A 72089-nucleotide genomic window follows, 5' to 3' on the forward strand; every position below is an offset into this window, starting at 1 on the left:
TATGTTTCCACTTGTAGGAAAAACTAGAACCAGTGCACACAATCTCAGACTAAAGGGACGATCCATTAAAACAGAGATGAGGAGGAATTTCTTCAGCCAGAGGGCGGTGAATCTGTGGAATTCTTTGCCGCAGAAGGCTGTGGAGGCCAACTCACTGAGTATCTCTAAAACAGAGATAGATAGGTTTTTGATTAATAAGGGGATCAGGGGTTATGGGGAGAAGGACGGAGAAAGGGGAAGAGAGAAATATCAGCCATGATTGAATGGCGGAGCAGATTCGATGGCCCGAGTGGCCTAATTCTGCTTCTGTGTCTTATAGTCTTAAATATTACTAGGCAGGAAAGCAGAAACACATATTAACACAGATATTAATATATAAACATAGACTTCAAAACACAGCCATACATATAGATACAAAAGCGAAACTAAGCACACACAGCCGCTGACACACAAATGTACAGATCAATACTCATTGAAACATGAACACACACAATAATTTTACACAGACATCTGGAAACACAAAAGAAGAGTAAAGCAAAACGCGAGATCCGCATCCACACAGACACAAATGCTAAAGAACAAACACAAACACCAGGCATTGATCAAAGTATAATTCAAGCCTACGATTTACTGGACATTCCCTACAACAATTGTCCCTATTACATAATGATCAGGCAAACACAATGAAACAACGTTCTTATTGAGAAAGTGATTGAAGTCAATGACGTGCCAAGTGCTTCCTTCATAAGTAAGCTAACAAGATGGGAACTCACATCCTAGCTCTTCAACAACTAAATTCACAGTTTACAAATAAGTAACTCAGTGAAAATCCTTCAGTATCCATCATAATCAACCCATCAGGGGCTGGTGTAGCACACTGAGCTAAATCGCTGGCTTGTAAGGCAGGCCAGCAGTACGGTTCAATTTCCGTACCAGCCTCCCCGAACAGGCGCTGGAGTGTGGCGACTAGGGGCTTTTCACAGTAACTTCATTGAAGCCTACTTGTGACAATAAGCGATTTTCATTTTCATTTCATTTTTCGTTCATAATATTCTCCAATCACAGATCGTATGAAATTATTCAAAAATCAACTTATTCGGAAGAAAAGTTGCCATCCTTTCAGACAAAGACTGAATGAGGAATGTAAAGGAAGAACAACTGTTGGGATAGTTACAGAGATCGGTTGCTGAGTGTCACAAACTCAACAGTAGATATGCAAAGAAAAATGTATTAGAGATAGAATTATCAGCTCAACAAAGAGAAACGAGATTGTTAAAAATATATCCTGGATTAATAAACAATCTGATTATATTTATTTGGCTCTATCCCAGTAGATACCACAGACCACACCTGGACTGAAGGCTATTAGGATGATAACGGGAACATCTGGACAAGCGCTTCCACATTCATCACCCTGTTCTTCCTGAGCATTTCCTACGGCGCTGCAGTCACTCTGGTGAAGGTGAGAAGATTCAATCCACTCACACTTCAAACTGACAGAAGCCGTTTAAAAAAAACCTCTAAATGTTTGATTGATTAAAAGCTCTAACATCAATGTCCCCGATCATAAACATCTGCTTCATAATTTTCTCTCTCTTTTACAGATCAAGTGATGGCTTGACTTTCAGACGCTATAGATTATCCTGAGCTGTTTATTACGATCTGTGTGTGACATAAATACAATATATCCTCTTGGTGACTCTAACAGTAAAATTCACTCAGTTTATTATTCTGCATCTGTATCTGAGATAATTGTTCTGTATTTTCTGTCTTCAGTTTGAAATGTACAAGATTATTATGGCTCTAATGTAATTGTCGCTAATAGTAATTCCCCTAAATGTAATATATAAATAACTAACTTATTTCGTTCCTTATTCACAACTGTTGCCTTCCCTTTATGTTGAGCTCCTGTTCTCTCTTTCTTGTGTTTGTTACAGTTGTACATACATGTGACTGCTCAGAGGGCATGTGTTCTGTTCTCAATGTGACTCTCAATCGTTATGTTCACTTTTGTTCAGTTCAGGATAAACGTTTTTGCAATATTTTCCCTGAGATTTTAATAAACAATGAATGAAAAATTAAGAGAATAAGACTTTACTGAACTCCTTTAACCCAACCCCATCGGCACCGCTCCATTATCCCATCATAGTTTTATCCCCTTTCCCAGACACATATTTCTCACCAGTCCTGTGTGGGATGTGTCTGAACTCAAGGCCCCTCAGCGAGCCACTACGCCACCCACCAGTCCATTCGTGTAAAGCCACCTTCACCACTGCCTTCTAATGGTAAACTCCAGATTCAGAATGATTGTCCAGCGCGGAAAACCTTGGTATAACCACTTATACTCTGGTCGGTCACAATCACATGTCAGGTACATAAGAATATAAGAACTAGGAGCAGGAGTAGGCCACCTGGCCCCTCGAGCCTGCTCCACCATTCAATGAGATCATGGCTGATCTTTTGTGGACTCAGCTCCACTTTCCGGCCCGAACACCATAACCCTTAATCCCTTTATTCTTCAAAAAACTATCTATCTTTATCTTAAAAACATTTCATGAAGGAGCCTCAACTGCTTCACTGGGCAAGGAATTCCATAGATTCACAACCCTTTGGGTGAAGAAGTTCCTCCTAATCTCAGTCCTAAATCTACTTCCCCTTATTTCGAGGCTATGCCCCCTGGTTCTGCTTTCACCTGCCAGTGGAAACAACCTGCCCGAATCTATCTTATCTATTCCAAACAGCAGAGGTTCTGCTTCATCAGAGGCTGCAACATGGAGTGTCTGAAGGACGAAAGTTTCCTTTACACTGCCCTGTCTAATGCTCCAAGGGTCATCGCAGATAGTGTTAAATGCAGAGAAAATATTTATTATCCCTTTATTCTTTCATTGGATGCGGGTATGGCTGGAAGGGCCATCCCTCATTTCCCTTGAACGGTTTGTATTTGTCGTCCATTTGAGAGGCGGTTAACTGTCAACCACATTTCTGTGGGTGTGGAGTCACATGTAAGCGAGGCCGCGTAAGAATGGCAAATTTCCTCCCCTTGAAGACATTAGTGAAGGCGATGGTTTCTACGACAATCTATAATAGTTGTCATGATCACCATGACTGAACCCGGAGTTCAATTCCAGATTTTGATAATTGAATTCAAATTCCACCAACTCCTATATTGGGGTTTGATTCAGAGTCCACAGAATTTTAGCCTGGTTTATCTCTATCTCGACCAATTAAACTCTTACAAGGCATACACGTCACCATCCAGCTTCTCGATGACAATTAGGGATGGACAATAAACTGGATGCCCGCATTGCATGAACGAATAATGAACAAATGAATATACCACGGAGACAGAACAGTTAACACAAACCATGGGACAATTCCTCGAGACTGGGGTCGATCTGACACCGACACACAATCGAGTTGTAATCCTACAAATTACTTCCACAATTTGGGATTAACCAGGAACACAATGGAGCACACATCGTGGAAATTCCCGTGCACCACAGACTGTCTGACGGAACAAAAGAGCATAAATAATGGGAGCTGTTCCCAGAGAATGGGGCCTGGCACACAGACGCCAGCTTTAATTATTCCGTTAAACAGACAAGCATAAACTTTCTCCCCCTGTTATGAAGATACAAACGCTCAGTTTACTGCTATGGCCACAGTGACTGTCTGTTCCCACCTTTTCAGTTAAAGACATTAACTATGTCTCTCTGTCTCCTGTTTCGCTGCTTAACATCTCCCTGATCAGCACCATTCCCTCTGATACAATCCCCCCTGAACTCACTGAACATCACCCCAGGGATCCTCTCTCCCTGCTCCATTCCCTCTGATACAATCCCCCTGCACTCACTGAGCATCACCCCAGGGATCCTCTCTCCCTGCTCCATTCCCTCTGACACCATCCCCCTGAACTCACTGAGAATCTCCCCAGGGATCCTCTCTCCTGCTCCATTCTCTCTGACACTATCCCCCCGAACTCACTGAGAATCACCCCAAGGATCCTCCCTCCCTGCTCCATTCCCTCTGATACCATCCCTCTGAACTCACTGAACATCGCCCCAGGGAACCTCTCTCCCTGCTCCATTCCCTCTGACACCATCCCCCTGCACTCACTGAGCATCACCCCAGGGATCCTCTCTCCCTGCTCCATTCCCTCTGACACCATCCCCCTGAACTCACTGGACAGCGCCCCAGGGATCCTCTCTCCCTGCTCCATTCCCTCTGATACCACCCCCCTGAATTCACAGAGCATCACCCCAGGGATCCTCTCTCCCTGCTCCATTCCCTCTGACACCATCCCCCTGCACTCACTGAGCATCACCCCAGGGATCCTCTCTCCCTGCTCCATTCCCTCTGACACCATCCCCCTGAACTCACTGGACATCACCCCAGGGACCCTCTCTCTCTGCTCCATTCCCTCTGATACCATCCCCCTAAACTCACTGAAAATCACCCCAGTGATCCTTTCTCCCGGCTCTATTCCCTCTGACAGCTTCTCCCTGCACTCAATCCATGGTGTCGCTCTTGATGCTCTATTCTCTCCGATCAACAGTAACAAAAGTTCCCAAGGACCATGGCTGCTCTTGCCTTTTGCGAGAGAGCTGACTCGTGGTGATTTTAGATGAGAGTCACTGCACCTCAGCTGAGGGACAAGGTTGAAAAGGCATGGATCACACCAGCCGGTACAGGAATTGAACTCACGCTGTCTGCTTCACTACTAGCCAGCCAGCCAACTGAAATATCGACTCCTTCACTCTAGTACCATCTCCATGAACTTACGAACTTACTGGACATCATTCCAGGGATGCTCTCTGCCGGATCAATTCCCTCTGATACCATCTCCCTAAAGTAACTGAACATCCACGGGTTCTGTCTTGTTTCCATCTGCTCACTGACCGTTGGGGACTTCTAAACAGAGGGCAGGCTGGCGACCTTAGAGGAACTGACAGGAAGGCTGCAGCTGCCAACGGGAACAAACTCTGGAACATAGAATGTACAGTGCAGAAGGAGGACATTCGGCCAATCGAGTCTGCAGCAACCCACTTAAGCCCTCACTTCCACCCTATCCCCGTAACCCTATAACCCCTCCTAACCTTTGTCGTCACTAAGGGCAATTTATCATGGCCAATCCACCTAACCTGCACGTCTTTGGTTTGTGGGAGGAAACTGGAGCACCCGGAGGAAACCCACGCAGACACGGGAAGAACGTGCAGACTCCACACAGACAGTGACCCAGCGGGGAATCGAACCTGGGACCCTGGCGCTGTGAAGTCACAGTGCTAGCCACATGTGCCACCGTCTTAACATACAGGTTCTGAACTTTCCAGGTAAGGAGACTGCAAGATACCCACGGACCCGAGATGCACAATGCCCGAAGGAGTACAGGTAACCTGGGAGGGAGGAACTGCGGGGAGTTGTACGGATTACTATTAGAAAAGGTACACTCCCCACTGGACGAAACACGGGAAAAATGTAACGTACCAGTTGGGATGGAAATAGGTTGGGGACTCTGGTCAGAACCCCTGAACAGGGCCATGAAGCTTTAGGCCATTACGCAAGGCTAAGCTTCATGCAACTGAAAGTATTGCACAGAGTGCACCTGACAAGAACCACAATAAGGAGGTGGAGGACAAATGGTAACGGTGTCAGGGAGGCGCAGCCAACCACACCCGCATGATCTGGATATGCCCCTTACTTGACGGATTTGGGACAGCCTTCATTGAGGCAATGACCAAGGTTGTGAGGGTGGACCCGTGCCCGCGGAATGGCAGTATTCGGGGTATCGAACCAGCCAAAACTATTCATGGGGAAAGGGGTCGACCCTCTTGCCTTTGCTTCCCTAATCGCCCACCGAGGAATCCTGTTCAGCTGACGATCAGCAGCATGACTCACAACAGCAGACTGGCTGGCAGACGTGTCGCAATTTCTCCACCTGGAGTAAATAAAATTTGCCATTTGAGGGTCGGAGGAGGGCTTCCAAAACACGAGGAGAGCATTCATCACGTGTTCCAACACCGTTCCGAAGCCAACAGCCAAAAGAGCGAGGGGAGGGTAAGTTTGTGTACGAACAAGGAACAAAGAAAATTACAGCACAGGAACAGATCCTTCGGCCCTCCCATCCTGTGGGCTGTTTAACACAGGGCTAAATCGCTGGCTTTGAAAGCAGACCAAGGCAGCCAGCAGCACGGTTCAATTCCCGTACCAGCCTCCCTGAACAGGCGCTGGAATGTGTCGACTAGGGGCTTGTCACAGTAAGTTAATTTGAAGCCTACTTGTGACAATAAGCGATTTTCATTTCATTCATTACCTAAACCTTTCGCCTATTTTCCAAGGATCTACTTACCCCTGTTCCCCGCCCGTTCATATATCTGCCTCGGTGCATCTTAAATGATGCTATCGTGCCCGCTTCTAACACCTTCGCTGGCAAAGCGTTCCAGGCACCCACCATCCTCTGCGTAAAACACTTTCCACGCACATCTCCCTTAAACTTTCCCCCTCTCACCTTGAAATCGTGACCCCTTGTAATTGACACCCCCACTCTTGGAAAAAGCTTGTTGCTATCCACCCTGTCCATACCTCTCATAATTTTGTAGACCTCAATCAGATCCCCCTCAACCTCCGTCTTTTCAACGAAAACAATCCTAATCTACTCAACCTTTCTTCGTAGCTAGCACCCGCCACACCAGGCAACATCCTGGAGAACCTCCTCTGCAACCTCGCTAAATCATCTACATCCTTCTGGTAATGTGGCGACCAGAACCGCACGCAGTATTCCAAATGTGGCCTAACCAAAGTCCTATATAACTGTAACATGACCTGCCGACACTTGTACTCAATACCCCGTCCGATGACGGCAAGCATGCTATATGCCTCCTTGACCACTCTATCGACCTGTGTTGCCACCTTCAGGGTACAATGAACCTGAACTCCCAGATCAATCTGTATATCAATTTTCCCCAGGACTCTTCCATTGACCGTATAGTGCGCTCTTGAATTGGATCTTCCAAAATGCATCACCTCGCATTTGCCTGGATTGAACTTCATCATCCATTTCTTTGCCCAACTCTCCAATCGATCTATATTTTGCTGTATTCTCTGACAGTCCCCCTCGCTATTTGCAACTGCACCAATCTTAGGATCATCTGCAAACTTGCTAATCAGACCACCTATACCTTCCTCCAGATCATTTATGTATATCACAAACAACAGTAGTCCGAGCACGGATTCCTGTGGAACACCACGAGTCACCCTTCTCCATTTTGAGACACTCCCTCCCACCACTACTCTCTGTCTCCTGTTTCCCAGCCAGTTCTTTATCCATCTAGCTAGTACACCCTGAACCCCATCCGACTTCACTTTTCCCATCAACCTGCCATGGGAAATTTTATCAAACGCCTTACTGAAGTCCATGTATATGACATCTACAACCCTTCCCTCATCAATGAATTTGGTCACTTCCTCAAATAATTATATTAGGTTTGTAAGAGATTACCTTCCCTGCACAAAACCATCCTGCCTATCACTGATATGTCTATTTTCTTCCAAATGTGAATAGATCCTACCCCTCAGTATCTTCTCCAACAGTTTGCCTATCTCTCACGTCAAGCTCACAGGTCTATAATTCCCTGGATTATTCCTGCTACCCTTCTAAAACAAAGGGACAACATTAGCAATTCTCCAGTTCTCTGGGACCTCACTCGTGCTCAAGGATGCTGCAAAGATATCTGTTAAGGCTCCTGCTATTCCGTCCCTCGCTTCCCTCAATAACCTGGGATAGATCCCATCCAGACATGGGGACTTGACCACCTTAATGCCTTTTAGAATACCCAAATCTTCCCCCTTCCATATTCCGACTTGACCTAGAGTATTTAAACATCCATCCCTAACCTCAACATCCGTCATGTCCCTCTCCTTGGTGAACACCCATGCAAAGTACTCATTAAGAATCTTACCATTTCCTCTGACTCCACGCATAAATTCCCTTTTGTCTTTGAGTTACCCTTTCTCTAGTTACCGTCTTGCTCCTTCTATACGAATAAAAGGCTTTGGGTTTGATATATGTGTGAGGGAGGGGGGGGGGGGGGCAAACGGAGCGAACGAGACAGCAGAGAACAGATAGGGAGGGGACGAGATTTGGAGGGAGGCGAGGGAGAGAGGAGGGGAGGCTGGAGCATCGCCAGATCGGATAATAGGGGGCCGAGAGCAAGGCCACAAAGAACAGAACTCCGAGAGAAACACCGAAAACTAGAGGAGGGATGGGGGCGTGGGGGTGGTAGGGGGATCGGGGCCATTCTACAAAGTGGGAGAAGAGAAGGTGAAGGGAAAGAGCTGCATATCTGTAAATAGATGGCAATCACCATCGTATGATATCTGATCGAATAAATTATTTTAAAACAACAGAAACGGGGTGGGGGGTGGGGGGGGGGGCAGAGGTGGTCAATGAGTGGGAGGGAGTGGGTGTAAAGTTCTTGAATATTGTAATCGCTTCACATACCCTTGTTTATTGTACAATGTATGAAATCAAAAACTGCAATAAAAACATTTTTTAAAAATTGTTACATCTGCCATTGAGCGTGCAGTGTGGTTTGTTCGACCACTCTTTGCCTGCTATTTCATCTGTACCTCATGTTAGTTCCGAATGCTGGAGTATACAATTTGTCTTGTAAATGGTTTATTTTGTTCAGGACCATGAAATATTGTGGCTGCAACATCTTTGTAAACAAGCATGATTTCAGATTCTGCCTAATTCTGGATATATTAATAGTCCTTAACTTGATCATGAAGCACTGTTCAACCTAAAGCAACTCGTGATAACGGCGAAGGGGAAAACGAGCAACTTCTTCAGCTCATTTCGGAACTTGGTCTGGGCTACTGCATAGATGAAGGTGTTGTTGCAGGAACTGAGTAACTGAAGCATGTTGGTCGTTTCTTGAAAGATGAAATGTGGGTCGTTGAAATCCAGACCGGTGAAGTAGGCCTCAGCTGTAACCCGAACGTATAGGAAATGTCCAACATATGTGACCCAGAGGAGGAGGAAGCTGAGCGAGATGGCGAAGAGCAGGACAATCGACTTCTTGCGATTGGCAATCTCTGGATCTCCGTCACTCTCGGAGCCCTTCAGCCTCCTGCGAGCTCTGCTGGCTTCTACAATGTGTCTTACAGTCAGGGCGTTGAGCAGCAGAATGAAGAAGAACGGGAGAAATGGGGTTAATATGTGGTCGAGCCAGTCATAGGCTTGCCACCATGGGATAGTGTAATAGCTGGATTTAATATCACAGAACCAGGGCACCCCGTCCAATATGTACAGGGGCTGGTAGGTGAAGTAAAAGGGGACGTTCTTGACGTAGCTCAGGGTGATGACCATTCCTATGACCAGCAGTGCGGTTTTCTCGGTGCAGTATCTGGTCTTCAGTTTCTGATAGCAGATGGAGACAAAACGGTCGAAGGTAAAGGCCACGGTCAGCCAGACTGAACCATCACGGGTCGCATACACGAGCACGGTGCTGACAGCGCATCCGGGGGTGATCGATAGGACACTGTACCTAAAGTAAATGCCACCAATCCGGTTGAGGATAACAGCGGTGACCATGACAAGGAAGTCAGTCACTGCTATCGCTACTAGGTAGTAGGTGATGCACCGAGAGAGTCCGCACCTTCCTCGGGATAGGATGATGATCGCCACCAAGTTGGCTGTAACAGAGAAAAAAGAGGCGTCACTGAGCAGACTCCAAAGACCAGCGATTCCCTGATCCATTCCGCTGCTGAATCCCTCCTGACCTGCCCATTTCGCACCTCCAGATTTCAATTAATCCAAAGGCATTACTACTTGATGCTAATCCAATGCTGGAATAAATGTTTGTCAATTCACAGAATATCGCAATCAGTCCCTGCAACAAACTCCGCTCTCCACTGGGTCCATTCCCGTGGCTGGCCATCCTCTGAAGGTAGAGACCATTTACAATATTCAAGTCCTGTTTGACCGTGGGCTGAACTTCCAAACGCCCACATTCCCAAACCGACCATAAGGCCGGACACTGCAAACTTCTACATTTCTCCACAGCTCATTGAATCGCCCGTCTGAAAGTCTGCCTTAGCTTAAGAGCTACTCAAACCCTTATTTACCCCTTTCATATATCTACACTCACAATGATTGTAATAGTTTTTGTGTGTCCCCTCCCAATTTGCATCGCCAGTGAACTCAACTGAAAGGGGCGGCACGGTAGCATAGTGGTAGCACAGTTGCTTCACAGCTCGAGGGTCTCAGGTCCCATTCCGGGCTTGGGTCACTGTCTGTGCAGGGTCTGCACATTCTCCCCTTGTCTGCCTGGGTCTTCTCCGGGTGCTCCGGTTTCCTCCTACAATCCAAAGATGTGCAGGTGAGGTGGATTGGCCATGTTAAATTGCCCTTTAGTGTCCAGAAAGGTTGGGTGGGGCTACTGGGTTACGGGGATAAGGTGGAGGTGTGGGCTTGGTTGGGATGCTTTTTCAAAGGGCCGGTGCAGACTCGATGGGCCGAATGGCCTCCTTCTGCACTGTAAATGCTATGATTCAATGATCCAAAACGGTTGTTCCCAATGATTAACTCACACCACATCTCGTTCAGCCATTACAAATGTGGTGCCTTCGATCACAGCGCCAGGGCCCCCGGGTTCAATTCTGGCCTTGGGTCTCTGTCTGTGTGGAGTTTGTACTTTCTCCCTGTGTCTGTGTGGTTTCCTCTGGGTGCCTCCCACAGCCCAAAGATATGCAGGTTAGGTGGATTGGCTATTCTAAATTGTCCCTTCGTGTCTAAAACAGATGTGTAGGTTAGGTCAGGCTCAGGGGTTATTGGGAAAGCGCAGGGGACGGAGCCTGGGCGCAGTACACTTTCAGAGGTTGGTGCAAGTTGGAATGGCCTCTATTTGCACTGATTCTATGATTGCCTAATAACGCCTCTATTTCAACATTCTCCCGATTGTTTCAATTGCCTCATTGCCTTATTAGACTAGTCCCTCCCCGTTCCTGTGCCACTCTGCAGCCCAATAACGATTTGTAGTAAATGGTTGCAATGCTTAACAATATAACGTCCGTGCAATGGTAAACATTATCACTCATATTTCTGCAGTCTAATAAACAGTTGTTCTATAAGTGTGACGGGTAATTTATTGACCATTTATTGTTCTGCTCTGTAATCAAAAATTAGTCGATGCACTCTCATATATCACAATGCAATAACCCTTTCAGCACGATCCTTAAAGGGAAGAGACAAGATTTCTGGAGATTCAGAAGAAAAACAAATATTATAGTTGAGATTCCTCTCTTACCTGGGACACCAATAATAGCGAGTGCTGGGTAATAAACGGCATAAAATGGTCCATTCGCTGGTCCATGCATCGTCTTTCAGAAACCAATTGAATTATGCAAGGTGTACATACTCGCTCTGCAAGACTTCCAAAGGGTCCCTCATTTATAACAGTGAGAGTCTCCAGAGGGGCAATTAACTTCCAACATGCACTTTAGTTACAGATTGGTGAACAAACAAATTAAGAAACGAGTCCATGCCTTTCATTTGTTCCCTTAGGAAGGGGAGTGAATTCATTGCCAACATGGCAGCACGGTAGCATTGTGGATAGCACAATTGCTTCACAGCTCCAGGGTCCCAGGTTCGATTCTGGCTTGGGTCACTGTCTGTGTGGAGTCTGCACATCCTTCCTGTGTGTGCGTGGGTTTCCTCTGGGTGCTCCAGTTACCTCCCACAGTCCAAAGACGTGCAGGTTAGGTGGATTGGCCACGATAAATTGCCCTTAGGGTCCAAAATTGCCCTTAGTGTTGGGTGGGGTTACTGGGTTATGTGGATAGGGTGGAGGTGTGGACCTTGGGTAGGGTGCTCTTTCCACGAGCCGGTACAGACTCGATGGGCCGAATGGCCTCCTTCTGCACTGTAAATTCTATGAAACTGCTGACTGCAGCTTCTGCGGTCCCTCCTAGCCCCAAGATAGTTCTCTGCATCTCCATCAATCAGAATTCCTCTTGTTAACTCTGAGCTGAAGTTTGATCTCTGATAAAAACCTGTCTCTTTCAATCTCTGACATATTGTGCTTTTAGTTGACGGATACGTGGTTTGCGTATTTGTAAGTGTTCTGGTGTTTAGTGTTGCATTGATACACTAATATTGAAAGATATTTGCAACGAAAGAACTTGAAATAACTCATCGCTAACATGGGAGGGCGGATGAGGTTGAGCCGATCGCAGGCAAATGCTTTGTCCTAATAAACCGTACATACTGAAAGTGCCTTAAAATGGTTCAGTATGAATTTAAAGTTTTAGTGAAGGAACAATTGATACCTGGCTGGTGGAATATCAATTCCGATATCATTGGGGCAAGTAATTATCGAGACATGACTCAGAAGCAATAGCACCAAGTGCAGTGAAAATGGAGGCACGATCCATAAAATCTAGAAATGAACATTTTTCGGACAGTGGGCTGTGGTGGTAAAATTACTGAATATATTTAAGAAGGAAATAGATTTCTGAACACTAAATGTGTCAAGGTGTATGGGGAATGTGCTGGGGTATAGTGTTAATAGAGAACTATTGAAATGAAATGAAAATCGCTTATTGTCACAAGTAGGCTTCAATGAAGTTACTGTGAAAAGCCCCTAGTCGCCACGTTCCGGCGCCTGTTCGGGGAGGTTGTTACGGGAATTGAACCGTGCTGCTGGCTTGCTTTGTCTGCTTTCAAAGCCAGCGATTTAGCCCTGTGCTAAACAGCCACATTGTGATCATGTTGGATGGAGGAACAGGCTCCAAGCGCCGAATGGCCTACTCCTACTACTATCTAAAATGTTTTTATATTTCGATGATGCACGGTTCTGTGTGGTATTACCTGAGATTGTACCTTGTAAACTACAGAGGCATTGTCTAGCTTAGTGCATCATTTCATTATAGTATAAAAGCAAATTACTGCGGATGCTGGAATCTGAAACAAAAGAGAAAATACTGGAAAATCTCACCAGGTTTGGCAGCACCTGTAGGGAGAGAAAAGAGCTAACGTTTCGAGTCCGATGACTCTTTGTCAAAGCAGTCATTGGACTTGAAACGTTAGCTCTTTTCTCTCCATTCTGATGCTGTCAGACCTGCTGAGATTTTCCAGCATTTACTCTTTTATTTCATTATAGTTGGTGCAGTATCAGTTACTGCTGTAATACACCATGCCATTGCTCATATCGCACTTGATTTGGCCACTGTTTATACTACACTGTGTTATGTTGTTATTAATACTCCACGTGACTTCCGGTTGCGGCGATGACCAGCTGAGTCGCACGTTTCGGCACCTCACGTTTTAACGGACTTTTGGGCTCTTATCGGGAAATTTTTCATGGCCAAACTCAGTGTGAGGCTATAAAGGAAGGAGTCCCCCCCCCCCCCCCCCCCCCCCGGATGTGGATGGAAAGAAGCGATAGTAGTGGCCAGATTGCGGAGCATCCTCTGGAGCAGCGGCAGAGAAGAGAAGGGAGTAGCAAGATGGCGGCTGAGGGAGCCCAGATGGTATGGGGCCCGGAACAGCAGGAGTTCCTCCGGCGATGTGTGGAGGAGCTCAAGAAGGAGGTGCTGGCGCCGATGTTGCTGGCGATTGAGGGATTGAAGGAGACGCAAAAGACCCAGGAGATGGAGCTCCATGGAGTGAAGGCAAAGGCAGCCGAGAATGAAGACGAGATACAGGGTTTGGTGGTGAAGATGGAGACGCACGAGGCACTACATAAGAGGTGCCTAGAAAGGCTGGAAGCCCTGGAAAATAGCTCGAGGAGGAAGAATTTAAGGATTTTGGGTCTTCCCGAAGGATCAGAGGGAGCGGATGTTGGGGCGTACGTGAATACGATGCTCCATACTTTTTTTTTAATAAATATGTTATTGAAAATTTTTGGTCAACCAACACAGTACATTGTGCATCCTTTACACAATATTATAACAACACAAATAACAATGACCTATTTTATAAACAAACAAAAAAAATGAATAAATAATAAATAACAAAAATGAAAACTAACCCTAATTGGCAACTGCCTTATCACAAGTAACACTCTCCAAAAATATAATTTAACAGTCCAATATATAATTATCTGTAGCAACGACCTATACATATTATACAGTATATATTAACAACCCTGAGAGTCCTTCTGGTTCCTCCTCCCCCGCCCTCCCCCCTCCCCCCCCGCCCCCCCCCCCCCCGATCCTGGGCTGCTGCTGCTGCCTTCTTTTTCCCATTCCATCTATCTTTCTGCGAGGTATTCGACGAACGGTTGCCACCGCCTGGTGAACCCTTGAGCCGACCCCCTTAGAACGAACTTAATCCGCTCTAGCTTTATAAACCCTGCCATGTCATTTATCCAGGTCTCCACCCCCGGGGGCTTGGCTTCTTTCCACATTAACAATATCCTGCGCCGGGCTACTAGGGACGCAAAGGCCAAAACATCGGCCTCTCTCGCCTCCTGCACTCCCGGCTCTTGTGCAACCCCAAATATAGCCAACCCCCAGCTTGGTTCGACCCGGACCCCCACTACTTTTGAAAGCACCTTTGTCACCCCCATCCAAAACCCCTGTAGTGCCGGGCATGACCAAAACATATGGGTATGATTCGCTGGGCTTCTCGAGCACCTCGCACACCTATCCTCCACACCAAAAAATTTACGGAGCCTTGCTCCAGTCATATGCGCCCTGTGTAATACCTTAAACTGAATCAGGCTTAGCCTGGCACACGAGGACGACGAGTTTACCCTGCTTAGGGCATCTGCCCACAGCCCCTCCTCGATCTCCTCCCCCCAGCTCTTCTTCCCATTTCCCTTTTAGTTCATCTACCATAGTCTCCCCTTCGTCCCTCATTTCCCTATATATATCTGACACCTTACCATCCCCCACCCATGTCTTTGAGATCACTCTGTCCTGCACCTCTTGTGTCGGGAGCTGCGGGAATTCCCTCACCTGTTGCCTCGCAAAAGCCCTCAGTTGCATATACCTGAATGCATTCACTTGGGGCAGCCCATATTTCTCGGTCAGCGCTCCTAGACTCGCGAACTTCCCATCCACAAACAGATCTTTCAGTTGCGTTATTCCTGCTCTTTGTCACATTCCATATCCCCCATCCATTCCCCCCGGGGCAAACCTATGGTTGTTTCTTATCGGGGACCCCCCCAAGGCTCCAGTCTTTCCCCTATGCCGTCTCCACTGTCCCCAAATCTTCAGTGTAGCCACCACCACCGGGCTTGTGGTGTAGTTCCTCGGTGAGAACGGCAATGGGGCTGTCACCATAGCCTGTAGGCTAGTCCCCCTACAGGACGCCCTCTCCAATCTCTTCCACGCCGCTCCCTCCTCCTCTCCCATCCACCTACTCACCATTGAAATATTAGCGGCCCAATAATACTCACTTAGGCTCGGTAGTGCCAGCCCCCCCTATCCCTGCTACGCTGTAAGAATCCCTTCCTCACTCTCGGGGTCTTCCCGGCCCACACAAAACCCATGATGCTCTTTTCAATCCTTTTAAAAAAAGCCTTCGTGATCACCACCGGGAGGCACTGAAACACAAAGAGGAATCTCGGGAGGACCACCATCTTAACCGCGTGCACCCTCCCTGCCAGTGACAGGGATACCATATCCCATCTCTTGAAATCCTCCTCCATTTGTTCCACCAACCGCGTTAAATTTAACCTATGCCATGTGCCCCAATTCTTGGCTATCTGGATCCCCAGGTAACAAAAGTCCCTTGTTACCTTCCTCAACGGTAGGTCCTCTATTTCTCTACTCTGCTCCCCTGGATGCACCACAAACAACTCACTTTTCCCCATGTTCAATTTATACCCTGAAAAATCCCCAAACTCCCCAAGTATCCGCATTATTTCTGGCATCCCCTCCGCTGGATCTGCCACGTAAAGTAGCAAATCGTCCGCATACAAAGATACCCGGTGTTCTTCTCCTCCTCTAAGTACTCCCCTCCACTTCTTGGAACCCCTCAACGCTATCGCCAGGGGCTCAATCGCCAGTGCAAACAATAATGGGGACAGAGGGCATCCCTGCCTTGTCCCTCTATGGAGCCGAAAATATGCAGATCCCCGTCCATTCGTGACCACGCTCGCCATCGGGGCCCTATACAACAGCTGCACCCATCTAACATACCCCTCTCCAAAACCAAATCTCCTCAACACCTCCCACAAATAATCCCACTCCACTCTATCAAATGCTTTCTCGGCATCCATCGCCACTACTATCTCCGTTTCCCCCTCTGGTGGGGCCATCATCATTCCCCTAACAGCCTCCGTATATTCGTGTTCAGCTGTCTCCCCTTCACAAACCCAGTTTGGTCCTCGTGGACCACCCCCGGGACACATTCCTCTATTCTCATTGCCATTACCTTGGCCAGGATCTTGGCATCTACATTTAGGAGGGAAATAGGTCTATAGGACCCGCATTGTAGCGGGTCCTTTTCCTTCTTTAAGAGAAGCGATATCGTTGCTTCAGACATAGTCGGGGGCAGTTGTCCCCTTTCCTTTGCCTCATTAAAGGTCCTCGTCAATACCGGGGCGAGCAAGTCCACATATTTTCTCTAGAATTCGACTGGGAATCCATCCGGTCCCGGGGCCTTTCCCGCCTGCATGCTCCTAATTCCTTTCACCACTTCTTCTACCTCGATCTGTGCTCCCAGTCCCACCCTTTCCTGCTCTTCCACCTTGGGAAATTCCAGCCCATCATTCTCTCCCTCCCATCCGGGGGTTGAGCTTCATATAATTTTTTATAAAATGTCTTGAACACTCCATTCACTCTCTCCGCTCCCCGCTCCATCTCTCCTTCCTCATCCCTCACTCCCTCTATTTCCCTCGCTGCTCCCCTTTTCCTCAATTGGTGTGCCAGCAACCTGCTCGCCTTCTCCCCATATTCGTACTGTACACCCTGTGCCTTCGTCCATTGTGCCTCTGCAGTGCCCGTCGTCAGCAAGTCAAATTCTACATGTAGCCTTTGCCTTTCCCTGTACAGTCCCTCCTCCGGTGCTTCCGCATATTGTCTGTCCACCCTCAAAAGTTCTTGCAGCAACCGCTCCCGTTCCTTACTCTCCTGCTTCCCTTTATGTGCCCTTATTGATATCAGCTCCCCTCTAACCACCGCCTTCAACGCCTCCCAGACCACTCCCACCTGGACCTCCCCATTATCATTGAGTTCCAAGTACTTTTCAATGCACCCCCTCACCCTTAGACACACCCCCTCATCTGCCATTAGTCCCATGTCCATTCTCCAGGGTGGGCGCCCTCCTGTTTCCTCCCCTATCTCCAAGTCTACCCAGTGTGGAGCGTGATCCAAAATGGCTATAGCCGTATACTCCGTTCCCCTCACCTTCGGGATCAACGCCCTTCCCAGCACAAAAAAGTCTGTTCGCGAGTAGACTTTATGGACATAGGAGAAAAACGAGAACTCCTTACTCCTAGGTCTGCTAAATCTCCACGGGTCTACACCTCCCATCTGCTCCATAAAATCTTTAAGTACCTTGGCTGCTGCCGGCCTCCTTCCAGTCCTGGACTTCGACCTATCCAGCCCTGGTTCCAACACCGTATTAAAATCTCCCCCCATTATCAGCTTTCCCATCTCTAGGTCCGGAATGCGTCCTAGCATCCGCCTCATAAAATTGACATCATCCCAGTTCGGGGCATATACGTTTACCAAAACCACCGTCTCCCCCTGTAGTTTGCCACTCACCATCACGTATCTGCCCCCGTTATCCGCCACTATAGTCTTTGCCTCGAACATTACCCGCTTCCCCACTAATATAGCCACCCCCCTGTTTTTCGCATCTAGCCCCGAATGGAACACCTGCCCCACCCATCCTTTGCGTAGTCTAACCTGGTCTATCAGTTTCAGGTGCGTTTCCTGTAACATAACCACATCTGCCTTAAGTTTCTTAAGGTGTGCGAGTACCCGTGCCCTCTTTATCGGCCCGTTCAGCCCTCTCACGTTCCACGTGATCAGCCGGGTTGGGGGGCTTCCTACCCCCCCCCCCCTTGTCGATTAGCCATCCCCTTTTTCCAGCTCCTCACCCGGTTCCCACGCAGCTGTATCTCCCCCAGGCGGTGCCCCCCCGCCCATCCCCTCCCATACCAGCTCCCCCCTCTCCCCAGCAGCAGCAACCCAGTAATTCCCCCCTCCCCCCCGCTAGATCCCCCGCTAGCGTAATTACTCCCCCCATGTTGCTCCCAGAAGTCAGCAAACTCTGGCCGACCTCGGCTTCCCCCCGTGACCTCGGCTCGCACCGTGCGACGCCCCCTCCTTCCTGCTTCTCTAATCCCGCCATGATTATCATAGCGCGGGAACCAAGCCCGCGCTTCTCCCTTGGCCCCGCCCCCAATGGCCAACGCCCCATCTCCTCCACCTCCCCTCCTCCCCCCATTACCACCTGTGGAAGAGAGAAAAGTTACCACATCGCAGGATTAGTACATAAAACTCCTCTTTCCCCCCTTTTTAACCCCTCTCTTCGCCCCCCCACATTCGCCCCACCACTTTGTTCAAACGTTCTTTTTAATAGCCCGCTCATTCCAGTTTTTCTTCCACAATAAAAGTCCACGCTTCATCCGCCGTCTCAAAGTAGTGGTGTCTCCCTCGATATGTGACCCACAGTCTTGCCGGTTGCAGCATTCCAAATTTTATCTTCTTTTTATGAAGCACCGCCTTGGCCCGATTAAAGCTCGCCCTCCTTCTCGCCACCTCCGCATTCCAGTCTTGATAAACGCGGATCACCGCGTTCTCCCATTTACTGCTCCGAGTTTTCTTTGCCCATCTAAGGACCATTTCTCTATCCTTAAAATGGAGGAATCTCACCACGATGGCTCTGGGAATTTCTCCTGCTCTCGGTCCTCGCGCCATCACTCGGTATGCTCCCTCCACCTCCAACGGACCCGCCGGGGCCTCCGCTCCCATTAACGAGTGCAGCATCGTGCTCACATATGCCCCGACGTCCGCTCCCTCCGCACCTTCAGGAAGACCAAGAATCCTCAGGTTGTTCCTCCTTGCGTTGTTCTCCAGTGACTCCAACCTTTCCACACATCGTTTCTGATGTGCCTCATGCGTCTCTGTCTTCACCACCAGGCCCTGTATGTCGTCCTCATTCTCGGCTGCCTTTGCCTTCACGACCCGAAGCTCCCGCTCCTGGGTCTTTTTTTCCTCCTTTAGCCCTTCGATTGCCTGTAGTATCGGGGCCAACAGCTCTTTCTTCATTTCCTTTTTGAGCTCTTCCACACAGCATTTCAAGAACTCTTGTTGTTCAAGGCCCCATGTTAAACTGCCACCTTCCGACGCCATCTTGGTTTTTGCTTGCCTTCCTTGCCACTGTTCTAAAGGATCCACTGCAATCCGGCCACTTTCTCCTCCCTTTTTCATCCGTATCCAGGGGGGATTCCCTTCTGGTTTACCGCACAGTGTTTTTAGCCATCAAAATTGTCGTTGGGGCTCCTATCAAGAGCCCAAAAGTCCGTTTCACCGGGAGCTGCCGAAACGTGCGACTCAGCTGGTCATCGCCGCACTCGGAAGTCGATGCTCCATACTTTAATGGGAGCTGAGGCCCCGACGGGCCCCCTGGAAGTGGAGGGAGCATACCGGGTCCTCGTGAGAAGACCGAAGGCAGGGGAAATACCGCGAGCAATAGTGGTGAGGTTCCACCGCTACAAAGACAGAGAGATGGTCCTGAGATGGGCTAAGAAGACACGGAGTAGCAGGTGGGAGAACGCGGTGATCCGCGTGTATCAAGATTGGAGTGCGGAGGTGGCGAGAAGGAGGGTGAGTTTCAATCGGGCCAAGGCGGTGCTCCACAGGAAAGAAGTGAAATTTGGAATGTTGCAGCCGGCAAGACTGTGGGTTACACACCAGGGCAAACACCACTACTTCGAGACGGCAGAGGAGGCGTGGGCATTTATTCAAGAAGAGAAGTTGGACTAGATTTGAGGAATGGATGTTTGGAAAGAAGTAGCGAGGTGGTGGCAAGGAATTGTAAAGGGGGGAGAGGGGGAGGGCTTATCTGTAAAAATGTTGGACGGGAGAATTTTTTCTCCCCCACCCCCAGAGGGGGGGGGGACATGAAGAAATGTGGGCGCCGGTGGGGAAGGGGACAGGGAAGGGGAGAGGGAACTGCGCCATTAGGGGCAGGGCCGAGAGGGAAGCGCGGGCTTTTCTCCCGCACTACGGAAATTGTGGCGGGAAAAGTGGGCGCAGGAAGGAAGGGGGACCCACACACAGGGAGGCCAAGGGTAAACGGGGGAAGCCAAGGTCAGCCAGAGTTTGCTGACTCCCGGAAGCAATATGGGGGGAGCAATCAATCTAGAACGGAATCTAGCGGGGTGGGGGGGAGGGGGGATTAACTGGTTTGCTGCTGCTGAGGGTAAGGGGGAGCTGATATGGGATGGGATGGTCGGGACGGGTGGGCGCCGTCTGGGGGACAAACGGGTGCGTGGGACCCGGGTGAGGTGATGGTTTAAAAAAGGGGATGGCTAGTCGACGATGGGGGGTGGTAAAGGGCCCCCCAACCCAGTTGATCGGGTGGAACGTGAGAGGGTTGAACGGGCCGATTAAGAGGGCAAGGGTATTTGCGCACCTAAAGAGGCTGAAGTCGGATGTGGTTATGCTTCAAGAGACACACCTGAAAGTGGCGGACCAGGTCAGATTAAGGAAAGGATGGGTGGGACAGATTTTCCACTCAGGATTAGATGCGAAGAATAGAGGGGTGGCAATACTGGTGGGGAAACGGGTACTGTTTGAGGCGGACAGTGGGGCCAGGTACGTGATGGTGAGTGGCAGATTGCAAGGTGAGGCGGTGGTGCTGGTGAACGTACATGCCCCGAACTGGGATGACGCGGGTTTTATGAAACGTATGTTGGGGCGCATCCCGGACCTAGAGATGGGAAATTTGGTATTGGGGAGGGACTTCAACACAGTGCTGGACCGGTCCAGATCAAGGACCGGGAGGAGGCCGGCAGCGGCCAAGGTGCTTAAGGTGTTTATGGAGCAGATGGGAGGAGTAGATCCCTGGAGATTTGCTAGGCCGAGGAGTAAAGAGTTTTCCGTCTTCTCCCACGTCCATAAAGTATACTCCCGGATAGACTTTTTTGTCCTGGGAATGGCGCTGATCCCGAAAGTAGCAGGAAGGGAATATTCGGCTATCGCCGTTTCAGATCACACCCCACACTGGGTGGATCTGGATCTAGGAGAGGAGAAGGAGCAGCGCCCACTTTGGAGATTAGACATGGGACTGTTGGCAGATGAGGGGGTATGTGGAAGGGTGAGGGGATGTATTGAAAGGTACCTAGAGGTCAACGATGATGGAGAGGTCCAGGTGGGAGTAGTATGGGAGGCGCTGAAAGCGGTGGTTAGGGGGGAGCTGCTTTCCATAAGAGCCCACAAGGGGAAAGAAGAGGGTATAGAAAGGGAGAGACTGATCGGGGAGATTCTGAGGGTGGGTAGGCAATATGCGGAGGCCCCGGATGAAGGGTTATACAGGGAAAGACGGAGACTACAGACGGAGTTTGACCTGCTGACCACGGCTAAGGCGGAGACGCAGTGGAGGAAGGCACAGGGAATACAATACGAGTATGGGGAAAAGGCGAGCCGACTGCTGGCCCAACAACGTAGGAAGAGGGGGACGGCGAGAGAGATCGGAGGAATTAGGGATGGGGAGGGAAGGATGGAACAGAGGGCGGAGAGGGTGAATGGGGTGTTTAAGTCATTCTATGAGAGGCTGTATAAGTCCCAACCCCCGGAGGGGAAAGAGGGAATGATGCACTTTTTGGACCAGTTGGAGATCCCGAGGGTTGAGGAGCAGGAGATGACAGGTCTGGGAGCGCAGATTGAGGTGGAGCAGGTGGTAAAAGGAATCGGGAACATGCAGGCAGGAAAGGCCCCGGGACAAGATGGGTTCCCGGTGGAATTTTACAGGAAATATGTGGACCTACTGGCCCCACTCCTGGCGAGAACATTCAATGAGGCTAAGGAAAGGGTCATACAGGCCCATCTCCCTCCTAAATGTAGACGCCAAGTTACTGGCCAAGGTGATGGCGACTAGGATAGAGGACTGTGTCCCAGGGGTGGTACATGACGACCAGACAGGGTTTGTTAAAGGGAGGCAATTGAATGCCAACATACGAAGGTTGCTGGGGTAATGATGATGCCCCCACCGGAGGGGGAGGCGGAGATAGTGGTGGCGATGGATTCAGAGAAGGCATTCGATAGAATGGAGTGGGACTACCTATGGGAGGTACTGAAGAGATTTGGATTTGGAGGGGGGGTTCATCAGATGGGTTCAGCTCCTGTACGGGGCCCCGGTGGCAAGCGTGGTTACAAACAGGAAATGATCCGACTATTTCCGATTACATAGGGGCACAAGACAGGGGTGTCCCTTGTCCCCGTTACTGTCCGCATTGGCAATCGAGCCATTGGCTATAGCGCTGAGGGGCTCTAAGAAGTGGAGAGGGGTGCTTAGAGGAGGAGAGGAACATCGGGTGTCATTATATGCGGATGGTCTGCTGCTAAATGTGGCGGACCCAGTGGAGGGGATGCCTGAGATAATGCAGACACTCAGGGAGTTTTGAGAGTTCTCGGGATACAAATTGAACATGGGAAAGAGTGAACCATTTGTGATGCACCCCGGGGAACAGGGCAGGGGAATAGATGATCTGCCGCTGAGGAGAGTAGCAAGGGACTTTCGATATCTAGGGATCCAGCTGGCTAGGAACTGGGGAACCTTGCATAAACTTAACTTGACATGACAGGTAGAGCAGATGGAGGAGGATTTTAAAAGGTGGGACATGGTGCCCCTGTCATTTGCGGGTAGGGTACAGGCGGTCAAAATGGTGGTCCTCCAGAGGTTTCTTTTTGTGTTTCAGTGCCTCCCCATACTGATAACAAAGGCCTTCTTCAAGAAAGTGGACAGGAGTATTATGAACTTTGTCTGGGCTGGAAAGACACCGAGGGTAAAGAGGGGGTTCCTGCAGCGTAGGAGGGACAGAGGGGAACTGGCACTGCCGAGCCTGAGTGATTATTATTGGGCCGCCAACGTGTCTATGATATGTAAGTGGATGAGGGAAGAAGAAGGGGTGGCGTGGAAAAGGCTGGAGATGGCGTCATGTAGGGGAACAAGTTTAAAAGCACTGGCGACGGCGCCATTACCGTTTTCCCCGAAAGAATACACCACAAACCCAGTGGTGGTGGCGACTTTGAAGATTTGGGGGCAGTGGAGACGACATAGGGGGATGACGGGTGTCTCGGTGTGGTCCCCGATAAGGAACAATCACAGGTTCGTCCCGGGGAGGATAGATGGGGGATTCCAATCTTGGCAACGAGCAGGAATTGTGAAATTGAAGGACTTGTTCTTGGACAGGACGTTCTCGAGTCTGGGAGCACTGGTAGAAAAATACGAGTTGCCACCTGGGGATGCCTTCCGATATATGCAAGTGAGGGCATTTGCAAGGCAACAGGTGAGGGAATTCCAGCAGCTCCCGGCGCAGGGGATCCAGGACAGAGTGATCTCAGGGGCATGGGTCGGTGATGGTAAAGTGTCCGATATATACAGGGAAATGAGAGACAAGGGGGAGACGATGGTAGAGGAGCTAAAGGGTAAATGGGAGGAGGAGCTGGGGGAAGAGATTGAGGAGGGGCTGTGGGCAGATGCCCTAAGTAGGGTAAATTCCTCGTCCTCATATGCCAGGCTCAGCCTGATCCAATTCAAGGTTCTACACAGGGCGCATATGACGGGAGCAAGGCTGAGTAGATTTTTTGGAGTGGAGGATAGGTGCGCGAGGTGCGCGGGAAGCCTGGCGAACCACACCCAGATGTTTGGGTCATGTCCCGTATTGCATGGGTTCTGGGTGGGTGTGGCAAGAGTGATCTCAAAGGTGGTGGGGGTCCGGGTCGAACCAAGCTGGGGGTTGGCTATATTTGGGGTTGCGGAACAGCCGGGAGTGCAGGAGGCGAGAGAGGCCGATGTTTTGGCCTTTGCGTCCCTAGTAGCCCGGCGAAGGATTCTACTTATGTGGAAAGAAGCTAAACCCCCGGGCGTGGAGGCCTGGATAAATGACATGGCAGCGTTTATAAAATTGGAGCGAATCAAGTACGCACTAAGAGGTTCGGCTCAGGGGTTCACCAGGCGGTGGCAACCGTTCCTTGACTATCTCGCAGAGCGAAAAGAGAAAACAGGAAAGACAGCAGCAGCAACCCAGGGGGGAGGGGGGGGGGGGGGGAGGGTACATGTGGGTCCTTGTTTTTTTTTTGTTCTTTTCCATGCTAGTTGTTTAAAATTATATTTATTTTTTCACTGTTACTATTTATTTTTCTGCACTTGTTATTAGTTAATATATTGTTTAAATAACGGTCAATGTACATTTTGTTACAAAGTTGTAAAAATGGAAAATTCTTTTTGATCGTAAAACTTTAATAAAATATATTTCAAAAATAAAAATAAAAATTAATACTCCACGTGGGAGGCATGGTGGTGACAAGATCTAATGCAATATAAAAGTACATATGGTCTCGTGGACTTTATTTTTAATTTTTCCAATTAAGTGGTAATTTAGCATGGCCAATTCACCTTTCCTGCACATGTTTGGGTTGTGGGGATCAGATCCACGCAGACACGGGGAGATTGTGCAAACTCTATACGGGCAGTGGCCCCAGCGGTTCGAACCCAGGTCCTCGGCGCCGTGAGGTAGCAGTGCTAACCACTGCGCCAGCGTGCCACTCTCGTGGAGTATCAATAACAACTGTCCCACTATGACACCCAGGTCTCGTTGCACTTCCCATTTTCCTAAACTTCCACCATTCAGCGAATAATCTGCCTTCTTGTTTCTGCCACCAAGGAGGGTAACCTCACATGTACAGTCCTTGAAGGTTGGCATGCAGGTACAACAGGCGACGAGGAAAGCCAATGGTATGCTGGCCATCAGATAGAGAAGGTTTGAGCATAGGAGATGGCTTGCTTTCTACAGTTATACGGAGCCTTGGTGAGGCCACACCTTGAGTATTGTCTGTAGTTTTAGTCTTCTAGTTTGAGGAAGGACATTCTTGAGGGTGTCCAGCGAAAGTTCACCAGACTAATTCCCGGGATGGCAAGACTGACATATGAAGAAAGACTGGATCGGCTGGGCTTGTACTCACTAGAGTTTAGAAGAATGAGAGGGGATCTCATAGAAACATGTACAATCCTGATGGGACTGCACGGGCTAGATGCGGGACGAATGTTCCCGATGTTGGGACTAGGGGTCACAGCCTAAGAATAAAGAATGAGTCATTCAGGACTGAGATGAGGACGAACTTCTTCTCTTAGAGAGTTGTCAACTTGTGGAATTCCCTACCACAGAAAGCCGTTGGGGCCAGTTCGTTGGATATATTCAAGAGGGAACTGCTCGTGGCCCTTGCGGCTGAAGGGAGCAAGGGAATGGAGAGAAAGTGGGAGTGTGAGACGGAATTTGCATTATCAGCCATGACCATTTGAATGGTGATGCAGGCTCGAAGAACCGAATGGCCTACTCCTGCACCGGTTTTCTATGTTTCTATGTTGATATATATCAGTAACCGAACAAATGCAGATGTGAACTGGAAGAAATTTAAACTCAGGGTTGTGAGAATATGGACCCTGTTGCCACATGGAGCTTGGAGCAGAGCGTATTGATACATTTATGGGAAGACTTGGAAATACTGGAAAGAGAACAGAATAGACCGACACACGGACTGGATGGGAATGGTCAATTAGATGTCGCGCGGGAGGGGACAGTCTGGTCTGGAGCATATGCGCAAATACAATTTAGTTGGGCCGAATGGTCTATTCCTCTTCCGCAATTTCTATACTATGTAAACCGCAGATAATACTGCGCACAGAGAACCATGGAGAGAATCAGTCAATGGGCGGAAAGAATTGTAATTGGCAGAGAGCCGGAAGAGGCGGTTCCCAGTGAGTAGCAGTAAAACCCACTGCGGAAACTGAGCAGACTGAACCCAACCGACAACTGTGAGACTTTGGGACAAGTTCCCACGATTACGAGAAACACAAACAGCACAAAGTAAATTTAGAAACAAATCGAAACTAACAGTAAATACATAAATCTAAAGAGAAACGGAAGAAAAAAATTATTGATAGAAGAAAATTGTCAAATCGATGAAAAGGCAATCAGAAACTCCGGGAAATGTTAAACCGCAGTCAGGGATTGACCGCTGACCACCGGTGTTCAACATCAGTTGCGCCCCACAGTTCCTGTTGATTCGCAATAAATTATGTTGGATCTTGCTGTGCCTGGTGATAAAGACCGATTGGGTTACTGTCCGCCCAGGTATTTTAGGAACAGATTGGCTCACGGATGAAAAAATGATCCCTTGGGTTTGTCTCTCAGCAAGGTAAAAAGGAACTGAGTAGTGATATCCATGGTAGAATCAAACATAAATAAGGATGACATTCGCTACCTCGGGTGAATGTCTTTCCTTCATGAATGAAATACTATTCGACCATGATTTTCCCATAGCCCTGTTATTATCCTTTTCCCGTATTTGACCTTTACCCGTTTGTAAATCACTGTTCAATCAGCTCCCACCTCCCATTCTGACAGTGCATTCCAGATCGTTAGAGCGTACTGGCTGGAATAAAATATCACCTCAGTCCCCAGTGGTTTGCATTGTAAGAATTGTATTGTAACAGTGAATACAATTCAAATGCAATTAAAGTGATAAAATTGCCACACAAACTGAGCAATTCACACGATTGGCAAATACCCCAGGATAATCAGTGGTTAAACCATTTTTCTTGATCCATGCTCACGTTTTTGTACAGCTCTCCCCGTGTTCTGTGTCACTGTGTGTGTAATCCTCACCATGTTCAGGTTTCTGTACAGCTCACTCCGTGCTCTGTGTCACTGTGTGTGTAATCCTCACCATGTTCAGGTTTTTGTACAGCTCTCTCCGTGCTCTGTATCACTGTGTGTGTAATCCTCACCATGTTCAGGTTTCTGTACAGCTCTCTCCGTGCTCAGTATCACTGTGTGTGTAATCCTCACCATGTTCAGGTTTTTGTACAGCTCTTTCCGTGCTCTGTATCACTGTGCTGCGCGGCGGCTCAGATCACAGTAATACACAGCAGAGTCGCTCTGTTGAAGTTTGGAGATCTTTAACCGGCTGATTCTCTTGGCAGTATCAATAGAAGCAGAAATTCTCCCACCGGCAGCGTTTCCTTTATTCTCCTGTCCTGAAGTGTGTCTCTGAAGCAAGTATTCCGGAGCCTGTCCTGAGGACTGACGGTACCAGTGTGCTGTGTACTGACAGAACCCTGAATATTCCCAGTTCAAAGTAACCGTGTCACCTGGAGCAGAGGTTTGGAGAGGCGGGTTCTTGGACACCAAGGGACAGGAATCTGGCGGATTAAAAAAACGACATTTGTTTTATTCGGAGAGCCATTATTTGTCAATCACGTGAATAGCTCCGTTGTTTATAGCATTGTTTTTATTTTAATTCTGCTTGAACTGTATGAACTTTTATGTCAACACGAACCAGTGAGGGATGAGTGGTTATTATCTTTCCCGCCACAAGCTCGAAAGTTCCGCCATGCATTGACGGAATGAGTGGTGGGAGCTGATTCCACAAAGGTTTATAATCTGGCAATCGTCAATGACCGGGATAGGAAAATGCAGATTCATGGGAAAATTAAATGGTTCATGGGAAGAATTGTATTTCATTGTCAAAAGGGCAGCATCTGCCCGTGGTGCCTACTGCATTCCTCACTTCTGAATGGTTTTACCGTGGGTGTGACATTTCTGCTCCTATTTTCCTTGCTGAGGGACAGACGCGAGGGAACATTTTCATATCAGTGAGACAATCTGTTTCCTGATATAACTGGCCGAGTGTAACCGAACTGCATTTATCACTTAGCGCAGCAAGATCCAACAGAAAATGATTGCGATTCATTGGCTATGGATACAAACCGACGTTGGACATCCGTAGTTATATGTCAATCACTGACTGCAATTTATAACTTCCCGGAGTGTCTGATTGCCTTTTACTCTATTTGTCTATTTTCTTCAATCAATAATATTTTTCTCCGTTTCTCTTTAAATTGAACCATTTACTGTTAGTTTCATTTTATTTCTACATTTACTTTGCGCTGTCTGTGCTTTTCGTGATCGTGGGAACTTGTCCCAAAGTCTCTCAGTTGTCGGCTGGGTTCAGTCTGTTCAGTTTCCGCAGTGGGTTTACTGTTACTCACTGGCAACTGCCTCTTCCGGCTCTCTGACAATTACAATTCTTTCTCTTTATTAACTGATTCTTTCCCGGGTTCTCTGAGCGGACTTTTCTGTAAGTTTTACATTGTGTATAATTTACTGGAGAGGAATGAACGATTTGGCCCAACTGATTTATGTCTATGCATACTCCAGGTCAGCCTAACCCGCCCGAAATCGAGTTGGCCATTTCCATCCAGCACCTTGTTTCGCTCCATTCTGTTTCCCTTCCTTTATTTTCAATCCTACCCATTTCTGAACCAATAGTCTCTGCGCCAACCACTCAATGTGGCAGCGAATTGTATATCCTGCTGTCTCTGAGTTGAAATATCTGTTTTCAATTTGTGTCTGTTTTCTGTTAATGACTATTACATGTTCACCGTCCCTTCCTCTGGAAAAACGCACAAATCGCCATTTATATTTATGTTCATAATTTAATTTATGTATCAATCCTCCTCGTGATTCTCCATCCTTCGGTGAAAATGGACCCAACATGTTGAATCTTTCCAGAGAGATTTGCATTGTTGCTGATTTCCGTCCTCAGAACTGCAAGATTCAAACGAGATCTCCTTTCAAAGTTGACCCGCAATTCATTTATATCATCGCTGATCCCCTACCTCAACAACTAGTCCCCCATTGTCGCCATTACCTTTGATACTTTTGTATCTAATCATCTATTGAACACTTCTATGAATAAACTCACATCTGAGAATCCAGAACTCTCTGAGGAACAGAAATCAAAGATTCACAAGAATTGATTAACTAAAGAAATGTATCCTCTTCTTTACTCTACTGCCGAAACACATATTCTGAAACTGGAATCCCAAGTTATAACCTAAACAGCGTGGATACACTTACCCAGTATCTGCTCTGCCAAGCCCCTTGAACACATTGTATGTTCTGGCGAAGTTACATCTCCGAGCTCTACATTACATGGAATCTCGGTCTAAAGAACTTAATTTCAACTCACAGTAATGTATCTCAGGAATATTTGTTAAATTTCCTCCCAAGCATGGAGATCGTTTCTGAACTGAGGAGACTGAATCCTATGCAGCATTCCAGACCGTAGTCCATTTCAGTCCTTTCATCTCCAAACCCGATAATGCACCCGTGTATCTGGCTGTATTCAGAGATCAGCCAATCTTCCTTTCCCCTCCATTAATTATATATTGCTGGTTCTAAATTAACATTCCCCCAGCTTATAATTGTCCTCTATGTTACCGTTCTCCTTTATTATTTTAAGACATGATCCTCATTCTCTCACTGCACTGTCACTGTTTCATTTAACAATAATCAGGGATATTGATAATTACAGCATTCCCACCTTTCAAGCATCTGCATTCAAAATAGGAAGTGTCTGCATTCCCAAACTATCACATTTACATCTGATGGCGGAAAACAAGGAGCAAAGTGAATCTTATATGAAAGCAAATGAAATAAATGGCTGGTACAACGTAACTAATTTCAGTGACGTATTGCACATTAATAAAATTCCATCTGGAGCTGCAATAATCTTATTCTGAAGTGTGCTGTGTCACGCTCCTGCTGTCTAGGGGCAGGTATTGGACGAGCCGCTGCAGGTCTCTAACCTGGCTGTAGTCCTATTACCCCATAAGACCATAAATATGAGAATGACTAGAGCGAGGGTAGGTCCGATCAAGGACAGTAGCGGGAGATTGTGTATTGAGTCTGAAGAGATAGGAGAGGTCTTGAACGAGTACTTTTCTTCTGTATTTACAAATGAGAGGGGCGATATTGTTGGAGAGGACAGTGTGAAACAGACTGGTAAGCTCGAGGAAATACTTGTTAGGAAGGAAGATGTGTTGGGCATTTTGAAAAACTTGAGGATAGACAAGTCCCCCGGGCCTGACGGGATATACCCAAGGATTCTATGGGAAGCAAGAGATGAAATTGCAGAGCCGTTGGCAATGATCTTTTCGTCCTCACTGTCAACACGGGTGGTATCAGGGGATTGGAGAGAGGCGAATGTCGTGCCCCTGTTCAAAAAAGGGACTAGGGATAACCCTGGGAATTACAGGCCAGTTAGTCTTACCTCGGTGGTAGGCAAAGTAATGGAAAGGGTACTGAAGGATAGGATTTCTGAGCATCTGGAAAGACACTGCTTGATTAAGGATAGTCAGCACGGATTTGTGAGCGGTAGGTCTTGCCTTACAAATCTTACTGAATTCTTTGAGGAGGTGACCAAGCATGTGGATGAAGGTAAAGCAGTGGATGTAGTGTACATGGATTTTAGTAAGGCATTTGATAAGGTTCCCCATGGTAGGCTTCTGCAGAAAGTAAGGAGGCATGGGATAGTGGGAAATTTGGCCAGTTGGATAACGAACTGGCTAATCGCTGGAAGTCAGAGAGTGGTGGTGGATGGAAAATATTCAGCCTGGATCCCAGTTACCAGTGGCGTACCGCAGGGATCAGTTCTGGGTCCTCTGCTGTTTGTGATTTTCATTAATGACTTGGATGAGGGAGTTGAAGGGTGTGTCAGTAAATTTGCAGACGATACGAAGATTGGTGGAGTTGTGGCTAGTAAGGAGGGCTGTTGTCGGCTGCAAAGAGACATAGCTAGGATGCAGAGCTGGGCTGAGAAGTGGCAGATGGAGTTTAACCCTGAAAAGCGTGAGGTTGTCCATTTTGGTAGGACAAATATGAATGCGGAATACAGGGTTAACGGTAGAGTTCTTGGCAATGTGGAGGAGCAGAGAGATCGTGGGGTCTATGTCCATAGATCTTTGAAAGTTGCACTCAAGTGGATAGAGCTGTGAAGAAGGTCTACTGTGTGCTCGCGTTCATTAACAGAGGGATTGAATTTAAGAGCTGTGAGGTGATGATGCAGCTGTACAAAACTTTGGTAAGGCCACATTTGGAGTACTGTGTACAGTTCTGGTCACCTCATTTTAGGAAGGATGTCGAAGCTTTGGAAAAGATGCAAAGAAGATTTACCAGGATGTTACCTGGAATGGAGAGTAGGTCTTACGAGGAAAGGTTGAGGGTGCTAGGCCTTTTCTCATTAGAACGGAGAAGGACGAGGGGCGACTTGATAGAGGTTTATTAGATGATCAGGGGAATAGATAGAGTAGACAGTCAGAGACTTTTTCCCCGGGTGGAACAAACCATTACAAGGGGACATAAATTTAAGGTGAAAGGTGGAAGATATAGGAGGGATATCAGAGGTAGGTTCTTTACCCAGAGAGTAGTGGGGGCATGGAATGCACTGCCTGTGGAAGCAGTTGAGTCGGAAACATTAGGGACCTTCAAGCAGCTATTGGATAGGTACATGGATTACCGTAAAATGATATAGTGTAGATTTATTTGTTCTTAAGGGCAGCACGGTAGCATTGTGGATAGCACAATTGCTTCACAGCTCCAGGGTCCCAGGTTCGATTCCGGCTTGGGTCACTGTCTGTGCGGAGTCTGCACGTCCTCCCCGTGTCTGCGTGGGTTTCCTCCGGGTGCTCCGGTTTCCTCCCACAGTCCAAAGATGTGCAGGGTAGGTGGATTGGCCATGATAAATTGCCCTTAGTGTCCAGAATTGCCCTTGGTGTTGGGTGGAGGTGTTGAGTTTGGGTAGGGTGTTCTTTCCAAGAGCCAGTGCAGAGTCAGGGGGCCGAATGGCCTCCTTCTGCACTGTAAATTCAATGATAATCTATGATTAATCTAGGACAAAGGTTCGGCACAACATCGTGGGCCGAAGGGCCTGTTCTGTGCTGTATTTTCTATGTTCTATGTTAAGACAATAAGAATTAGGAGCTGAAGTTGGCCACTCGGTCCATCGAGCCTGTTCCTGCATTCAATGAGATCATGGCTAATCTAATATAATCAAAAGAACAAAGAAAAGTAGAGCACAGGAACAGCCCCTTCGGCCCTCCAAGCCGACCATGCTGCCCGTCTAAACTAAAATCGTCTACACTTCTGGGGTCCGTATCTCTCTATTCCCATCCTATTCATATATTTGTCAAGATGCCCCTTAAAGGTCACTATCCTTCCTGCTTTCACCACCTCCTCGGGCAACGAGTTCCAGGCACCCACTAACCTCTGTGTAAAAAACGTGCCTCGTACATCTCCTCTAAACCGTCCCCCCCCCCGTTACCGCCCCCCCCCCCGCCCCCCGCGCACCTTAAACCTACGCCCGCTAGTAATTGACCCCTCTACCTGGAAAAAAAGTCTCTGGCTATCCACTCTGCCTCTGTCCCTCATAATTCTGTAGACCTCTATTACGTCCCCTCAAACTCCATCGTTCCAGTGAGAACAAACGGAGTTTATTCAACCTATCTGAATAGCTAATGCCCTCCATACCAGGAAACATCCTGGGAAATCTCTTCTGCACCCTCTCGAAAGCCTCCACATCCTTCTGGTAGTGTGGCGACCAAAATTGAACACTATACTCCAAGTGTGGCCTAACAAAGGTTCTATATAGCTGCAACATGACGTGGCTATTTTTATACTCAATGCCCCGGCCAATGAAGGCAAGCATGCCGTATGCCTCTTGACTACCTTCTCTGCCTATGTTGCCACTTTTAGTGACCTGTGGACCTGTACCCAAGATCTCTCTGACTGTCAATATTCTTTAGGGTTCTACCATTCACTGTATATTTTCTACCTGTATTAGACCTTCCAAAATGCATTACGTCACATTTGTCCGGATTAAACTCCATCTGCCATCTCTCAGCCCAAGTCTCCAAAGGAAATAAATCCTGCTGTATCCCCTGACAGTCCTAATCTCTATCCGCAATTCCACCAACTTTTGTGTCGTCCGCAAACTGACTAATCAGACGCGCTACATTTTCCTCCAAATCATTTGTATATACTACGAACAGCAAAGGTCCCAGCACTGATCCCTGCGAAACACCACTAGTCACAGCCCTCCAATCAGAAAAGCACCCTTCCATTGCTACTCTCTGCCTTCTATGACCTAGCAAGTTCTGTATCCATATAGACAACATACACTGCCCTACCTGCAGCAACCATCTTGGTGACCTCCTCAAAAAAGTCAAGTTAGCGAGACACGACATCCCCTTCACAAAACCGTGCTGTCTTTCGCTCATATGTCTACTTGCTTTCAAATAGGAGTAGATCCTGTCTCGAAGAATTCTGTCCGGTAATTTCCCTACCAGTGACGTAAGGGTCAGCGGCCTGTAGTCCCCCGGATTATCCTTGCTACCCTTCTTAAACAATGGAACAACATTGGCTATTATCCAGTCCTCCGGGACATCACCGGAAGACAGTGAGGGTCCAACGATTTCTGTCAAGACCTCAGCAGTTTTCTCTCTTGCCTCCTTCAGTATTCTGGGGCAGATCCCATCATGCCCTGGGGACTTATCCACCTTAATATTTTTCATGACGATAATCCTCAACTCTACTGTCCCACCTTATACCCCTAGCGCTCGATCCCCTCATTGATTAAATATCTGCCTCTCTCAGCCTTGAACATGCTTAGCGCCAGTATTCCACAGATTCACGGCTCTCTGAGAGAACAGATTCCTCCTGATCTCTGTTTTACCTGGCGTGCTTTGACTCAGATATCATGCTCTCTGTTTCGAGACACTCGAGACACAAGAGGAAATCCTCTCAGCATCCAGCCTGTCAAGCCCCCAGAGTATCCTATATGTCTCAATACGGTTACGTCTCTTTCTTTGAAACTCCTTCATAGAAATTACCTCCAAAGACGGGATCAACCTCGTGATTTTTCTCCGGACTGTTTCAAATGTCGGTATATACATTTCCTGAAATGTTGAGTTTATTCACACGGTGCATCAATCACATTGCGCAGTTTGGAGAACGAACGGCTGCCGTGAAGAGAGCTCTAAGACCCGACGTGGTCAGCACGGGGAGCAGCATGGTAGCACAAGTGGGTAGAACTGTGGCTGCACAGCGCCAGGGTCCCAGGTTCGATTGCCTGCTGGGTCACTGTCTGTGCGGAGTCTGCACGTTCTCCCCGTGTCTGCGTGGGATTCCTCCGGGTGCTCCGGTTTCTTCCCACAGACCAAAGACGTGCTGGTTAGGTGGATTAGCCATGCTAAATTGCCTTTAGTGACCAAAAAGGTTAGGAGGGGTTATTGGGTTACGGAATTTGGTGGAAATGTGGGCTTAAGTGGGTCGGTGCAGACTCGATGGGCCGAATGGCCTCCTTCTGCACTGTATGTTCTATGTTCTTGGTGCCCAAATGGACAGACAGAGACCCCCCCTTACAGTCCAACTCCGACAGCGGAGTCCGCACTATCGACGATCGACAATCTGCTTTCATTAAAAACAGTTAGGAATGAGAGAGCCTGTGATGTTGAGCATGCACCTGATGTGCCATTAAACCGAGTAATAGTCCACATACTGTCAACCGCCGCCAACACCACCCAACCACAATTACCACTACCCCTATCCCTCTAACCTCCTGCTCCATATACAGTTTCCACAGGAAAGACCTGGACCCAACTCCAGAATCATATTCTGCTCTGAAATCAAAATCTTTTTTTTTTTTCTTTTTTTTTTTCAGCATGGAAACAGGCCCTTCGGCCCAACCAGTCCATGCCGCCCAGTTTTTACCAATAAGCTAGTCCCAGTTGCCCGCACTTGGCCCATAACCCTCTATACCCATCTTACCCATGTAACTATCTAAATGCTTTTTAAAAGACACAATTGTACCCGCCTCTACTACTACCTCTGGCAGCCCATTCCAGACACTCACTACCCTCTGAGTGAATAAATTGCCCCTCTGGGCCCTTCTGAAACTCTCCCCTCTCACCTTAAACCTATGCCCTCTAATTTTAGACTCCCCTACCTTTGGGAAAAGATGTTGACTATCTACCTTATCTATGCCCCTCATTATTTTATAGACCTCTATAAGATCACCCCTAAGCCTCCTACGCTCCAGGGAAAAAAGTCCCAGTCTATCCAGCCTCTCCTTATAACTCAAACCATCAAGTCCCGGCAACATCCTAGTAAATCTTTTCTGCACTCTTTCTAGTTTAATAATATCCTTTCTACAATAGGGCGACCAGAACTGCACACAGTATTCCAAGTGTGGCCAGACCAATGTCTTGTACAACTTCAACAAGACGTCCCAACTCCTGTATTCAATGTTCTGACCAATAAAACCAAGCATGCCGAATGCCTTCTTCACCACCCTGTCCACCTGCGACTCCACCTTCAAGGAGCTATGAACCTGTACTCCCAGATCTTTTTGTTCTATAACTCTCCCCAACGCCATACCATTAACTGAGTAGGTCCTGGCCTGATTCGATCTGCCAAAATGCATCACCTCACATTTATCTAAATTAAACTCCATCTGCCATTCGTCGGCCCACTGGCCTAATTGATCAAGATCCCGTTGCAATCCTAGATAACCTTCTTCACTATCCACTGTGCCACCAATCTTGGTGTCATCTTCAAACTTACTAACCATGCCTCCTAAATTCTCATCCAAATCATTAATATAAATCACAAATAACAGTGGACCCAGCACCGATCCGCTGGTCACAGCCTCCAGTTTGCAAAACAACCCTCTACAACCACCCTCTGTCTTCTGTCGTCCAGCCAATTTTGAATCCAATTGGCAACCTCACCCTGGATCCCGTGAGCTTTAACCTTCTGCAACAACCTACCATGCGGTACCTTGTCAAAAGCTTTGCTAAAGTCCATGTAGACAACGTCTACTGCACTGCCCTCATCTACCTTCTTGGTCACCCCCTCAAAAAACTCAATCAAATTTGTGAGACATGATTTTCCATGCACAAAGCTATGCTGACTGCCCCGAATCAGTCCTTGTCTCTCTAAATGCTTGTAGATCCTGTCTCTCAGAATATCTTCTAGCAACTTACCTACTACAGACGTTAGGCTCACCGGTCTGTAGTTCCCAGGCTTTCCCCTGCTGCCCTTCTTAAACAAGGGCACAACATTCGCCACTCTCCAATCTTCAGGCACCTCACCTGTGGCTGCCGATTATTCAAATATCTCTGTTAGGGGACCCGCAATTTCCTCCCTAGCCTCCCACAACATCCTGGGATACATTTCATCAGGTCCCGGGGATTTATCTACCTTGATGCGCTTTAAGACTTCTAGCACGTCCTCCTCTGTAATATGCACACTTCTCAAGACATCACTATTTATTTCCCTTAGTTTCCTAACATCCATGCCTTTCTCCACCGTGAATACCGATGAGAAATATTCATTCAGGATCGCACCCAACTCTTGTGGCTCTGCAAATAGATGTCTTTGTTGATCCTTAAGAGGCCCTACTCTGTCCCTAGTTACTCTTTTCCCCTTTATGTATCTGTAGAATCTCTTTGGATTCTCCTTTGCATTATTTGCCAAAGCAATTTCATGTCCCTTTTTTGCCCTCCTGATTTCCCTCTTAACTCTATTTCGAAAATCTCTATACTCTTCAAGGATCCACTTGATCCCAGTTGTTTATGTACGTCATATTCCTCCTTCTTCTTTTTGACCAGAGTCTCAATATCTCGAGTCATCCAGGGTTCCCTACTTCTACCAGCCTTGCCCTTCACTCTAAAGGGAATGTGCTTACCCTGCACCCTGGTTAACACATTTTTAAAAGCCTCCCATTTACCAGCCGTCCCTTTATCTGCCAACAGTCTCCCCCAATCTACCTCTGAAAGTTCCTGTCTGATACCATCAAAATTTGCCTTGCCCCAATTAACATAAGAACATAAGAACTAGGAGCAGGAGTAGGCCATCTGGCCCCTCGAGCCTGCTCCGCCATACAATGAGATCATGGCTGGTCTTTTGTGGACTCAGCTCCACTTTCCGGCCCGAACACCATAACCCTTAATCCCTTTATTCTTCAAAAAACTATCTATCTTTATCTTAAAAACATTTAATGAAGGAGCCTCTACTGCTTCACTGGGCAAGGAATTCCATACATTCACAACCCTTTGGGTGAAGAAGTTCCTCCTAAACTCAGTCCTAAATCTACTTCCCCTTATTTTGAGGCTATGCCCCCTAGTTCTGCTTTCACCCGCCAGTGGAAACAACCTGCCTGCATCTATCCTATCGATTCCCTTCATAATTGTATATGTTTCTATAAGATCCCCCCTCATCCTTCTAAATTCCAACGAGTACAGTCCCAGTCTACTCAACCTCTCCTCGTAATCCAACCCCTTCAGCTCTGGGATTAACCTAGTGAATCTCCTCTGCACACCCTCCAGTGCCAGTACGTTCTTTCTCAAGTAAGGAGACCAAAACTGAACACAATACTCCAGGTGTGGCCTCACTAACACCTTATACAATTGCAGCATAACCTCCCTAGTCTTAAACTCCATCCCTCTAGCAATGAAGGACAATATTCCATTTGCCTTCTTAATCACCTGTTGCACCTGAAAACCAACTTTCTGCGACTCATGCACGAGCACACCCTGGTCTCTCTGCACAGCAGCATGTTTTAATATTTTATCATTTAAATAATAATCCCTTTTGCCGTTATTCTTACCAAAATGGATAACCTCACATTTGTCAACATTGTATTCCATCTGCCAGACCCTAGCCCATTCACTTAGCCTGCCCAAATCCCTCTGCAGACTTCCAGTATCCTCTGCACTTTTTGCTTTACCACTTATCTTAGTGTCGTCTGCAAACTTGGACACATTGCCCTTGGTCCCCAACTCCAAATCATCTATGTAAATTGTGACCAGTTGTGGGCCCAACACTGATCCCTGAGGGACACCACTAGCTACTGATTGCCAACCAGAGAAACACCCATTAATCCCCACTCTTTGCTTTCTATTAATTAACCAATCCTCTATCCATGCTCCTACTTTCCCCTTAATGCCATGCATCTTTATCTTATGCAACAACCTTTTGTGTGGCACCTTGTCAAAGGCTTTCTGGAAATCCAGATATACCACATCCATTGGCTCCCCGTTATCTACCGCACTGTTAATGTCCTCAAAAGATTCCACTAAATTAGTTAGGCACGACCTGCCCTTTATGAACCCATGCTGCGTCTGTCCAATGGGACAATTTCCATCCAGGTGCCTCGCTATTTCTTCCTTGATGATAGATTCCAGCATCTTCCCTACTACCGAAGTTAAGCTCACTGGCCTATAATTACCCACTTTCTGCCTACCTCCTTTTTTAAACAGTGGTGTCACGTTTGCTAATTTCCAATCCGCCGGGACCACCCCAGAGTCTAGTGAATTTTGGTAAATTATCACTAGTGCATTTGCAATTTCCCTAGCCATCTCTTTTAGCACTCTGGGATGCATTCCATCAGAGCCAGGAGACTTGTCTACCTTTAGCCCCATTAGTTTGCCCATCACTACCTCCTTGGTGATAACAATCCTCTCAAGGTCCTCACCTGTCAAAGCCTCATTTCCATCAGTCACTGGCATGTTATTTGTGTCTTCCACTGTGAAGACCGACCCAAAAAACCTGTTCAGTTCCTCAGCCATTTTCTCATCTCCCATTATTAAATCTCCCTTCTCATCCTCGAAAGGACCAATATTTACCTTAGCCACGCTTTTTTGTTTTATGTATTTGTAGAAACTTTTACTATCTGTTTTTATATTCTGAGCAAGTTTACTCTCATAATCTATCTTACTCTTCTTTATAGCTTTTTTAGTAGCTTTCTGTTGCCCCCCTAAAGATTTCCCAGTCCTCTAGTCTCCCACTGATCTTTGCTACTTTGTATGTTGTTTCCTTCAATTTGATACTCTCCCTTATTTCCTTAGATATCCACGGTCGATTGTCCCTCTTTTTACCGTCCTTCCTTTTTGTTGGTATAAACCTTTGCTGGGCACTGTGAAAAATCACTTGGAAGGTTCTCCACTGTTCCTCAACTGTTTCACCATAAAGTCTTTGCTCCCAGTCTACCTTAGCTAGTTCTTCTCTCATCCCATTGTAATCTCCTTTTTTTAAGCACAAAACACTAGTGCTTGATTTTACCTTCTCACCTTCCATCTATATTTTAAATTCCACCATATTGTGATCGCTCCTTCCGAGAGGATCCGTAACTATGAGATCCTGAATCAATCCTGTCTCATTACACAGGACCAGATCTAGGACCGCTTGTTCCCTCATAGGTTCCATTACATACTGTTCGAGGAAACTATCGCGGATACATTCTATAAACTCCTCCTCAAGGCTGCTTTGACCGACCTGGTTAAACCAATCAACATGTAGATTAAAATCCCCCATGATAACTGCTGTACCATTTCTACATGCATCTGTTATTTCTTTGTTTATTGCCTGCCCCACCATAATGTTACTATTTGGTGGCCTATAGATTACTCCTATCAGTGACTTTTTCGCCTTACTATTCCTGATTTCCACCCAAATGGATTCAACGTTAGCCTCCATAACACCGATGTCATCCCTTACTGTTGCCCGGATGTCATCCTTAAATAACAGAGCTACACCACCTCCCTTACCATCCACTCTGTCTTTCCGAAAAGTTTGATACCCTCGGATATTTAACTCCCAGTCGTGACCATCCTTTAACCATGTTTCAGTAATGGCCACTAAATCATAGTCATTCACGATGATTTGCGCCATCAACTCATTTACCTTATTCCGAATACTATGAGCATTCAGGTAAAGTACACTTATGTTGGCTTTTTTTACCTCTGTTCTGAATCTTAACACCTCGATCAGTAACCTCTCCTAAGTTATATTTCCTCTTAACCTTTCTCCTAATTTTCCTTGTCGTCGAACCCACATCTTCCTGTAACAACCTGCCGCATCGCTTACCATTAATGTTTTCACTTCCCATTTTATTTCTTTTAGTATTCCTGGTCCTATTCACTGAGCTCCCCTCAGTCACTGTACCTTGTACTGTCGCCCTTTTTGATTTTTGACAATGGCTTCTCTGCCTTACACTTTCCCCCTTACTGCCTTTTATTTCTGTCCCTGTTTTACTACTTTCCAACTTCCTGCATCGGTTCCCATCCCCCTGCCACATTAGTTTAAACTCTCCCCAACAGCTCTAGCAAACACCCCCCCCCCCCCTAGGACATCGGTTCCAGTCCTGCCCAGGTGCAGACGGTCCGGTTTGTACTGGTCCCACCTCCCCCAGAATCGGTTCCAATGTCCCAGGAGTTTGAATCCCTCCCTCTTGCACCATCTCTCGAGCCACGTAATCATCCTCTCTATCCTGACATTCCTACTCTGACTAGCTCGTGGCACTGGTAGCAATCCTGAGATTACTACCTTTGAGGTCCTACTTTTTAGTTTAACTCCTAGCTCCCTAAATTCAGCTTGTAGGACCGCGTCCCGTTTTTTACCTATATCGTTGGTGCCTACGTGCACCACGACAGCTGGCTGTTCACCCTCCCCCCCCCCCCCCCCCCAGAATGTCCTGCAGCCGCTCCGAGACATCCTTGACCCTTGCACCAGGGAGGCAACATACCATCCTGGAGTCTCGATTTCGTCCGCAGAACCGCCTGTCTATTCCCCTTACAATTGAGTCCCCTGTCACTATAGCCCTGCCATTCTTCTTCCTGCCCAGCTGCGCAGCAGAGCCAGCCACGGTGCCATGAACCTGGCTGCTGCCGCCTTCCCCTGGTGAGCCATCTCCCTCAACAGTATCCAAAGCGGTATATCTGTTTTCCAGGGAGATGACTGCAGAGGACACCTGCACTGCCTTCCTACTCTTGCTGTCTTTTGATCACCCATTTACTATCTCCCTCAGTACCTTTCACCTGCGGTGTGACCAACTCGCTAAACATGCTATCCACGACGTCCTCAGCATCGCGGACGCTCCAAAGTGAGTCCATCCGCAACTCCAGAGCCATCAAGCGGTCTAACAGGAGCTGCAACTGGACACACTTCCTGCACGTGAAGGAGCCAGGGACAGTGGACGTGGAATTTTAACTCTTGGGCCAGACCTATCATTCTCCATAGCTATCTTAAAACTAATGGAGTTATGGTCACTTGTCCCAAAGTGATCCCTCACTAACACTTCTGTCACTTGCCCTTCCTTATTTCCCAAGACGAGGTCAAGTTGTGCACCCTCTCTAGTCGGTCCATCTACATACTGAATGAGAAATTCCTCCTGAATACACTCAACAAATTTCCCTCGATCCAAGCCCCTAATGCTATGGCTGTCCCAGTCAATGTTGGGAAAGTTAAAGTCCCCTACTATTACCACCCTATTTTTCTTGCAGCTATCTGCAATCTCCTTACATATTTGCTCCTCAATTTCCCGCTGACTATTTGGGAGCCTGTAGTACAGTCCTATCAAGGTGATCTCTCCCTTCTTATTTTTCAGTTCCACCCATATAGACTCAGTGGGCGAACCCTCGGATATATCCCCTCTAAGTACTGCCGTAATGTTCTCCCTAATCAAAAACGCCACTCCCCCTCCTCTCTTACCTCCTGTTCTATCCTTTCTATAGCATCTGTACCCCGGAACATTGAGCTGCCAGTCCTGCCCCTCCCTTAGCCATGTTTCAGTCATAGCTATAATATCCCAGTCCCATGTGCCCATCCATGCCCTGAGTTCATCCGCTTTGCCCGTCAGGCCCCTTGCATTGAAATAAATGCAGTTTAATGTAGACTTTCCTTGCTCTCTGCCCTGCTTTCTCTGGTCATGCTTTACACATTCTCCCTTCCTGCCTTTTGTTTCCGTCCCCACTGACTTCCTACATCGGTTCCCACCCCCCTGCCACATTAGTTTAAACCCTCCCCAACTGCACTAGCAAACACACCCCCGAGAACATTGGTTCCGGTCCCACCCAGATGCAGACCGTCCGATTTGTACAGGTCCCACCTCCCCCAGAACCGGTCCCAATGTCCCAGGAATTTGAAACCCTCCCTCTTGCACCATCTCTCAAGCCACGTATTCATCCTAGCTATCCTGTCATTCCTACTCTGACTATCACGTGGCACTGGTAGCAATCCTGAGATTACTACCTTTGAGGTCCTACTTTTTAGTTTAACTCCAAACTCCCTAAATTCAGCTTGTAGGACCTCATCCCGTTTTTTACCTATATCGTTGGTGCCTATATGCACCACGACAGCTGGCTGTTCACCCTCCCCCTCCAGAATGCCCTGCAGCCGCTCCGAGACATCCTTGACCCTTGCACCAGGGAGGCAACATACCAACCTGGATTCTCGTTTGCGTCCGCAGAAACGCCTGTCTATTCCCCTTACAATTGAATCCCCTATCACTATAGCTCTGCCACTCTTTTTCCCGCCCTTCTGTGCAGCAGAGCCAGCCACGGTGCCATGAACCTGGCTGCTGCCACCTTCCCCTGGTGAGCCATCTCCCCCAACAGTTTCCAAAACGGTAAATCTGCACGGCCTTCCTACTCTTCCTCTGTCTGTTGGTCACCCATTCCCTATCTGCCTCAGTAATTTTAATCTGCGGTGTGACCAACTCACTGGATGTGCTATCCACAACTTCCTCAGCATCGCGGATGCTCCAGGATTCCTCAGCATCGCGGATGATCTGCAGCCAATAATATTACTTATAACGCAGATGAGCTCCAGTTTCAATCGGTTTTAAGAAATACAGATCATAATTATAAATTGAACATTCACCGATACACTCTGTAACACAGCGGGGTTTGGAGACACTTACCGGCTGTGACAGTCACCACCGTCCCAGATCCCTCTGCAGAAGCATCGTACCACGTATTACACAGTGACACGGTTCTCAGACTCCCCGGTACAATAACCACTGACACCTCAACCAGCAGGAAAATGATCACCAGTCATTCGAAGCTGCCCAATGATTCGGAGGTTTGAAATACATAAACAACACCCAACGTTTCAAAGACTTTGTTGATTTAAACCGTTCTCTGTGAGGCCCTGAGCTGTGACTAAATTGTACGAGGCAGGAAATATTCGCTTCATATAAACCAAGAAAAATGGAAAAGAAAGATGAAAATGGTGGAAATTACAATGAAACGTAACCAGGTTACAGCCACAATAACATCAGCCCGAAAATTCGCTGCCAGGCCGGACGAATTGCTATTTGCTTTGTACGGAGGAAATTGTCCAGATCTCTGTCACTGTGAATATCCCAAAGTAGCACCGTATGGCAAGTCAATATAAAAACCCCGGCTATATGGTGAACGTTGGGACATAACTTCAGCAGTGGGGACTGCGGTTCCCAATTCCATCTGTTGGAACAGGATCCAGCTGGTCTGAGGGTTCGTCACTGAGATCAGTTATTCCCAATCTCCATTCACTGACCCTAATTCCGGGAAAAGCATCAACATCCGCACACACTCGGCGTTTATAAAACTCAAGATGTCACCGGTAATGATCCAGTCTCATTATAAACCAGAGCATTGGATAGACAGTGTGAGGCGGAACTGTGGGGGTTTCAGGGCAGATTAACTCCGCTTTTACGTTTATTTACGTGATAATCCGCAGTGAGGGATTTTGTATCGCGGGAAGCCGAGAACCATCACTGTGTGCTCCAGTATTGGTACTGAGCTTTACAGTAATAGGTGGCGCTGTCTTCAACTCTCACATCCCGAATTTCCAGCCAAAATGTCCTTGCTGCTTCATTCACCGTCACAACAAACCTCCCTCCGCTGGAGATCCGCTCCCGCTGTGTGCCGGGCTGGGTTTGTCTGAAGAAATCCCCGCTCTTCAATTTAACAGTATAGCCTCCACTATCTAAAACACAGGAGATGGTGAGAGACTGGCACTCCTCCCTGGTCACCGCTGCCGGGCTCTGTGTCACTGACTGACTCAAACATCCTGGAAATTAAACAGAGACAGTTTAATGGACCATCATAGCCAGAAACACAAATCAGGGCTAAAACCCCAGACAGGGTATGTAATTAGAATGGACTCGGGCAGCTTTATATTAAATCCACACAATGTGGGTTAGTTTGATCGGTACTCACCGGGTAAACAGACACACAGGGTGAAAACAAGGAGGCTTCCCATCGTTCTGCTGCCTGGAGCTGATAGTTTAGATGACGGGGATCTGGAGACTGCAGACCTGGACTGCTCTGGAGCACTGTTCCTCAGAGCTGAATTGAAATTAAATTACGCCCTCATATCGGCAAATTAGGCCACGCCCACAGTCCACCTCACAACAGAACTTGAGTATTTAAGGGGAACAGCCGGTTGTGAACACTCAGTCGAAGGTCCACAGCTCCTGCTACCAGGGAGCCTCCAGTTTCCTGTCGCTTCATTGGATTTGTCAGCTGCGGTTGAAACGGAGCTCAAACTGGGCGCCAAGGTAGCACAGTGGTTAGCACTGTTGCTTCACAGCGCCAGGGTCCAGGGGTCGATTTGTGACTTGGGTCACTGTCTGTGCAGGGACTGCCCGTTCTCCCCGTGTCTGTGTGGGTTTCCTCCGGGTGCTCCGGTTTCCTCCCACAAGTCCCGAAAGACGTGCTGTTAGATGAATTGGACATTCTGAATTCTCCCTCTGTATACCCGAACAGGCGACGGAATGTGGCGACTAGGGGATTTTCACAGTAACTTCATTGCAGTGTTAATGTAAGCCTACTTGCGACAATAATAAAGATTATTATGATTATTATAAAAATCCCCTCCCACCTCAGTCTATTGAACAGGGGGGTTGAGGACGTGTTGTTTTGTCACTGGAGGCTCCCGCCCCTATCCCTTAGTGCAGTGAGTTGGGAGATCGGTCCATGTGATTTTGTTGGGTAGTCGTATTTCCACTATTATTGCAATGGTGCCGGTAATACCTTTAACAAACCCTGAACGGGTTCACGGAGCCTCGGTTAAGTGACTGATCAGAATGCCGGAGCCTCAGAACCAGCAGCTTCCTTCAATCCAGAAACTGATGATCAGGTTACAATATGATACAGACCACTGATAATATCTAGGTAGATATTTATAATATACATGATGATTACTGCACCATCGCCGTCTATGTTTTATAATACCAACAATGCTTCAATTTAGTAATGATTACTTTCCAGTTCTGTCATATTCAGAATGCTCATTTGTAGTGACAGAGAATGGACAAATATTCAGAAGGGCAATGCACACTGTGGGATCGGGTTAGGGGCTTGGAAGAATGAGGACAGACAATATAAAGTGAATGCTGCAAGTTGTAAGGCACTGTGGAAAGAGCGAGAGAGGTGATGTGACGGGAGGAAAGGTTGAGACTTCTGTTAAATGCATTTTAGGTTATTGGCTTGATCAACAGGAAGCGTGTATCGAAGGTGAAACTGTTGAAGGTAACTATGCATTTGTATACCGTTGATAATATCTCGGCTAGATTAATGTTCAAATCTGGTCTACACATCTGAGAATGATTTGAGGGTCTCAGAAAGGGTGCGGGTCAGAATCATTAAAATGGAACTAATGAAGAAATGCTTCCGCTTTGTGCAAAGATTGGGGAATGTGATCCTGTTCTCTGTAAAACAGGGAAGTCTGAGCGAATATTTGGTTGATATTAGACCACAAGACCATAAGACATAGGAGCAGAATTAGGCCACTCGGCCCATCGAGTCTGCTCTGCTGTCAACAATTCCGGTTGAATAAATAAGGAAATATTGCCTCTAGTGGCAGAAGGTTCAGTCACCAGAGGATTTTCATTTGAAGGATTGGCATCTGCCAAAGAACCAGACAAGTTGCGCATGTATTTCTTTTACAATGTGGGTGTTTCTGACGTGTTCACTGACTAAAAGGCTGGTGGAAGCGGATTTAAAAGTAAAAAAAGGAATAGGATAACGTCCTGAAATTGAACCTTTAGCAAGGCAGCGGAACGGAGCAGTGGAGTGAGAGTAATTTAGTAGTTCTGCTCAGAGGTCAGATAGGCACCTTGTGCTGAATGATCTGATTGTAGGAATGAATGATGCGGGAATGGAACAGGAAGTTCTTGATGATTCCAGTATCCAAATATTTACCTATTTCCTGTGCAGTTACTTTTCGAAGGTTTGTGTTAATCTAATGCAATTGAGCAACTTATGGCGTGGGTAACATATTTGGAGAAAGAAGGCATGACTTTACCGAGTTCATAGTCCAGAGACAACTACCAAGATCTGGCACTGTCCAAGGACGGAGGAGGCTGTGTTTTAATCAGATGAGTTCTGAAGGAGAAGCAGAGAAAGCAATTTTTTTTAACACACCGAGTATCTGATCGTTTGAGTGAAACATACAGATAAAGCAGAGAGTTGGGCGCACATTGCTTAAAGACCATAAGACCATAGGGGCTGGTTTACCACACGGGGGCTAAACAGCTGACTTGTAATACAGAACAAGGCCGGCAGCACGGGTTCAATTCCCGTACCGGGCTCCCAAACAGCCGCCGGAATGTGGCGACTAGGGGCTTTTCACAGTAACTTCATTGAAACCTATTTGTGACAATAAGCGGTTATTATCATCATCATCATAAGACATAGAAGCAGAATTAGGCCACTAGACCCATTAATCATGGCTGATATTTCTCTCATCACCATTCTCCTGCCTAGTCCCCATAACCCCTGATACCCTTTTTAATCAAGAACCTATCTATCTCTGTCTTAAAGACACGCAGTGATTTGGCCTCTACAGCTGTCTGCGACAAAGTATCCCATAGATTCACCACTCTCTGGCTGAAGAAATTCCTCCTCATCTCTGTTTTAAAGGATCGTCCCTTTAGTCGGAGATTGTGTCCACTGATTCTAGTTTTTCCTACAAGTGGAAACATCCTCTCCATGTCCACTCTATCCAGGCTTCATAGTATCCTGTAAGTTTCAATAAGATTCCCCCCTCATCCTTCTAAATTCCAACGAGTACAGACCAGGATTCTCAACCGTTTCTCATACGACAAGCTTTTCACTTCAGGAATCCTTCTTGTGAACCTCCTCTGGACCCTTTCCAAGGCCATCACACATGTCCTGAGGTACGGGGCCCAACACTGCCTAAAATACTCCAATTTGAGTCTGACCAGAGCCTTCTACAGCCTCAGAAGTACATCCCTGGTCTTCGATTCTAACCCTCTTGGCACGAATGCAGCATTGTATTTGGCTTCCTAACTGCCGACTGAACCTGCACGTTGACCTTGATAGAATCGTGAACAAGGACATCCAAGTCCCTTTGTGTTTCTGGTTTCAGAAGCATTTCCCCATTTAGAAAATATTCTATGTCTAAATTCCTCCTTCCAAACTGCATAACCTCACACGTTTCCACATTGCATTTCATCTGCCACTTCATTGCCCATTCACCTAGCCGTTCCAAATCCATCTGCAGCCCACTTGCTTCCTCAATACTATCGTTGTATCATCTGCACACCTAGCAACAGTGCCTTCAGTTCCTTCTTCCAGATCATTAATGTATATTCTGAAAAGTTGTGATTCCAGCACGGACCCCTGATGCACACCACTAGTCACCGGCTCCCATTCTGAAAAAGACCCCTTTATCCCAACTCTCTGCCTTCTGCCAGTCAGCCAATCCTCTATCCATGCCAATGTCTTTATCTTAACACCATGGGCTCTTAACACTTTGAACAATCTCCCAGGCGGCACCTTGTTAAAGGCCTTCTGAAATCTAAATAAATCACGTCCACTGATTCTCCTTTGCCGCAGTTCCTTGTTACCTCCTCAAAGAGCTCCCACAGATTTGTCAGACATGACCACCCTTTGACAAAGCCGTGCTGACTCATTCCTATTTTACCATGCACTTACAAGTACTCGGTGATCTCATCTTCAACAACAGACTCTAAAATCTTACCAACGACCAAAGTCAGGCTAACCGGCATATAATTTCCCGTCTTCTGCCTCCCATCCTTTTTAAAAACGTTTTAAAATTTAGAGTGCCAAATCCATTTTTTCCAATTAAGGGGCAATTTTAGCGTGTTCAGTCCACCTACCCTGAACATCTTTGTGTTGTGGGGATAACCCCACGTAAACACGGTGAGAATGTGCAAACACCACACGGACAGTGACCCAGAGCCTGCAGAAGAGAAGGTGGAATTGATCCTGTGCAGCACTTCGATCCGCATCTTCCCCCTATCTCCAAGCCTATTTCCTCCCCCCATTTATGCTGCGTTTTATCCAGTGGCATCCTGACCTCTTGTAAAGGTCGCCCATATATTTCACCACATGTGCGTCCTCCTAGTTTGACACGTTTTAGCATCCTGTCCAGTAGGGTGTGTCCGGGTAGCTGGGGTCTCTTTGTGGAGAAACACCCGCTGCTGCAGCTATCGAAGTTCCTTCCCTTTCGGGAGTTAGAACTTCTGGAAATTTCGCCAATCTATCTAATGTAAGTTATGAATTAGTAAATTAAGAAAATAGAATTTTATTATCGTCAAGTCAAGTATGGGGTCTACTGCAATTTTCCATCACTTCCATAAGTCATCACATACTCGAGATATATATCAGAAACTTCCCGTGATGGTGAGATGAAGCCTTGCTAACAAAGCAGCGTATGGTTGATTGCTGCTCCTTATATTCGATCTGATTTATTTGCATTTTCACCTGGAAACCCAGGGATTGCAGGTTCAACTTTCTAATAGAATGACCACTGCGACGTTATGTTGTAACTAAGAAAATTAGGAGAATTGTTTATCAATGCATGATACCGCTCGTAAAAAGTCTATACCCTAATCATGTGCTTGAGTTCACCTTAAAATCTTAATTGAGAAACATTCAATTATTAGTACTCTTTCAGAATATTTGTAAAGATTTGAGGTGTATTGATGTTAGACTGTGCTGTAATCTGAATATTATTTGCACGTTTTCCCGTTTTCTGCATGGATCTCCTACGAGTGCTCCTGTTTTTCGCACAGCCCAGAAATGTGCAGATTAACTGGATTAGCCATGATCAATACGCGAGGTTATGATTATAAGGTGGGCGAGTGGGCCGAGGACTCCAGTTCTTTCGCAGGGTGGGTACGAACTCGATGGACTGAATGGTCTCCTTCTGCATTGTCGGGATTCATTGGATATTGACAGCATCTTTGTGCTTGACCTGACATTGCTGACGATGACTTTAATGATCAGCATCATCGGCCTCTCTAGCAATACTACCGGCCATAGGGACATTTGTTTACCTTAACAGTGCTATACAGGACACGTTTTTCGCGTGGTAGCTAGGAGGATAAACAGTTTCATGCTATTTGTTGTTCGGCCTGCCAGGTTTGGGAAAATACATTCAAGAATACCATTCAAAATCTGAAAAAAATTGGATAAACATTTAATGTGCAAAGCTTATGCATGAAGTAAAACATTGTGTGTGTGTATTCGTTATTCCCGTGCACCAGATGAGGTTTCTGTCTTTGACTGGACATTCGTGCTCAGGGGCAACCCATACCGAACTGCTCTGAGGTCGATTAAACCGTCGACCCACTTTTTGTGGTGTTGGCCAGTTCATGTCTGCGTGACTTACAGTTAACAAACTAGTGTGAAGTCCCGAAATCCTCAAGTTTGTTTTTAAAATTATCTTCTCTCCTTTCCATGCCACTTTAGATTGTTGATCAGTCCTATTTCTATCTTTCCCGGATATTGGCAATGCAACGCGCGTGTCTACTGCTAGAACACGATCCTCAGGCGTTGGACTCAGGGAAGTTGTCAGGTCTAAGGCCTTTGGGTCAAAGGTTGAACTGAAACCTCAACAGCCCATTTAGAGAGATGTTTGATCATTTTCGGCAGTCAGCTATGAAAGGAGCCAGACAGACACGAAACGTTGACTCTATTTATTTATTCGCAGATTCTATCTGGCCTGCTGAGATTAATTATACAGCATTTTTTGTTGTAAATACAATTGCAAGGTGAGATTCTGCCATATCCCACCCTCAAAACATGCCGCTTGCTAAACACACAAAGGCGGACCGACAGATTATTACTGTGGGGCAATGAGGGAGGCAGGCATTATCAACAGAAACAACTGAAAATCCCTCACCAACCCGGTAGGCCACTGAACAACACACAAATAAGCTGACTTCACGTCAGACTTCCAGACTCGGCGGAACAACACGAGACCGCAGGACCCTTTATACGCCTGTCACTTATTCACAGAACGCACACTCAGAGAGAAACAGGGCACCCTGCGACCCATCGGGGATACGCGTCACACCGTCATTTGCAAACCAGCACTACCCCCTAAAGTATTTCAGTCCAGCTCTGAGGCCCACTCTCCCAGAGCAGTCTCCATCTCCTCGTCATATATACCATCAGCTCCAAGCAGCAGAGCGATGGAAATCCTCCTTGTTTTCATTCTGTGTGTCGTCTTACCCCGTGAATACGATAAGACTGTCCCATGTTTCGTGGATTTAATCTAAAGCTGCCCGAGTCCATCCCAATTACAGACACTGTCTCGGGTTTCATCCCCGTTGTGGTTGGGCTTTGATGGGCCATTAAACTGTCTCTGTTTAATTTCCAGGATGCCTGAGTCAGTCAGTGACACAGAGCCCGGTAGTGGTGACCAGGGAGGAGTGCCAGTCTCTCACCATAAACTGTGTTTTCAATGCTGGTTATCGGGCTTTTTTCAAATTGGGAATTTCTTTCGACAATCTCGGACCGGGACATGTTGGACGCCGATCTGGAGTGGAGGGAGATTTGTTGTCAGGACTCAAAAAGCAAAACAGTCATTTTCGCTGGAAGTTCTGGATGTGAGAGTTGAAGACAGCGCCACCTACTACTGCAACGCTCATCACTGGTACTGCACACATGTTGGATGGAACTGTCACCGTGGAAGGGCCCTGAGCAATTACCGCCACAATTGAAATATATTTTCAAGAGCACGGAGAGTGAATTATCCGGTTGGTCTTATTATTATTGTATTCCAGTGTGATTTTATTTATTTTCGCCATTCAGTTATCTTTCTGGAGGACAACAATCTTTTTTTATGTCAGTTCGGATTGTCCTCAGTTAATATGAAGCTCACATCTCCGGGCAATGTTCTTGGGGCGATGTTATAAGGGCCCAAGGCCTCACACAGAATCCTTTGAACCGACAGGTAGCTTGAAACATTGATTATTGTTTATTTATCTAAAACTCCTGAATAATTTTGCAATTCAAACTGTCCAGTGATGATTTTCCGACAGGTTGACGCAAAGGCGGTTCTTGTACTGGTGAGACTGAGAGCCGTGTCACTGTGATACGTTTTGAAAGATGGTGATGCAGATGGATCCGGAACGGTTGTGATGGTCACTCCCGGTAAGTGACTCCAAACCAAACCGTATTACAGACGAGAAAGGTTGGATGTGGAGAACTAGTGATAATGTAATTGGACCAGTAATCCAGAAACCATGCCAATACTCCGGTAACATGGGTTCAGATTTCAGCACAACAACGTGTGGAATTTAAATTCAATAAATAAAACAAATAGAAGTAAAAGCTAGTCTTGGTATGGTGAGCGTGCAACCATTGTCGATTATTGCAAGCCATCTGGTTCAGTAACGCTCTTTATGGAAGGAAATATGTCGTTCTTGTCTGAACTACTCGGTATTGGACGGCAGACACAAAGCAATGTAGTTTACTCTTTAATGACCAATACAATAATGACCTCGCAAGCCATTTAGTTTTATCAAACCGTTGCAAAGTCTAAAGTGTGACATTTGAACAGACCACTCGGTACACCATCTTGCACCCGCTTAGGCATCGGAAATACTGTGGCACGAGCAGCTGCATGGGCTTGTCATTGTGTTAACTCTGCTATAAATGCAAGTTGTCTCTTTGGTAACTATGAGGAAGATTTATGCAGGAGCTGCTCGCCTTTGCAATATATACACCTCACTCGCCACCTCAGCTGATGAACCTATTGAACACAATTGAAAGAAGCATTGATTGTGGCAGTGACCGAAATGAATCCCAGTCTAGAATTCTATGTAAAGGATTTGGGCTCCTACTTGAGAAAGGATCGACATGCTTTGAAGGAAGTGAGGAAATAATCATCCATCTATTTCCAGAGATAAAAGGATTATCCTCCGAAAGAGAGTATGAAGCGAAAACAGACGTTTAGAGGAATGAGAGTTGATCTCTTTAGAAAATATAACATTTTTATGCGGCTTGTTGGGACAGATTCTGGGTTGCTTCTTCCTCAGGCTGCGAAGTATAACTCGGGGTCAGTTTGAGAATACAGGTTCAAATATTAAAACTGAAAAGAGGAGAATTTTCTTCAGTCAAATTCATTGTTGTGAATTTCTGAATTCCATATCTCAGAAGCGGTGAGTACTCCGTGGTTGACTATATTCAAGGCAGTGTTGGATAGAGTTATAGAACCTAAAGGAATCAAGGGACGTAGAGAAACTACGGGAAAACGTAGTTCAGGCTTGAGATCAGCGGGTTATTTCTGAAAGGCCGAGATGGGTTCAAAGTTAAATGGGAGCCCCTGCCGATTTGTTCGATTCTATGTTGCAATTTATTAAATTTCTGAGGAAAGAGATCAGCAGCAATATACATCTCACAGGAAAAGGTGAACAAGTTGTGCCACCATTCTCTGCGGACAGAGATCCTTGAGGAGAATTGAGATAAATCTCCAATAATTTGAAGAGTATAATGAGATGGTGGTGGTGCAAATAATTTTCCTGACTGATCCAGGTAAATAGGGCATTATGCAGGGGGGTGGTTTAGCTAAACAGCCAACTGGCTCGTGATACAGAGCAAGGCCAACAGCGTAGTTTCAATTCTCGTACCGACTGATGTTTTGATGTTATTAATAAAGAAGCATTGATTGTGGCAGTGACCGAAATGACGTTTCCCTCGCCTGAGGTGCGGTGATCACGTTAAATCACCACCAGTCAGCTCTCCCCCTCAAAGGGGAAAACGGTCTTTGGTCATCTGGGATTATGGTCTGAGGTGAGGTGGCAAGATGGATACAGAACTGGTTCGGTCACAGAAGGCAAAGGGTAGCAAAGGGTGTTTCTGAATGGAAGGTTGTGACTAGTGGCGTTCCACAGTGCTGGGGCCTCTGTTGTTTGTGGTGTACATAAACAATTTGGAGGACTATGTAGCCAGTCTGATTCGTAAGTTCGCGGATGACACCAAGGTTGGTGGAGTGGCAGATAGTGTTGAGGATTGTCAGAAGATGCAGCAGGACACAGATAGTTTGGCGACTTGGGCAGAGAAATGGCCGGTGGAGTTTAATCCGGACAACTGTGAGGTAATGCATTTTGCTAGGTTGAACATAGAGGGGAAATATACAGTAAGTGGCAAAACTCTTCGGAATATAGAAAGTCAGAGAGATCTGGTCGTGCATGTCCACAGATCTTTGAAGGTGGCAACAGAAGTGGACAAGGTGGTCAAGAAAGCATACAGAATGCTTGCCTTCATTTGTCGGGGCATCGAGTATAACACCTGGCAAGTCATTCTACAGTTGTATAGAAACTTTGTAAGGCCGCACTTGGAATATTGCGCACAACGTTGGTCACCACACTTCCAGCAGGATGTGGAGGCTTTGGAGAGGGTGCAGAGGACGTTTACCAGGATGTTGCCTTGTCTGGAAGGTGTTAGCTATGTGGAGAGGCTGAATAGACTTGGACTCTTTTCATTAGAAAGACGTAGGCCGTGGGGTGTCCTGATAGACGTCCACAAGATTATGAGGGGCATGTATAGAGTGGACGGGCAGGCACGCTTTCCCAGCGTGGAGGGGTCAGTCAGCAAGGGGCATAGGCTTATGGTCCGTGTGGTAACGTTTAGAGGAGATGTGCGAGGCAGGTTTTTACACAGTGGGTGGTGAGTGCCTGGAACGCGTTGCCAGGGGAGGTTGTGGAAGCAGATACATTAATGACGTTCATAAGGCATCTTTGCAAACACATAGATAGGATGGATATAGAGGGATACGGCACAAGGAAGTGCTGAGGGTTTTAGCAAAGGTTGGTATCATGACTTGTACAGGCTTGGAGGGCCGAAGGGTCTGTTCCTGTTCTGTATTGTTCCTTGTTCTTTATTCTTTTTTCTTTGCCTGCAGAATACTCACAATATAAATCAGTTGGAGTGAATGGCCTCTTTATGCTCTGCCGATTTTGCATAATGTAAAAGCTAGGGAAAAAAAGACCCAGGAGAGAATCAGTTCATGACGGAAAGAATTGTTATTGTCAGAGAGCCCGAAGAGGCAGTTCCCAGTGAGTAACAGGAAAACCCACCGCGGAAACTGAACACACTGAATCCAACCGACACCTGAGAGATTTTGGGACACGTTTGCACCATTGCAAAAAAGGCAACAAGTACAAAGTAAATGTAGAAATAAAATGAAACTTATCGGAAATATTTCACATTGAAGTGATATACGGAAAAATGATGCTAATAGAAGAAAGCTGACAGACCGACAAATAGATGGAAAAGCAGATCGAAACGTCGGAGAGATGTTGAACTGCAATAAATTTGTGGTCATCAAAGTTTAACTTAGGTTAGACCCAATTGGTGCTGATGAATCGCAATAATTTCGCTGTACGGATTGACGCAATACAGTTGGCTTCGTATCAGACAACCGTTTTGGAAACAGATTGCCTGTGAAAGTAACATTTTCCCTCGGTTTGTCTCTCTCCAAGGAAACTGAAAACTAAAATGTAATATACATCATAGAATCGAGTGCGGCAGGATTAAAAGACAGGACCTCGAGGGTTGTAATCTCGGGATTACTCCCTGTGCCACGTGCCAGTGAGGCTAGAAATAGGAAGATAGAGCAGATAAACACGTGGCTAAACAACTGGTGTAGGAGGGAGGGTTTCCGTTATCTGGACCACTGGGAGCTCATCCGGGGCAGGTGTGACCTGTATAAGATGGACGGGTTGCATCTAAACCAGAGAGGCATAAATATCCTGGCCGCGAGGTTTGCTAGTGTCACACGGGAGGGTTTAAACTAGTATGGCAGGGGGGTGGGCACGGGAGCAATAGGTCAGAAGGTGAGAGCATTGAGGGAGAGCTAGGGAATAGGGACAGTGTGGCTCTGAGGCAGAGCAGACGGGGAGAAGTTGCTGAACACAGCGGGTCTGGTGGCCTGAAGTGCATATGTTTTAATGCAAGGAGCATTACAAAGAACAAAGAACAAAGAACAAAGAAATGTACAGCACAGGAACAGGCCCTTCGGCCCTCCATGCCCGTGCCGACCATACCGCCCGACTAAACTACAATCTTCTACACTTCCTGGGTCCGTATCCTTCTATTCCCATCCTATTCATATATTTGTCAAGATGCCCCTTAAATGTCCCTATCGTCCCTGCTTCCACTACCTCCTCCGGTAGCGAGTTCCAGGCACCCACTACCCTCTGCGTAAAAAACTTGCCTCGTACATCTACTCTAAACCTTGCCCCTCTCACCTTAAACCTATGCCCCCTAGTAATTGACCCCTCTACCCTGGGGAAAAGCCTCTGACTATCCACTCTGTCTATGCCCCTCATAATTTTGTATACCTCTATCAGGTCGCCCCTCAACCTCCTTCGTTCCAGTGAAAACAAACCGAGTTTATTCAATCGCTCCTCAAAGCTTATGCCTTCCATACCAGGCAACATTCTGGTAAATCTCTTCTGCACCCTCTCTAAAGCCTCCACATCCTTCTGGTAGTGTGGCGACCAGAATTGAACACTATACTCCAAGTGTGGCCTAACTAAGGTTCTGTACAGCTGCAACATGACTTGCCAATTCTTATACTCAATGCCCCGGCCAATGAAGGCAAGCATGCCGTATGCCTTCTTGACTACCTTCTCCACCTGTGTTGCCCCTTTCAATGACCTGTGGACCTGTACTCCTAGATCTCTTTGACTTTCAATACTCTTGAGGGTTCTACCATTCACTGTATATTCCCTACCTGCATTAGCCCTTCCAAAATGCATTACCTCACATTTGTCCGGATTAAACTCCATCTGCCATCTCTCCGCCCAAGTCTCCAGACAATCTAAATCCTGCTGTATCCTCAGACAGTCCTCATCGCTATCCGCAATTCCACCAACCTTTGTGTCGTCTGCAAACTTACTAATCAGACCAGTTACATTTTCCTCCAAATCATTTATATATACTACAAACAGCAAAGGTCCCAACACTGATCCCTGTGGAACACCACTGGTCACAGCCCTCCAATTAGAAAAGCATCCCTCCATTGCTACCCTCTGCCTTCTATGGCCTAGCCAGTTCTGTATCCACCTTGCCAGTTCACCCCTGATCCCGTGTGACTTCACCTTTTGTACTAGTCTACCATGAGGGACCTTGTCAAAGGCCTTACTGAAGTCCATATAGACAACATCTACTGCCCTACCTGCATCAATCATCTTAGTGACCTCCTCGAAAAACTCTATCAAGTTAGTGAGACACGACCTCCCCTTCACAAAACCGTGCTGCCTCTCACTAATACGTCCAATTGCTTCCAAATGGGAGTAGATCCTGTCTCGAAGAATTCTCTCCAGTAATTTCCCTACCACTGAAGTAAGGCTCACCGGCCTGTAGTTCCCGGGATTATCCTTGCTACCCTTCTTAAACAGAGGAACAACATTGGCTATTCTCCAGTCCTCCGGAACATCCCCTGAAGACAGCGAGGATCCAAAGATTTCTGTCAAGGCCTCAGCAATTTCCTCTCCAGCCTCCTTCAGTATTCTGGGGTAGATCCCATCAGGCCCTGGGGACTTATCTACCTTAATATTTTTTACGGGTAAGGCAGATGAACTTAGAGCTTGGATTACTACTTGGAACTATGATGTTGTTGCCATTACAGAGACCTGGTTGAGGGAAGGGCAGGATTGGCAGCTAAACGTTCCAGGATTTAGATGTTTCAGGCGGGATAGAGGGGGATGTAAAAGGGGAGGCAGAGTTGCGCTACTTGTTCGGGAGAATATCACAGCTATACTACGAGAGGACACCTCAGAGGGCAGTGAGGCTATATGGGTAGAGATCAGGAATAAGAAGGGTGCAGTCACAATGTTGGGGGTATACTACAGGCCACCCAACAGCCAGCGGGAGATAGAGGAGCAGATAGGTAGACAGATTTTGGAAAAGAGTAAAAACAACAGGGTTGTGGTGATGGGAGACTTCAACTTCCCCAATATTGACTGGGACTCACTTAGTGCCAGGGGCTTAGATGGGGCGGAGTTTGTAAGGAGCATCCAGGAGGGCTTCTTAAAACAATATGTAAACAGGCCAACTAGGGAAGGGGCGGTACTGGACCTGGTATTGGGGAATGAGCCCGGCCAGGTGGTAGATGTTTCAGTAGGGGAGCATTTCGGTAACAGTGACCACAATTCAGTAAGTTTTAAAGTACTGGTGGACAAGGATAAGAGTGGTCCGAGGATGAATGTGCTAAATTGGGGGAAGGCTAATTATAACAATATTAGGCGGGAACTGAAGAACATAGATTGGGGGCGGATGTTTGAGGGCAAATCAACATCTGACATGTGGGAGGCTTTCAAGTGTCAGTTGAAAGGAATACAGGACCGGCATGTTCCTGTGAGGAAGAAAGATAAATACGGCAATTTTCGGGAACCTTGGATGACGAGTGATATTGTAGGCCTCGTCAAAAAGAAAAAGGAGGCATTTGTCAGGGCTAAAGGGCTGGGAACAGACGAAGCCTGTGTGGCATATAAGGAAAGTAGGAAGGAACTTAAGCAAGGAGTCAGGAGGGCTAGAAGGGGTCACGAAAAGTCATTGGCAAATAGGGTTAAGGAAAATCCCAAGGCTTTTTACACGTACATAAAAAGCAAGAGGGTAGCCAGGGAAAGGGTTGGCCCACTGAAGGATAGGCAAGGGAATCTATGTGTGGAGCCAGAGGAAATGGGCGAGATACTAAATGAATACTTTGCATCAGTATTCACCAAAGAGAAGGAATTGGTAGATGTTGAGTCTGGAGAAGGGGGTGTAGATAGCCTGGGTCTCATTGTGATCCAAAAAGACGAGGTGTTGGGTGTCTTAAAAAATATTAAGGTAGATAAGTCCCAAGGGCCTTATGGGATCTACCCCAGAATACTGAAGGAGGCTGGAGAGGAAATTGCTGAGGCCTTGACAGAAATCTTTGGATCCTCGCTGTCTTCAGGGGATGTCCCGGAGGACTGGAGAATAGCCAATGTTGTTCCTCTGTTTAAGAAGGGTAGCAAGGATAATCCCGGGAACTACAGGCCGGTGAGCCTTACTTCAGTGGTAGGGAAATTACTGGAGAGAATTCTTCGAGACAGGATCTACTCCCATTTGGAAGCAAATGGACGTATTAGTGAGAGGCAGCACGGTTTTGTGAAGGGGAGGTCGTGTCTCACTAACTTGATAGAGTTTTTCGAGGAGGTCACTCAGATGATTGATGCAGGTAGGGCAGTAGATGTTGTCTATATGGACTTCAGTAAGGCCTTTGACAAGGTCCCTCATGGTAGACTAGTACAAAAGGTGAAGTCACACGGGATCAGGGGTGAACTGGCAAGGTGGATACAGAACTGGCTAGGCCATAGAAGGCAGAGGGTAGCAATGGAGGGATGCTTTTCTAATTGGAGGGCTGTGACCAGTGGTGTTCCACAGGGATCAGTGCTGGGACCTTTGCTCTTTGTAGTATATATAAATGATTTGGAGGAAAATGTAACTGGTCTGATTAGTAAGTTTGCAGACGACACAAAGGTTGGTGGAATTGCGGATAGCGATGAGGACTGTCTGAGGATACAGCAGGATTTAGATTGTCTGGAGACTTGGGCGGAGAGATGGCAGATGGAGTTTAATCCGGACAAATGTGAGGTAATACATTTTGGAAGGGCTAATGCAGGTAGGGAATATACAGTGAATGGTAGAACCCTCAAGAGTATTGAAAGTCAAAGAGATCTAGGAGTACAGGTCCACAGGTCATTGAAAGGGGCAACACAGGTGGAGAAGGTAGTCAAGAAGGCATACGGCATGCTTGCCTTCATTGGCCGGGGCATTGAGTATAAGAATTGGCAAGTCATGTTGCAGCTGTATAGAACCTTAGTTAGGCCACACTTGGAGTATAGTGTTCAATTCTGGTCGCCACACTACCAGAAGGATGTGGAGGCTTTAGAGAGGGTGCAGAAGAGATTTACCAGAATGTTGCCTGGTATGGAGGGCATAAGCTATGAGGAGCGATTGAATAAACTCGGTTTGTTCTCACTGGAACGAAGGAGGTTGAGGGGCGACCCGATAGAGGTATACAAAATTATGAGGGGCATAGACAGAGTGGATAGTCAGAGGCTTTTCCCCAGGGTAGAGGGGTCAATTACTAGGGGGCATAGGTTTAAGGTGAGAGGGGCAAGGTTTAGAGTAGATGTACGAGGCAAGTTTTTTACGCAGAGGTTAGTGGGTGCCTGGAACTCGCTACCGGAGGAGGTAGTGGAAGCAGGGACGATAGGGACATTTAAGGGGCATCTTGACAAATATATGAATAGGATGGGAATAGAAGGATACGGACCCAGGAAGTTTAGAAGATTGTAGTTTAGTCGGGCAGTATGGTCGGCACGGGCTTGGAGGGCCGAAGGGCCTGTTCCTGTGCTGTACATTTCTTTGTTCTTTGTTCTTTGATTACATTCGGCCCTTTGCGTAGATGCTTATCCTCTTTCAATGCAATCAAATTGCTCCAACTAATCCAAAATTTCAAGGTTGCTCTGCATTTTTTACAGGTCCAGCACAGGTTGATTTTCAGTTTGAAAGTTACTCCTAAATGTGATCCCGACACGCTGTCTGCCATTGCATTCCAGATCGGAAGAAATCGTGTGTAAAATAAAATATCACTTATTAACCATTTGAACATATTTTATTTTTCGAAAAAGCATAAACTGTTCGAACCGGCTGCAAATTCAGACAAAGACACCAGTGGGATGCACTTCACAAACACCCGGGAACCAGCGGATATACGAACAAATAATGTTTATTTTTATCCTGCAGATTCCAATTCCCTGGTGTCCAAGACCACGCCTTTCCAAACCTCTGCTGCCGGTGACACAGTTACTTTAAACTGGGAATATTCAGGGTTCTGTCAGTACACAGCACACTGGTACCGCCAGTCCCCAGGACAGGCTCTGGAATACCTGCTTCAGAGACACACTTCAGGGGAGGAGAATAAAGAAACCGCTGCCGGGGGAAGAATTTCTGCTTCTGTCGATACTGCCAAGAAAATCAGCCGGTGAAACATCTCTGAACTTCAACTGAGCGACTCCGCTGTGTATTACGCTGCATTGAGCCGGCACACAGCACAGTGATACAGAGCACGGAGAGAGCTAGCAAAAACCTGAACATGGTGAGGATTACACACAGTGACACAGAGCACGGAGAGAGCTGGACAGAAACCTGAACATGGTGTGGATTACACACACAGTGATACAGAGCACGGAGAGAGCTGTACAGAAACCTAAACATGGTGAGGATTACACACACAGTGATACAGAGCACGGAGAGAGCTGTACAGAAACCCAAACATGGTGTGGATTACACACACAGTGATACAGAGCACGGAGAGAACTTTAGAAAACCCTGAACATGGTGAGGATTACAGACACAGTGATGCAGAGCACGGAGAGAACTTTAGAAAACCCTGAACATGGTGAGGATTACAGACACAGTGATACAGAGCACGGACAGAACTTTAGAAAACACTGAACATGGTGAGGATTACAGACACAGTGATACAGAGCACAGTGATAAGGGGCTGCTTTAGCACAGGGCTAAATCGTTGGCTTTGAAAGCAGACCAAGGCAGGCCAACAGCACGATTCAATTCCCGTACCAGCCTCCCCGAACAGGCGCCGGAATGTGGCGTCTAGGGACTTTTCACAGTAACTTCATTTAAAGCCTACTTGTGACAATAAGATATTTTCATTTTCATTTTTCAAAGCATGGAGGGAGCCGCAGAAAGCCCGAATGTGAAAGGTTTACAGTAACATCTTGACAAATGTGAGGTAATCCATTTTGGTAGGAATAACAGCAATAGGGATAATTATTTAAATTATAAAATATTAAAACATGCTGCTGTGCAGAGGGACCTTGCTGTCCTGGTGCCTGTGTCGCAAAATGTTGGTTTACAGGTGATTAAGAAGACGAATGCAGTCTTGTCCTTCGTTGCTGGAGGGATGGAGTTTAAGACTGGGGAGGTTATGCTGAACTGTATAAGGTGATAGTGAGGCCAGACCTGGAGTTTTGTGTTCAGTTCTGGTCTCCTTACCTGAGAAAGGACGTCCTGGCGCTAGAGGGTGTGCAGAGGAGATTCATTTGGTTAATCCTAGAGTTGAGGGGGTTGGATTACGAGGAGAGGGTGTGTAGACTGGGACTGTACTCGTTTGAATTTGGAAGGATGCGGGGGGGGGGGGGGGGGGGTGGAATCGTATGGAAACATATAAAATTAAGAAGGAATAGGTGGGATAGATTCGGTGGGGGGGGGGGGGGGGGTGGTGGGTGCTGTTCCCACTGGCGGGTGAAAGCAGAACGAGAGAGCATAGGCTCAAAATAAGAAGAAGTAGAACATAAAAGAACATCGAACATAAAAAAAGTACAGCACAGTACAGGCCCTTCAGCCCACGATGTTGTCCCGACCATTTACCCCAATCTAAGATCAACGTAACCTACTACCCCTTCAATTTACGGCTGTCCATGTGCCTGTCTAAGGGTCGCTTAAATGTCCCTCATGACTCTGACTCCACCAGCTCTGCTGGCAGTACATTCCACACACACCACTCTCTGTGTAAAGAACCTACCTCTGACATCTTCCCTATACTATCCTCCAATCACCTTAAAATTATGTCCCCTCATGACAGCCATTTCCACCCTGGGGAAAAGTCTCTGGCTATCCACTCTATCCATGCCTCTCATTACCTTGTACACCTCTATCAAGCCACCTCTCTTCCTTCTTCCCTCCAGTGAGTAAAGCCCTAGCTCCCTCAACTTTTCTTCATAAGACATGCCCTCCAGTCCAGGCAGCATCCTGGTAAATCTCCTCTGTATCCTCTCCAAAGCAGCCACATCATTCCTATAATGAGGCGACCAGAACTGGACACAATATTCCAAGTGTGATTTAACTCGAGTTTTATTAAGCTGCAGCAGAACTTCGCTGCTCTTAAACTCAATCCCCTTGTTAATGAAAACCAACACACCATACGCCTTCTTAACAACCCTATCAACCTGGGTGGCAACTTTGAGGGATCTGTGTACGAGGACCCAAAGATCCCTCTGTTCCTCCACACGTCCAAGAATCCTGCCTTTACCCTGTATTCAGCATTCAAATTCGACCTTCCAAAATGAATCACTTCACGTTTATCAAGGTTGAACTCCATCTGCCACTTCTCAGCCCAGCTCTGCATCCTGTCAATGTCCTATTGTAACCTGAAACAACCCTCAACATTATCTACAACTCCACTAACCTTGGTATCACCGGTAAACTTCTCACCCACCCGTCCACTTCCTCATCCAAGTTATTAATAAGAACTACAAAGAGCTGAGGCCCCAGAACAGATCCTTGCGTGACATTGGTCACCGATCTCCAGGCAGAATAATTTCCATCCACTAACACTCGCTGGCTTCTTTCGGCCAGCCAATAATGTATCCAGACAGCCAAATTTCCCTGTATCCCATGCCCCCTAACTTTCTGAATGAGCTTACCATGGGGAACCTTATTAAATGCCTTTGTGAAATCCATTTACACCACATCCAGTGCCCGACCTTCATCAATGTGTCTCGTCACATCCTCAAAGAATTCAATGAGGTTTGTGAGGCATGAGCTGCCCCTCACAAAGCCTTACTGACTATCTTTAATCAAACTGTTTTTTCTAAATAATCATAAATCCTATCTCTCAGAATCCTTTCCAATAATTTGCTCACCACAGACGTAAGACTGATGGGTCTGTAATTCCCAGGGATTTCCCTATTCCCTTTCTTGAATAGTGGAGCAACATTTGCCTCTCTCCAGTCATCCGGTACTACTCCAGTGAAATGTCAGGGCGCAAAGATTATCGCCAACGGCGCAGCAATCTCCTCCCTCGCTTCCCGTAGTAACCTTGGGTATATCCCCTCAGGCCCAGGGGACCTATCTATCCTGATGCTTTTCAAAATTTCCAACACATCCTTCTTCTTAATATCAACCTGTTAGAGTCTATTAACCTGCTTCACTTTGTTCACATGGGCAACAAGGTCCCTCTCTCTTGAATACTGAGGCAAAGTATTCATTTAGGCCGCCCCCATCTCTTCCGACTCTAGGCACAAGTTCCCTCCACTATCCGTGAACGGCCCTATTCTCACTCTGATCATCCTCTTATTTCTCACATAAGTGTCGAACGCCTTGGGGTTTTCCCTAATCGTTCCCACCAGGGCTTTTTCATGCCCCCTTCTATCTCTCCTCAGTCCATTTTTGCTTTCATGCCTGGCTACCTTCTAACCCTCTGGAGCCGAGTCAGATACTTGTTTCCTCAAACTTACATAAGCTTGCTCCTGACTAGAAACTCCACTTATCTTGTCATCCAAGGCCCCTTCACCTTACCATTCCTTCCTCGTCTCAGTGGGACAACACTACCCAGCACTCGCAGCTAGTGCTCCTTAAACAATCCCCACATTACTGTTGTGCATTTCCCCAAGAACAATTGTTCCCACTCTATGCTCCTCAGCTCTTGTCTAATAGAAGTATAATCTCCCCTCACCCAATTAAATACCTTCCCATACTGTGTGTTCCTATCCCTCTCCATGACTATGTTAAAGGTCAAGGAGTTGTGGTAACAGTCACCGAAATGCTCTCCCACCGAGACATCTGACACCTGGCCTGGTTCGTTGCCGAGCACAAAGTCCAATATGCCCTCCCCCTCGTCGGCCTATCTACATATTGAGTCAGGAATCCTTCCTGTACACACTTGATAAAATCTGCTCCATCCAAACCATTTGCACTAAGGAGGTTCCAGTCAATATTAGGGAAGTTGAAGTCACCCATGACAACAACTCTGTTACTTCTGCATTTTTCCAAGATCTGCCACCCAATCTGTCCCTCTATCTCTCTGCTGCTATTGGGTGCAAGTGGATTTAGGACGGAGGTTAGGAGGAACCTCTTCACTCAAAGGGCCATGAATCGATGGAATTCCCTGCCCAATTAAGCAGTTGAGGATCCATCATCAAATGTTTTTAAGATAAAGATAGTTTTTTGAAGAATAAAGGAGTAAAGGGTTATGGTGTTCGGGCGGGAAAGTGGAGCTGAGTTCACAAAAGGTCAGCCATGCTCTCATTGAATGGCGGAGCAGGCTCGAAAGGTCAGATGTCCTCCTCCTGCTCATACTTCTAATGTTCTTATGTTCTAATGTTTAACAGTGATACAGAGCACGGGGACAGTCGAAGGTCTTCGCCATTTCGGGGATTGGAGACAGGTGACAGGAACAGACAAGCACTCCCACACATAGACACAAAGAAAATGCATTGAATCTTGACGAATGTATTTATAATTAACTTTGCATATTTAGAGCAGAAAACAAATTTGTTACACTCGTCAAGTTTTCACATTTCTTTTTGTTCATTGAAACTGTCAATATGCTTCTCTCTGTCCTCACAAAATAATTAAATCACTTAAAGTTTAAACTGCATGAAAGAACAAAGGGACCTGAACTATTTGGGCAAAATTCGTTGACTGTAGCTGTTCAAGTGATTAGTAAAACATACGGTTTGGTGGGCTTCAGAACACATGTGCATGATATAAAAGAGAGGAATTGCTGGTGACCGTTGATAAACAACTGGTCTCCCTGAAATGGAAAATTGGGCGCGGTTCCGGAAATCGCACTTCAGGTTCTGTATTAACTCTTTAGAAAGTGTACCCAGACGTTGGCGAGGAGTCTTCGAAACATATGTAGCGTAGACAAAATAGGAGCAGGGAGAGGTCATTCGACTCTTCAATCGCGCTCTGCCATTCATTATAATCATGGCTGATCATCCAACTCAATAGCCTAATCCCAGTTCCCCCCATATCTTTTGATCCCCTTCACCCTAAGTGCTATATCTAACTGCTTCTTGAAAACATACAATGTTTTGGACTCAACTACTGTCTATGGTAACGAATTCCACAGGCTCACCACTCTCTGTGTGAAGGCATTTCTCCTCGTCTCTGTCCTAAATTATCTACACCGTATCCTCAGACTGTGACCCCTGGTTCTGGACACACCCACCATCGAGAAGATCCATATGCCCTGTCCTGTTAGAATTTTACAAGTTTCTATGAGATGCCAACGCATTCATCTGAACTCCAGCGAATACAAGTCTAACCAATTCAATCTATCCTCGTATGTCAGTCCTGCCATCCCAGGAATCAGTCTGGTAAATCTTCGCTGCACTCCCTCCATAGATAGAACACCCTTCCTCAGATAAGGAGACCAAAACTGCACACAATATTCCAGCTATGGCCTTGCCATAGCCCTGTATAATTGCAGCAAGTTATCCCTGCTCCTGTACTCGAATCCTTCGTCATGAAGGCCAGCAGAACATTTGGCTTCTTTGCCACCTTCTGTACCTGCATGGTTACCTTCAGTGACCAGGTATTTTTGCATGTTCCCCTCTCCTAATTTATGTCCAACCAGACAATAGTCTGTCTTTTCTTTTCTACCAAAGTGCATAACGTCGCATTTATTCATATTATACTGTCATTTCATTTGCCCACTCACTCAACTTGTCGAAATTACACTGAAAGATATCTGCATCTTCTTCACCCTCCCACCCAACTTGATGCCATCTGCAAATTTGGAGATTTAACATTTTGTTCCCTCATCTAAATCGTCAACATATATTGTGAATAGCTGGGGTCGTAGCACCGATCACAGGTACCCCACTGGTCACTGCCTGTCAATTTGAAACCACCCGTTAATTCCTTCTGTTTGTTTCCTATCTGCCAACCAGTTTTCTATCCATCTCGCTGCCCGCAATTTCTTGCTGTTTAGCTTTACACGCATTCAATTAATAGTCTTCTTGCCCATTTGGACGGTAGATGTCGGAGCTGACAAAATCACAGAAACATGGCCCACTATACGTCATAGAAATACGTCTGCCATTTTCCTTCAATGTTAGATAGCAATGTCCTGCCAGCTTGTGAGGTTCATGGTAACTGCCTGTGTCTCCCATTTATTCGGGGTCAGGAGATCACGGCGTATCTACAGACTGCGCTCAGCATTAGAACACCCAGTTTTCAAACCCTGTTAATCTTGATCCAGACCTTAAAGGAAGGGGTTAGGTCAGGGCATTAGAAGAGGCCTGCATAACTCGAGCTGTTTATATTTAGAATTTGAGGGGAGCTAAGGTTGTTTGGAATACGATTGAGAAGAAAACGATATTGTAAATATATTTATTCGGGGTGATGACTGAATATCAAATGTTTATTTTCGCTAAATATAAATGATTTCATACAAATTATTTCATGTAAAGCGGAATCAGTGTTTTTCAAGGATTACATGTCATTACATGTTAATAAGACCATAAGACATAGGAGCGGAAGTAAGGCCATTCGGCCCATCGAGTCCACTCCACCATTCAATCATGGCTGATTTCAACTCCATTTACCCGCTCTCTCTCCATAGCCCTTAATTCCTCGAGAAACAACAATACAGATAATCTCGATTTTGTTTATCCATGTATCGGTATAGACCAAAGCGTAAGGTTTAGGATGCAATTATAATCAGTAAATGGAGGAGCAATAATATAGACAGAGCCCGTTGTATTAATATCGGACCCAGGGTCCAAAAATCAATACTTAGCGCATTCAAACCTACAGAGATACAGTGTAATGCAATAATGTTAATCCAGAATGATAGAGTGCAATGCAATAATGTTGATCCGGCTATGCATTAACAGTGAAACAGCCAATTATAATAATGAAGCGGTCTAGGATACATACAAAAATATCGTTAGATTTTCTGAAGTGATTCAGTCTCAATTTAGTCTCGCACGTGAGACACATTGTGCTGTTTCATGGCGTCAAACTCATGGCGTTTCATGGTGTAAATTCAAGTTCTGATAAGAGTTTGTATGGTCAGTATAGTCGTTGGGGCGTGCCGGATAATTTATATTATGTGTGTTTAATTTGGATTACTTGGAAGCCGATATCTTGCATGTAAGTCTAACTTCCATTATGCGAGCACATTCGACAGCACGTGACTGTGACTGTCATTCTGATTGTTTCCTGCTCTAATGTCACTGAGCTAAGCTGGCTTCGGTCTCGTGGTTATAATATTTCTTTGTTGTCTGACAAAAATGACCATTCGACGTGAGTAAGCGGTCATATATTTGCCCAATTATTATCATTCAGGAATATACTGGGCTGCCCAACACACAAAGACTGGTTGTCATCTTCCTGGGGTCTCCCAAAATTCTAACTCCTCCAAATATGAAAATGAAAATAACTGCTGAAACTGTTTGTTCACGCAACTGTAAATAATTTTAGATACTAATTGCCTCCCTGTAGATTTCAGACTGTATAAAGGCGGACTTTTTGACTTTCTCATAAAGAATCTGTGTGACTGACTGCAGAATGCACGGCCAAATAACTGGTGTAGTTTATGCCATTTACTACCCAATTCTTGCTGCCATTGGAGTTCCGGGTAAGTCGCTGCACTAACTCATTGACTTGACGAATCACTGTTTTATGAAGTTACTTCAACCCATTGTAACTAACAGCATGATATAATCGTCCCCACGTGTTTTTAAACCTTATTTGAGAAAAGGAAGCTTAGATCATCCTTATTAAATTATGTCTTCATTGTTAAAAGCTCGACCTTAATCATTAGTTTCTGACACATCAGTGGATCTGGGACTATTCCTTGCCATATCGAGGCTCGGCTGCCAATGTCAGTTGCCTGGATAAAATTAATAATATTTGGTCACCTTTTCGAAATCAATAGTACCTGATCTACAGGTATGTAACTTAAGAATGTAACCTTTAGGTAGATTTTGAATTCGTATTAAGTCTCAATCAAGCAGTAGCAAATTATTACCATGTAATACAATTGATGAATTGCGATAGCATTGCTTTGAGGTGAACTACATTTCTGGGGGGATGCGGAACGAGCTGCAGATTCACTGTCAGCTATTTCATCCTTTCGCTTAAAATGAAGATTCACCTGGTTAAAAAAGATGGGGGATTGAAATTGTTATTGCGTTGTAATGTTCACTGGCGTCCAGTTCTGCACTTGATCTGCTTTTCTGTCGCATTGATATCACAGGAGAAGAAAACCGGACCGAGCGTAAAACAAGCTAATTTATTCGCCATTTCCCTGAAACATTCGTCCAGCTACTGCATTACTAGACTAGTGACACAGCCACTTCATTCATCTTCCCTGTGCGGTTGCGAGTACTCTTACTGTGCTCTTCAATAACTGCTTTACAAACCCATTGTTGAGGTTGAGCAAAGGATATTACAGACGAATCATAGATATTTGGTGGGAATCATGTAATGTTCAGTGAAGGGGAGATTGCGGTCATGTTCCTGGATTAATTATCCAGAGATACGAGATCAAAACGCAGAATTTAATTTAAATTCAGATAATAAATAAATCTGGAATGAACTGATATTATCATTAATGATGGTTTTGAAACTATCAGTGACTGCAGAAAGTTCACCAGGTTCCATAACGTCCTTTATTGAAGAACATCAACACTGGCAGATACATAATTCCAGATTCACAGTGATATAATTGAACATTAACAATTCTCTGAAATGACTCATGAAACCACCCAGTCGGTATGTCGTGGCTCACGAATAGCCTTTCAATGGTTAGAATCGATGGACAATAAATACAATAAATGATGGTTCTTCTAAGACGTCAAATCAATTGAATGAACAACTTAAAATGATCTGACGTTTTATAAAAAGGTCATTTTTAAAGGATGTGGCCGTCGCTAGCTAGGCCAGCAATTTTTTCCCATCCTTAATTGCTCTTGAGAATGTGGTGGTAGTGATCTGCCTTCTTGAGCACTGCAGTCCCTGTAGTGTAGACACACCTAATGTGCTGTTAGGGAGGATGTTCCACGATTTTTATCCAGCGACAGTGAAGGGACGGGAATATATTTCCAAGTCAGGATGGTGAGTGAATTGTAGGAGAACCTCACAGTGGTAGGTATCTGCTGTTTTTCTCCTTCTCGATGGTAGCAGTCGTGGGTTTCGAAGGTGTGTTGCTGAAGGAAAGTTACTGAGTTCCTGCAATGAATCTTCTAAATTGTACACACTGATGCTACGATGCATCCGTTGTGAATGGAATTAATGTCGGTGGAATGGGTGTCAATCAAGTGGACTGATTTGTCCTGGATGATATTGAGCTTACTGAGCATTATTGGAGCTGCACTATTCTAAGCAAGTATTCCATTCCGTTCCTGGCTTGTGCCTTGTAGATGGTGGGCAGGTTTGGCGCAGGGCGAATGGCGGGGGGGGGGGGGGGGGGGGGGGGGCGCAAAGAGATTGCTGTCAAAGGGTGAGGTAATCACCGCAGGATTCCGAGCCTTTAACCTGCGCACATCAACATAAGGCAGAGTGCAGCATGCAGCAGGTTGCGCCTGTTGTTCCATTCAATAAACTCGTGACTGATATTCATAGAACATAGAATATTACAGCGCAGTACAGGCCCTTCGGCCCTCGAAGTTGCGCCGACCTGTGAAACCACTCTAAAGCCCATCTACACTATTCCCTTATCGTCCATGTGTCTATCCAATTACCATTTGAATGCCCTTAGTGTTGGCGAGTCCACTACGGTTGCAGGCAGGGCATTCCACGCCCTTACTACTCTCTGAGTAAAGAACCTACCTCTGACATCTGTCCTATATCTATCTCCCCTCAATTTAAAGCTATGTCCCCTCGTGCTAGACATCACCATCTGAGGAAAAAGGCTCTCACTGTCCACCCTGTCCAATCCTCTGATCATCTTGGATGCCTCAATTAAGTCACCTCTTAACCTTCTTCTCTCTAACAAAAACATCCTCAAGTCCCTCAGCCTTCCCTCATAAGACCTTCCCTCCATATCAGGCAACATTCTGGTACATCTTCTTTGCACCCTTTCCAATGCTTCCACATTCTTCCTATAATGCGGCGACCAGAATTGCACGCAATTCTCCAAATGCGGCCGCACCAGAGTTTTGTACAGCTGCAACATGACCTCATGGCTCCGAATCTCAATCCCTCTACCAAGAAAAGCTAACAAACCTTACGCCTTCTTAACAACCCTCTCAACCTGGGTGGCAACTTTCAGGAATCTATGTACATGGACACCGAGATCTCTCTGCTCATCCACACTGCCAAGAATCTTATCATTAGCACAGTACTCTGTCGTCCTGTTATTCCTTCCAAAATGAATCACCTCACACCTTTCTGCATTAAACTCCATTTGCCACCTCTCAGCCCAGCGCTGCAGCTTATTTATGTGCCTCTGTAACTTGTAACATCCTTCCGCACTGCCCACAACTCCACCTTCAGTGTCATCTGCAAGTTTACTCACCCATCCTTCTACGCCCTCCTCCAGGTCATTTATAAAAATGACAAACAGCAGTAGCCCCAAAATAGATCCTTGTGGTACACCACTAGTAACGGGACTCCAGTCTGAACATTTCCCATCAACCACCACCCTTTGTCTTCTTCCAGCTAGCCAATTTCTGATCCAAACTGCTAAATAACCCTGAATCCCATGCCTCCGTATTTTCTGCAGTAGCCTACCGTGGGGAACCTTATCAAACGCTTTACTGAAATCCATATACACCACATCAACTGCTTTACCCTCATCCACCTGTTTGGTCACCTTCTCAAAGAACTCAATAAGGTTTGTGAGGCACGACCTACCCTTCACAAAACAGTGTTGACTATCTCTAATCAAATCATTACTTTCCAGATGATTATCCATCCTATCTCTTAAAAACCTTTCGAAGATATTGCCCACAACAGAAGTAAGGCTCACTGGTCTATAGTTACCGGGATTGTATCTACTCCCCTTCTTGAACAAGGGGACAATATTTGCCATCCTCCAGTCTTCTGGCACTTTTCCTGCAGACAAATATGACTTAAAGATCAAAGCCAAAGGCTCAGCAATCTCTTCCCTAGCTTCCCAGAGAATCCTAGGATAAAACCCATCCGCCCAGGGGACTTATCTATTTTCACACTTTCCAGAAATGCTAACACCTCCTCCTTATGAGCCACAAGCCTTTCTAGTCTAGTAGCCCGAATCTCAGTATTCTCCTCGACAACATTGCCTTTTTCCTGTATGAATACTGACGAAAAATATTCCTTTAGTACCTCTCCTATGTCCTCGGACTCCAAGCACAACTTCCCACGACTGCCCTTGACTGGCCCTACTCTTACCCTAGTCGCTCGTTTATTCCTGACATGACTTTAGGGTTATCCTTGATCCTACCTGCCAAAGACTTCTCATGTACCCTCCTGGCTCTTCTTAGCTCTCTCTTTAGGTCCTTTCTATCTAACTTGTAACTCTCGAGCGCCCTAACTGAACCTTCATGTCTCATCTTTACATAAGCCTCCTTCTTCCTCTTGACAAGTGTTTCGACTGCTTTAGTAAACCACGGCTCCCTTGCTCGACCACTTCCTCCCTGCCTGACAGGTACATACTTATCAAGGACACGCAGTAGCTGTTCCTTGAAGAAGCTCCACATTTCCATTGTGCCCATCCCCTGCAGTTTTCCTCTCCATCCGATGCATCCTAAGTCTTGCCTCATCGCATCATAATTGCCTTTCCCCCAGATATAACTCTTGCCCTGCGGTATATACCTATCCCTTTCCATCACTAAAGTAAGCGTAATCGAACTGTGGTCACTATCACCAAAGTGCTGACCTACCTCCAAATCTAACACCTGTCCTGGTTCATTACCCAGTACCAAATCGAACATGGCCTCGCCTCTCGTTGGCCTATCTACATACTGTATCAGGAAACCCTCCTGCACACATTGGACAAAAACGGACCCATCTAAAGTACTCGAACTATAGCTTTTCTAGTCAATATTTGGAAAGTTAAAGTCCCCCATAACAACTACCCTGTTGCTTTCGCTCCTACCCAGAATCATCTGTGCAATCCTTTCCTCTACATCTCTGGAACTTTTCGGAGGCCTATAGAAAATCCTAACAGGGT

At 46.5% G+C, this 72089-nt stretch overlaps 1 protein-coding gene and 2 pseudogenes across 1 annotated transcript; 1 reads left to right on the forward strand and 2 right to left on the reverse strand.

Annotated features, from left to right (window-relative positions):
- Positions 1 to 8779: 8779 nt before the first annotated feature.
- LOC140417864 (probable G-protein coupled receptor 139) lies at positions 8780 to 11376 on the reverse strand. The gene is made up of 2 exons (XM_072501305.1): positions 11307 to 11376; positions 8780 to 9693 (listed from the first exon to the last, which is right to left on the reverse strand). The coding sequence occupies exons 1-2, from the start codon at positions 11374 to 11376 to the stop codon at positions 8780 to 8782; spliced, it is 984 nt and encodes a 327-aa protein (XP_072357406.1).
- A 15698-nt stretch (positions 11377 to 27074) lies between these two features.
- Positions 27075 to 50389, reverse strand: LOC140417865 (uncharacterized; annotated as a pseudogene).
- A 122-nt stretch (positions 50390 to 50511) lies between these two features.
- Positions 50512 to 60234, forward strand: LOC140417866 (uncharacterized; annotated as a pseudogene).
- The last annotated feature ends 11855 nt before the right edge of the window (positions 60235 to 72089 follow it).

This window comes from Scyliorhinus torazame, chromosome 5 (genome assembly GCF_047496885.1).
Source record: "Scyliorhinus torazame isolate Kashiwa2021f chromosome 5, sScyTor2.1, whole genome shotgun sequence".
Lineage (NCBI taxonomy): Eukaryota > Metazoa > Chordata > Chondrichthyes > Carcharhiniformes > Scyliorhinidae > Scyliorhinus > Scyliorhinus torazame.

Coding starts and splice junctions, on each gene's coding strand:
- LOC140417864 (XM_072501305.1), bottom strand. CDS start 11,376: ATGCATGGACCAGCGAATGGACCATTTTATGCCGTTTATTACCCAGCA. Junction 9,694..11,306: donor CGCTATTATTGGTGTCCCAG/GTAAGAGAGGAA, acceptor TCTCTGTTACAG/CCAACTTGGTGGCGATCATC.